This window comes from Athene noctua, chromosome 4, assembly GCF_965140245.1.
Source record: "Athene noctua chromosome 4, bAthNoc1.hap1.1, whole genome shotgun sequence".
NCBI lineage: Eukaryota > Metazoa > Chordata > Aves > Strigiformes > Strigidae > Athene > Athene noctua.
Genome location: NC_134040.1, coordinates 67,583,726 through 67,655,814, shown reverse-complemented (window position 1 = coordinate 67,655,814; position 72,089 = coordinate 67,583,726). Strand labels below are relative to the sequence as shown.

General features: G+C 39.8%; 2 protein-coding genes across 2 annotated transcripts in view; both read right to left on the bottom strand.

The window, feature by feature from the left end:
• Positions 1–39,294: 39,294 nt before the first annotated feature.
• On the bottom strand, positions 39,295–54,143 carry RBM46 (RNA binding motif protein 46). Its single transcript, XM_074904047.1, has 4 exons — positions 53,993–54,143; positions 47,224–47,691; positions 45,050–45,832; positions 39,295–39,341 (listed from the first exon to the last, which is right to left on the bottom strand). The coding sequence occupies exons 1-4, from the start codon at positions 54,141–54,143 to the stop codon at positions 39,295–39,297; spliced, it is 1,449 nt and encodes a 482-aa protein (XP_074760148.1).
• Positions 54,144–69,935: 15,792 nt separating this feature from the next.
• The window catches only part of LRAT (lecithin retinol acyltransferase), a 4,753-nt gene continuing 2,599 nt past the window's right edge, over positions 69,936–72,089 (bottom strand). The window contains exon 2 of the mRNA XM_074904046.1: positions 69,936–72,089. This exon is cut by the window's right edge and continues 1,524 nt beyond it. The gene's annotated coding sequence lies outside the window, so the exon portion shown is untranslated.

The following is a 72,089-nucleotide window of genomic DNA, read 5'->3' as shown; positions in this document are numbered from 1 at the left end:
CTCTTTTTGTTATCTTCCTTTTCATTACCACTATTATTATTATTATTATTTATTTCAATTGTTAAACCACTCTTAGCCCACGAGTTTTGCCTTTTTTCTTTCTACTTCTCCTCACCATCCCACTGCAGGGAGGCGGGGAGGAGTGAACAAGTGGCTGTGTAATGCTTAGTTGCCATTTGGGTTTAAACCTTGACACCATATCACTGCATTATCAACTCTGCAAGAACACAGCAGATAACAGATAATCTCCAACTCACTGCCTTGCTGCAGTTTCCAGGGCTGGCGGGCACTGGGCAGCCTTGGCATGCAGGTAGGATGGGTGCCTGACAGTGCTCACGCAGGTGTGGATGTTGATGTACATCACTTCAAAGGCTTCTGGCAAGGCTGGCACAAGAGGCTGCAGAGACTCTGATTTCTCTTTACAGGCTCAGCTCCTGGCTTCTTGGTCTAACACAGGAGAGGAGCAGCAAGAATAGTAAAATGACATCTGTATAAACCTATTTGGCTGACATCATGGTATTGCTAATAAAATCCAGAACATGTGTGTATGTTTTTCAAGGAAGAAACAAGAGAAAACACAACCTGGAGGAGCAATGACACACCCATTAAAAAAAAAAAAAAAAAAAAAAAAAAAGTGGTAAAGCTGTTACTAACAAAGTTTCCTATCAATCTGCACCTCTAGACCTCTGAGTGCTGAAAAGAATGACAAGTAAAATGAGAGACCATATTTTTTGTTATGTCTTATGGCCTATTATTTTTTTTATTTAAAATAAAAAATTTAGAATGCCTTAGAAAACCCTGTATTTAGATTGCAAAACTTCCTTATTTTGTGTCATTGGGATATTTTCATTCCCTTATCAATGAGTTTTACATATTAATTTTCTACCATATAATACTACAATCTCTTTTAAGTTTTACGCTTTCTTGGTGCTCTTCATTCTCTGTTCAAAAGTAAATATTTGTTTTCTGTCCATCTCTTCCTTTTGTCCTTTTATATCAAATAAATCTGTGGTCAAAACACAAGCAGTGGATAAGTCATTTATAAGCAAAGTGGAAAGACTGCCTAGGGAACACACTTAAAATTCTTATTTTTTAACCAAGAGGCTGCTCTACATCAAACAGTTTGTAATACTGACTCAGAAGTAGGTGATTCATGTCATAAACATATTTTTCTTTAAAATGGGACATTTTAATACACCTGTGGTCCAAAGGGAAGGTGTTCTGAGGATGTCCTATCCAACCCTAAGATCCTCTGTTTCACTGTAATTGGCACTCTCATTAAGTCATCATACTGTGTTTTAGTAAAGGGAAAACACTGAACTTCAAAAGAAATACAATAGATGTCACTATGAAGTAGTAATTTTTGTTGGAGCAGAAGTTTGAAAATGTCTGGATCAATAGAGGTTGCTGCTCATACACAGTATCCACATTTGATAATTTCAGCCAGACAAAGATATTCTGTTGGTGAAACTGCACTGGAAATTAATTACCATCCTACCACCCATATGTCCTCTCTTGAATTATTCTATATAGACATTTTTCAAGGAGCAGGCTTTGCTTTGAACTAGCCACTGACATTTGTGTAATGTGTGTGAGTTATCTGTGATTTCTGTTTGCAAGACCACAGTGGAGAATGGAAATAAACTCCTAAGTCTCCAACATAAAGTTCTAATACAAACCTCCATGGATGCTGAAGTTCTGTTCCTTACAAAGAATATTTCAGAGAACAGAACAGACATTTTACTTTATCAAAACTCAGAAGAAAAAAAAAAACAAAAAACCACTATATAACCCACTAAACATTTTTTTTAACAGTGCTGATTCTTCCGTAGTGTCACTAGCTTCACACTTCTGAGAGCCTGTGGATGCCATAAATTCTTCACAGGTACAGATAATTTCCTTCAGAATTACACAATAATCACAGTACCTATTTTATTGCTTCAAAGACTTTTATCTGAATACTACTAATTCTTGTATAATGATTTTTTTATTGAAAAATATTTTGTCTAAGTAAAAATCAACACCATGTATTAGTAAATAACTAGACTACTCAACTACTAATTGCAATACTGTACCAATTAAACTAACTCCTTGACTTTTTTACTGTTTGTATCTAGAATCTTGGTGCTTGATATTCCTTGCTGTTTTGGTTTTTTTTTTTCTTTTAATTACTAAACCACATATGTGTATATCTATGTATGCATGTAATTCCACCTGTAACAGCTAGCTGATTAGAACTGCCACGATTAATAGACAGTCTGGGGTAAAGGCCCACGCAAAGGAAACACACATCCATTATACATCATAAAAGCAGTCACTTGAAAGATCTTACAGCAATCAAAGGATAGATCAACCACAGACCAAATTAAGCCCCTAAGAATGGTCAATCCAGACAAACCAGTGACATTATCTATCCCTATCGTGGTCCTGGGAGAAGTTAGACAAGACAGAATGAAAGCTATGGCATTCCTGACAATAGGAGGGGATGTTAATGATATGCCACTTCCTCCACAGGAGTCACTGGAGATGGATCTCTGTGGTCCATGCAGAACCATCAGCAGCATCCCCATGCAAACACAGACTTGGCAGGCACTTTCTGAAAAACCATTTGCAGGAGAACAGCATGCAAACAGAATAATGAGATCCAAAGAGGGCAAAAGAGAGGGTTTCAAGACTTTTTTGTCCTAGAACAAAATCTACTCCTTTGAAACACTTCATAAATATTGACACCCCACTCCCCCAAGAAAAAAACAAGCACACAGCGGCAACTGGCTGAACACTGATCTTTCTAGAAGCAGCTTAATTACAGCAACTTTTGATTAATGTCATAAATACCAACACTGACAATCAATCATTGCTAGTTTCTTTTGTGTATTTCCCATAAAGAATAAGCTCTCTAACATGAACCTCAGTGAGACCCTGTTGATTAAATCTATCTTTCCAGTTAAAAAAATGTGAACTCAGGGGTGAGAAGAGGAAAACAGAATGCTTGCTATACCCTTGTGTTTCTCCTACTGGAGAAACTCTTTACAGACTCCAATGGCAGACAATTTCTGGTCGAGGATTTTTACTGACAGCCAATACATTTATCAATTGCACCCATGTGAAGACCAAAAAAGATCTAACAGCAGAATACTCAATACTTAGCCTGGGGATCTATCTGGATGCTTAAAAACCATAGTGCAGGAGTTTTGAAAGGATTTGTCTGGGCCCTTGGCTGCCTCTGGTGCCGTGGGACCGTGCCCTGCCATGGTGGCCCTGCCTGGACCTGTCTGGCTTGCCATGTGGCTGCTCTCACCTCCTGGCTCGCCTTCCCCTGGGGACCAGCCTGGCTGTTGTTGCTCCCCAGCAGAATTGTGTATGAGATGATTTTAAAACATCCCTTTAAATGTCAAGGCACTTTCCCCAGCTGAACATGTTACATGGTAATGCATTATTTCTTGGCCCTTGGTTCAAGGCCAGACAGTACACTTTGTGGTCAGTGTGGGAAAAGGAGCAAGAATTTTTTCCTGCTTTTTTCCCTCTCTGCTTTGCTCTGTAAGCAGAGCAATTACTGTCATACACCAGAGAAGACTTTCCAGATGTGGGAAGCCCCACAGGACAAATTTTGAGTAAGAAAATGCAACTAGAGTATTCTGGTAGAGAGTTGCTCTCTGCTCACTGCACTGCCAAGGCAGATGATTGACCCTTCGTGAAAGGCACTACAGCCTGAACTCCAGATGTGACACTGCTAGAAGGACAGGGCAACTTTTGTGACATTCACATGCTACCGAATAACTGACCCTCAGGAACCTCACCTGTTCCTGTATCTCCAGTGGAAACATGATACCAGTCCTGGCCACACCTGTTTCAGGGAGGTTCAAATATAGGAGGAAAAAAAACATGGGGATAAAGTGGTGAAAAATGTACTAAAGTTGTTTCCAAGAAATCCATTAAATGTTCAAGATGTGTTAGGCTTCTGACAGTGGCTATCCACATCCAGGTGAAATAGAACTGCAACTGCTAGAAAATCACGATTGTGTGATTTACAAAATGGTTTCTGGGATGTTCCAGCCTTGTGCTCAGTACTGATTCTCTGCTTATTTCCTGGCCAAAGAGCAGTGCTCAGAGCAGTATTTGATGTGTTTTTCTGAGGGCTTCTTACTGTGGGACCATGACAACTCTTAATTAGGAGGTTTTGTTCAAAGCCTCTGTCAAAATATCTCAGCACTGCTCACTATAATGATTAGAGATATTGCAAGTAGTTTTCATACATATATAGACATATCCACTAATATAGATATACTATCCAAATTATTGAAGCTTGTAGCTTTGGTATAGATTGCAAAGCCTTGTGATAATATTAGACAGATGTAATTTGTCACTCAACTCTTCACCCTGTATCTACACTCAGGTCCCCAACTCATCTGTCAGGGACACCACTAAGAATCTCAAACCACCCAGCAGACTCTAGCAGCTTCTATCCCTTCCAATAACCCAGTTTGGCAGAATCATATTTCTTCTTCTTTTCTAACTGTGCAATTCACACATACCCACAAACGCCTTCCCTCAAAACCTCCTGGCATGAAGGCTGGATTCAGTTCAAAAGCAACAGAATGAAGAAGAGTTACTGACCAAAGCACAATTTTTCTCCAAGTTTTCCATGCCCTGTAAGTCCACGCTGAGACTATGCATCCTGTTATTTTGTAAAGGAGGGAACTAGAGGCAGCGGGATAATAGCAAGACAAGAGAAAAGACAGGGGAAGGCAATGGGGCAACTAGAACTGATGAGATGAAGAGAACTAGCTCCCACCTTCCCTTTCTGGCTCCAGACACAGTCTCCAAACCTCTGAGGCAGCAGGAAAAATGAAGTCCAGCAGTAATTTGCAAGGGAAATACAATTAGTGCATTAAGATTATTGCACTAAATAATCCCTTTTGCTCCATCACAATAGTGCCTTCTCTGACTGCTGCTGAGAAGGATTGTAAACTCCACAGGAGACAGGCTGAAAACCACCACTGAGAGTTACTCTATGGCTGTTTTTCTGCAAAGAAGCTGTTGGAGAACTGTGCCTTTGGAATAAAGGGGGTGCACAGCTATCACCCTTTTAACCTTTCAGAGAGGCTGTGGAGAAGGCAGGGCTGCCAGTAGGACATCCAAGCACTTTTCTGCATCCCAGGGATACTGAGGACATTTTCTGTTGTTGGATAGTTTTGGTTTGTTGGGGGGTTTTTTTCCCCCAAAACTAAATTGCAGATTATTTTTCACTCCTTTTAGTTGAGCTGGTGGCATGATCACAGTTCACCTAACTTCGCCATCTAGTGCCCAAACCGACAACTCTTGCCTAACAGCAACAAAAGCCTAGGGAGACCCTAGAGGGAAAGACATTTAACAAAGATAATATTACATCAGATCTGTTTTGTTTTGCACAACAATCTTGCACATCAAATCTGTGTTGTCTCAAGATAAGTTCGTTCTGGAGTTCACTGGCATAGCTCCCCAGTTACTCCACTAGCTTTGTTGGAATACTTGTTCTAGAGGCAGTATCAATTTTGGAGAATTAAAATAAATGAATGACAAGTCTAGTGCAAAAAAACTTTAAAACTTTGTATGGGAATTCAAAATGTTTTAAGAGAATGTTTCAGGAAGTGATTATGTTCTTGCAAAGAGGTTGATGATAATGGCTTTCTTCACACTACAGGTAGCAAGTACATGACTCCTTTGGTGTTGATAATCCTTTTCCATAGAAACATTGGAAGAATCATGGAAGAAACTGTCTAATTAAGTTCATTTGCAGATACTATCATTATAAATACCGGTTCAGCTGTCCCTTATAGGAAGCTACATATGAACTCTTCCTGTGACTGGCATCTGAATCTTAGTGTTCTCCAGCAGCACTGCAAGATTTCTACGTGGCTTTTTGAATGATCAGTTTAGCTTATAAGAACTTTCAAAGTAAGGTCTGTCAAATCAGCTACATAAGAACTGATTCATCATAGCTAACTTCCACCTCTTCCCCTTCTGAAACACTGAAATAGATGCACTTTAGAGGAGAAAAACAAATTCCAGCAGAAAGAATGTGAAAGCAGGAGACAAGTTGTCCTCAGACATCGGAGTCCAACTGTGATTGGCACAAAACCTTAGTATTTAGTATATTTTCTAAAGTTTTGTTTACTTAAATTTTATATTTATTTAAACTTTAGTATTTTAAAACTGTATATTTACTTAATCCTTATTATTTACTATATTTATTTATTTAGTATAAGGCACAAAACCTCAGTATTTCTGAGCTGCAATGAAAACTATTCCACTTTGTTACATATTTTCCATCACAACTAAACTAAAATATGAGTAACCATGCAGTCCCTTCCTGCAACCCAGCACCAAAGAATCAATCCATTTATCCATCCATCCATCCATCCATCCATCCATCCACAAGTCCCTGCAAGAGCGCATTAACCTTCACACTGGTTTCATGTTACGAATCCTTTACCTGAGAGGACTCAGACACACTAAATGACAGGTAGTTATAAAACCTTAAGGACAAAGAACATAAACTCCCCACAATCTGTTTCAGTAAAGACTGGCAACAGTGTCTATGAATTCACCCATTCTTACCCTACAGTAAATTTGAGATTCAGAAGAAGAGAAAAAGAGAGTAAGGAGCAGGTTGCACCCTTCCACGCACTGCTGGGTTCGGGAGCATACTCGAGCAGTTACCAGGGAACCATTAGAGTACTGTAGATCCATGTTTTAGCTTGGTTTATGGCTACTGCTCACGTAAGCAAGCCATAAGATAAATAGACCTGGTGTTAAATCAATGAAAATTATTTGCAACTAGTGGAAGGCAAACAAAGGGACCTGGGCTTTGCCTATACCTTGGACTAGGACTCTAAAGCCCTTTGCTTTCTTACAGAATATGGTATCGAAAGGCTTTCCATAAGACAAGTAATTCATAAGAGTTAACTCCTGTAGACCCAAAAAATGCTTGAAATAGAATCCTGTCACCAAAGGTGGAGACCACTTGTCAACAGAAGTGTTGATTAATGACCTTTTTCAATCAAGTATTTAAGCCATTCTTGTCTAAACTGCATAAAGATAGAAAAAGAATTATTTAAAAAGCTGTATGTGTTTCTTGGCAACGGATTATTTGGTTTGGCAGGGTGAAATGCATTTTCATAGGATCTCTGATGGAGCTTAGCAGGAAGGTAATAGACACAAAAGTCATTTGACTTGGAAGTATGAACTAAATGGTTGCAGAGTGATGAATGATAACACTACATATATTTTCATATTTATGTTATTTCTTATAGTACCTTTTAAAAATAATAGCACTTCAAGATTTTCCACAACAGAATCCTAAGAACTTACAGTACCTGTGAAAACACAGTCCAGTGTTCAATGGGGACTTACAGGGACTTACACCTGAGAGGAGCCAGCCTCCACCCAGTCTGTAAGATACATTTTGCTTTTTAATTTCATTAAATTCTGTAAAGCCACAGAGAACCAATGTATATTTCCTATGTATTTCCTTCTCCTAATTCTTGAATGAATATATGCTACAAACACTAGAGTTCCCTGCACTTACCATGGTAATGATACAGTAATTGTATGGTACAGTATGGCAATGAATACATGATGTGTTCACGGCTATAAACACTGTGTGATCACAGACACAGCTATACACGTGGCCAAAGCAGCAAATCTTTGAAAACAGATCATTAATTTTTAATATATACTCCAAATAAGTCACTGTCAGGTATTTTAATATAAATATTGGTGGTGTTATAAGGCTTAATGACTTCCTTCATTTAGCAGTAGCTCATTCCAAGAGCACAGGACTTCGGAAGTAATCGAACCTTTCATTACAGTGGGAGACTCAACACTAGAGGCTCCCTAGGTCTCACCCAACAATGTACCTTAACGAATAGATATCATACATTACGAGAACAGATAACAGCCAGAACTACATGCCATACCAGTTCTTCAGATTTTGTAAGCTGTGACTGGAGATGTTCACTGAGCACAACCTCTCTGCAAGCAGCTGTTGCAAACTGCACCAATGAGAGATGCACACTGAGTAGATAAGAAGAAGAGACAATACAGATTAAAAAAAGAAGAACAAAACAAAAACAAACTTTTTAAAAAAACCCTCTTACCTGATTTGAGGAATTTGCTCATTAGCTCAGTGAGATAGTTCTAGCAATGAAAAGCCAAAAAACCATAAGCAACTTCTCTGGTCACTGAAATTTAGGGTCTGGTCTGTCGCTGAGGTGAATTTGGCTCATCCGGGACACTTGGGGGAGGAACTGTCTCCTTGCACACCAGTGAGTCTCTCCCATTTAATAACAGCTCTGCTGCCAAAGTATTTTGTAATCTTAAACTCACCAGCAAATTTTGCAGAGGAGAGGTCAGACCCTCTGGGTTCCAGCAACCCCTCCCATGTAATTTTAACTGTGCATACACAGTGCCAGAGTGCAGCCCAAGAAGAGAGGTGGGAGCGGGCACTGTGGTGTGACACATAGTGCTGCAACTCCTCAGCAGAGCTCTGGCAGGAGGGATTGATTCTGGGCTCCTAGCACAAACTGAAAATGGCGAGAAAATGTATTTGGGGTCAATCCCAACATTTCCCTCAGCCTGAAAATAAATCTTTCACAACATCCTTTATACTTCATATTTCAGCATTTCTTCCCTCATTTTGATTAACAGTTTTGAATAAAGTAGACAAATTTCATCTCCAAACATTTCTTTTAATTAAAATTTTTTATAGATAAAATGTCTACAGAAATATTTTGATGTCCTCATTTTGGTCTTACTGCATGTTACTTTGAAGGACCCCTCAACTGCATTTTGATAATGTGGTGGGTTGACCCTGGATGGATATCAGGTGTCCACCAAAGCTGTTCTATCGCTCCCCTCCTCACCTGGACCGGGGAGAGAAAATATAATGAAAAGCTCGTGGGTTGAGATAAGGGCAGAAGGAGATCACTCACCAATTATTGTCACAGGCAAAACACTTGACTTGGGGAAAATTAATTTATTACCAATCAAATCAGAGTAGGTTAATGAGAAATAAGAACTAAATCTTAAAACACCTTCCCACATACCCCTCCCTTCTTCCCAGGCTTAACTTCACTCCTAATTTTCTCTACCTCCTCTCCCCGAGCTTTACAGAGAGATGGGGAATGGGGGTTGCAGTCAGTTCATCACACATTGTCTCTACCACTCCTTCCTCCCCATGGGGAGGACTCCTCACACTCTTCCCCTGCTCCAGTGTAGAGTACCTCCCACAGGAGAGAATTCTCCACAAACTTCTCCAACATGAGTCCTTCCCGCAGGCTGCAGTTCTTCATGAACTGCTCCCTCCCCCGTGGGGTTACAAGTCCCGCCAGCAAAGCTGCTCCAGCATGGGCTCCTCTCTCCACAGGTTCACGGGTCCTGCCAGGAGACTGCTCCAGCACGGGCTTCCCACGGGATCACAGCCTCCCGTGGGCACATCCCCCTGCTCCAGCATGGGTTCCTCCACAGCCTGCAGGAGAGCATCTGCTCCACCGTGGACTTCCACGGGCTGCAGGGGAATCTCTGCTCTGGCACCTGGAGCACCTCCTCCCCCTCTTCTTCACTGTCCTTCGTGTCTGCAGAGTTGCTTCTCTCGCATATTCTCACTCCTCTCTCCCAGCTGCTGTTGTACAGTAACTTTTTCCCCTTCTTAAATATGTTATCACAGAGGCACTACCACTGTTGCTGATGGGCTCGGCCTTGGCCAGCGGTGGGTCCATCTTGGAACCAGCTGGCATTGGCTTCATCAGACACAGGAGAAGCTTCTAGCAGCTTTTCACAGAAGCCATCCCTGTAGCCCCCCTGCTACCAAAACACTGCCATATAAACCCAATACAGATAAACTTTACATGTAAAACATCCTCACCAATATTGTGGAAACTAGTCTAACTTGTGCACTAATGCTGATTTTCTATAAACACATCATTTAAAATTTAATTTTTTAAAATTTAGATTTTTTTTTTCCACTATGTCAAAGATGGTGATGCTTTCTCCCCCAGAGAAACCAAAATAGAGTTTGTGTATTATTTAAATTAGTAACAAATTACATAACTAGTAGAAATCATATTGTGTTACAGTTTGGGAAGAAAGCAGGAAATACTGAAACCTCAGGGGAAATTCAGATAGCAGAATGTAGTTAGTCATACTAGTTTCTGGCAAAAAAAGATTTTGATTTTATATCTATACACTTATTAAAAGTTTTACTATGTGATAGCAACCGGCAAAGACTTTCTAATCCTATACAAAAGAGAGCAATAAAGACATTTGGATGTTGCATGATGTTTTATACTGGGCACTGCATTTTTCTGAAGTGCTGAGGAGACTTTGTGATGGGTCTCAAGTCAGGTCTCGGGAGATGAAGCATCTTTTGAAAATCCAGGATCCATTCCTGACCCACTCTGTTCTCCAACAATAGTCTGACTGATTTGTGACATCTGATGCGGATGTGTGATTAACTCACAGCAAGAAAAGAGAAGCCCTCTCCTAAAAAAGAAAAAAAAAAAAAAAAGGAATGAAGGAATGTTGTTCAAAACAGGCTTTCACTGAAGATGTACAACACACTACCACTGGCCTCTGTTTATACTCAGCGTCACTCACTGCTTCCCCAAGAACTTCGTTCCAACTGAGTGTAACAAACCTTGCAAATAGTTTTCAGATATCACCTGCTAATGATTGTACCAAGGTACAGACCTGTTCTCCTGAAGGGAAGCTTTCAGACCTGTGCCTGGGCAGACTGCAGCAGCCAACAGCCATGCATGGGGCAGCAGCAATTTTTTGTCCTGTGCTGGAAGGTCTTTCAGACACAGCACAGAGCTACCAAAACACCTGCAGCCACTGGTGGAGGCACAACAGTCCTGGACCTGTGTTGGAAATGTTTCTCAGTCTGCTTCCCCAAGCACAGCTGGGGAGCACTGGGAGAGTTTACAACAGAGCTGGCAAACAGCTGACACTCACAGAAGTTTATCAGAATTAATTTCTTTCTGAATTTTTCACTGTTAGATTTCTCAATTTGCTTTTATTCTAGTAGATTAAGACCTAGTCTTAAGGAAATGTTTTCTTCTGGAACAGATGCCAGCAAGATAAACTCACTGTATGAGTACTGGTAGGCATGCCCCGAACAGCAAGACTTATTTTTTCTGTATCCAAAGACTACAGGTCCACATACCTGCTGAGTTTTCATTAGACTTGGATGGTACTGCTTTACGGATTTTTATTTGTTTGGAAACATAGATGTTGATACATCTTACCAGCTTCATTTTTCTTCCTATATTTGCACACTTTTCTTCAAATTAAAATAAATGTACTGAATGCAAAGGCAACCTGTGTAACTGATGTAACTGCTATTTTTAGTTGTGATATGAAGAAATATACACTGTTAGTGTTGTTGTCAATATTAAAAATATTCATAGGATTCTCTATTGGAAAGAAATCAGCTGCAAACATAGTAATGGTGTTTTAAGTACTGCAGGTCTAAACACCAAAATGCATGACTATGTAGTCAGATACTGATGCATTGTGTCATCTTTTTTTTTCATAAATAAACTTTAAAAAACAGCCCTAATAATTGAAAAATAACAAGTGTCCCACCAGAATTTCCTGAAAAGCTCTTGTATAATCAGATTTCTTCATCTGTTTGTAAAAAGTAAAATTCTCCCCATGTGAGCAGAAGCTTAGGGGTTTTTTATAGTCAGTATTAGAATTTCCAAAAAAATTACCCAGAGGAGCTAGCTTTTCCATGAACTTGGACCAAAATCCAGTTAATAGTCATCATTTCCCCAACTCATAGCTCTGGGCAGCAGTATAAAATGTAGTAACTTGACCTAAATCTGCTACAGTATTTCAGGAAGAAAGGTGGGGGGGGTTTCCCTCATTTGGCAGGTTATTTTAAGGTGTCAGTTCAAATTTTTGGCACAGATGTCAAATGTTTCTGAAGAAAAGGTGTTCCTATTCTCCACAGGGCTGTTAAATGTAGAAGCAATAGACTTCATTCTCCACCAACTGTAATTTTCCACTATCTTATTACTATAATTTTCCATCATGCTCTTGACAGCCTTGTTGGTTCTGCTTTACCAGAGAAAGGGGTCTATTTATTATTTTGTCTTGATGACATTTTCATCATGAAGGAGAAGGTGGCCTTTGGTACACACAGCTTGCTTTGGAGCAGAATGGAGAGGAGAAGTAGCCGCGGCTGTACTGTGAACACATACATCGCTCACAGCTGTATATTTCATGGGAAGAATAAATCTAACAGTAAAAATAATGAAAATGATGTGTGCAGTGACATTTTACAATGCAGGAAGTTCTTCAAACCAACCTGGACTCTAAGCATCCCTGTGTGACACTGAAAAATGCCCCTGAATGGGCACTATCAGGAAACGTCTTATGAAGATGAAGAAGGACCCATAGCTCTTTTCATAAAGACTGCTGTCTTACTGCAGCTCATTTCTCTATTCCAGTGTATCTCTGTACAATTAGGTGCTACTAAATTGCAGTCACACTTAATAAGCTCAGAAAAATGAAAGTAGAAAGTAATATATCAATAAAAGTAATATATCAATATAAAGCAATTCACTAGGAAAATACACAATGCAACAAACCTGTTCTCCATGTTTCAATGCCTCACTCCTGGTTAGTGCCTTACCCCAAGGACGGAACTGCACTGGTACTTCAAGTATTCCTAAGCAAGGCACTTGGGGAAGGTGAAGATTTCTGGCTTGAGCTGCACAGCATTCAGACTCTGTGTCCAGCAAAATTTCCTATGCAATATAAGTTATTCCTATTGTGTCAGCTCAGGACGTTGGGAAAGCAAAATATTTAGAAATGGGATGTCATACCAAGCTTACTATCATAAATGTTTGGGAGGAGAGAGCCAACTGCTCTGCTCTCTCTGTTTAGACAGGAATGAACCTGCCATTTGGGATTTTAAAACCAATTAATCATAGCTTGGATCAGTTTTGATCAGTAAGAAAATGTTTAACTCTGTTCCATCTTTTGTATTACTTTTACAAAAGCAGAAGGCAGATTTTTAAGGTGATTTTTGTTGATTGGATGTTTGGTTTCTGGAGCTATTGCCTTCCAGAGACAGCTGTTTTAGAGGTCCACATGTGCTGACAAAAGTGAGTACAGTGAAACTCCCATGCAGTGAACTGCAACATCTGTCCCTGGGAGGCAGCTGCGCTCCCAACAGAGCAGAAGATCATTCTACCATTGTTTTCTCCAGATTTCCAATCTTGGACTGAGCTTTGAACTGCAGCCCTAAAAGAGAGGATCCCTCATCAGAAGTCATTGAGAGGTATTACGGGAGAGGCTGGACTGTTTTAGCCTGAGACCCCTCAGCAAGGCATTTGAAGGATATTTACTGAACTTTCTACAAACAAGAACTCACAACTAGTTCATGTGTAAGAATAAGATTTTAATGTGTTTTCTTGCCCCTGCAAATGCACAGGATTCAGAGCAGTTGGCAGGATTAAACGCTTACCATTCCTTTCCTGCTCCTGAGCTGCCCTTAGCTTTATAACATTCAGTGTTACAATTGTCTCTGGGAGACAAAAGATAAGTGAAACGTTAGACTTTATAAATGAGCACTTTCCAAATCACTCTGCCACGAAAGTTACTCAAGTTAACTGGAAAAAAAAAAAAAATATGGATAAGATTCAGAAAAGTTCAGAAGTTCACATGAAGTTAAAAATGAAAGAGTAGATGAGTGAAAAACAGATCATATAATTAGGCTACAAGTGTGTCATTATGTCCTGTTGAATCAATACTTACTTCAGTGGGACAAAAGGCTCAAAACTGCACTAAAAAGCCCCAGAAGAAACCCAAATCTGTTCCAGACTCAATTTATACCCGTACTGAGCCTGATGAGAGTTTGCCTGAACCATTAGTGCAGGACCTCACTGAGTGGGCAGCTGCCTTGGAGGTCCTGCTGAAAGCCTCTTAGCCCGCCTTGAAAATTCGCTGTCCTTGGAAATAGCTACGTAGAGAAGCCAACAGGTGATAGCTCCACAGAAACAGGCTTGCAATGCTAATGGAGGATGCGAGTACTCAGTTTTGACTTGCATTTATAGTGTGGCACCACAGGCTTGAAGTCAGTCAGCTCCTAACTCTTAGGGCCTTGAAATAACCATGCAAAATTGTAGGTAGTTAGTAAGACTGCTGGAAGAAGTCATGCTGTCTGAACTTTTGAACAGGTTCATCTGTTCGACTTTTCTCACTCTCTTCTTCCTGCTTTAAAAAGGTTTATGACAAACAGAAGATGATACTGTTTTGCCTACTGAGGGAATCCTACATATTGAAGCTGCAAGTCAATTATCTGTGAAGCTTTTCAGAAATCTTCAGCACTGCAGCAAAATTTAGCATGGATTAGCTTCCAACTGGGAAAATAATAGGTGGAAGTTTTGTTCCTTTATGTATGTGAGAACAAATACATGGCTATTTCTATGTAAAATGGTAGCAATTTCTTTTCTGTGTATAAATTACTGCTGACAACTTGATGTAGGAAAAGGAGCTAATGATTTTGCATCTCAGCACTGTACCTATAACACTGTATGCCTAAGCTTTTGGCCTTGCTTATAGCCTTACTCCTTCAACTTCAAACTCCTCCTGTTTGCTGAGAACATGGACTAGAAGAGCAGAGAAGAGACTACAGTGAGCATTTTCATTTAGAATCTCATTTCTAGGTTACTGCAATATTTGCAGCACCATAACATTAGAAAGAAAAACAAAGGCCTGGGGTTAAATTCCATGGCCTGTTTCAGTCTTTTTAAATTACTGCAGATCAAAAACCCTACGTAACCACTCTGCATTAACACTGGCAGTGAGAAAAAAACTGCTAGTTTAAAGGAATGCCTGTAATGGTTTCACAGCTTTTTGACTTAGGCTGAAAATGCTTAAAATGACAATTATGCAGCTCATCCTTCTACAGCTCTAGCCCAGCAGCCATCTTGCACAGACCCCTTCTGGGATCTCCATAGTAACCTTGAAGGCATACTCCTTTTCTGAGAGAAAAAGAGCACTGTGCCAAGTTCTGCGCACCAAAGTTTTATCTCCCTGAGGGTCCTACGAAACAAATTACCCATTGCTGTCAGCTGGGGCTTGGGGCAGATCAGCCTCTAGGTAGGGGCCTGGCAGGTCCAACAGTTTGCAGCTGAGCAGGACCCTGCACTGAGCTGCTTTGTTCCTTGAGGAAAAGACGCTTCAGAAGCATATTGCACTTGAGGGATGTATGATGGATGTGTGCTGTTAAAAGCTTTGTCAGGTAAGGGAATACCATTTTTATGTGACTTTTTTTTTAAGTTAGCTTTGACAGTCCTTGTAGTATGCTAGTGTACTTTAAGCATCCTTGCTTCTTGTGATGACTGGGTTTTACTGGTGCTCTAATTCCTATCCGTATTGCTTACCAGCAAGTCAGTTCTCACTCATACTGTGTTTTAATACTGTGAAGAGTGCTTTAAGTGATGTGAGGTGATGAAGAATGGAAGAAAAACAGCTTGTTTGTAGCTGAGGTTTGAGCATAAGGTACTAGTAGTTTACTTGCTATGTAAACTGAGAAATATGACTGTAGCTGAGAAAGATGGAATGGCCATGCTCTGCTTTTTTCTTTCATGGTTGAACTTTTTAAGATGTTTTCCTAAGCTGTTATGCTTGCACCTAAAAGGTTGTGCTCTGGTGAAGGAGGTGGCTATATGGAAAAATAAGTCTGAAATACAGTCCCAGATTATCCCCCTCTGCTAATGTCTAGGGGTTCTTTCAGTAGGTGCCAAGAGCTCTACTGCTGGGAAGGAGAGAAGAAGAGAAAACTCTAATTTTTTGTCTTAACTGGGGAAAACACTGTGGAAAAATAAAGCACCCGTGCAGGGGTGGGGGGGGGAGTAGGGAGTGAAACAATCTGTATATTTAGATTCCGATATGAGGAAGTGAATGATATTCACCAACACCCTTGGTGATACTAACATAGTGGTAGCTGATTAGAAGAGGAAGCATTTATGTTAATGAATGTATTTTGTGATTAAATTTTCTTTCAACTTCTACCATCTGTTTTAAAATACATGTTTCTGTTAGGACACTAATAAGTGCACGTGGTTTATTGCTGCGTGCTAGTCACCAGTAGCTCCCGCTGATTTAAATGCAAATTGTCTTTTGCTTGAATCTGGTCTGCTAGATTTGGTCCCTGTTTGAATTACAGTTTCTGAGAAATGCTGAAGAGAGGGAAATCTTTATGGAAAGATATGTGCATGTGTCTCTTCTGCTCTATTTGGAAATGGTCTGTCAAAATGTAGCTGTACAACTTTGTAATGTTTGGAATTGTGTTTTGGGCCAGGGGGACCCACTTACAGCAGACAAATGTCTGGCTTTCTTCATCAGCTGTTCCATGGCAGTTTTCATGATTAAAGGTGGCACTGTTTGGGCATTTCCTTCAGTTATAAGTGAAATTTATCTGGCTATAACTAAATACAAGTCTTCCAAAATAGGAAGTTAATTTGCTAGTGCAGTGTGAAGTTTCCTCCCAAAGCAAGGAAGAAAGTCAGTGGTTTTGAACAGTTTAATGAAGCTTTTATCAAAGGGGCAATTGTGAAAGCTTTGCATTAAGGATTTGTGTGAAACTTTTAATACCTAAAACCTCCAAGGCCTATGGCACAAAATTAGTCTGACAGTGGAAGTTTTCAGCAACATCACACCCCTTCCCTCAAACCTGAGTGTTTAGCATTTCACGTAAGACTTTTCTGCTCCTCAATAAAAGAGCTTGTGTGAATGTGTGTGTAAAGCAATTATTTATGTGGCTGTTCAAACTGATGTCATAGAATAGACAGGAAAGGAGCAAATGTCGGGTCCTCAGCTCAGCCACAAAACAAAGACTTTTTTTTTTTTTTTTTTTGTAGCCATGTGGATCACCATCACATTCCTCTCAGAGCCCAGGAAAAGCAAAAAACACAGTCAAATGTTGAATTTGCCTGGTTCCTGGGGGTCTGTATGACTCGTCTCTGCTAAAATTAAAATTAGCTAAGATTAATTTGGAACTTGTTGCTTAGTAAACACAAAACCAAAAACCCACCAAAAGACTAATCAAGCACCGAGGGATGGTGTTGATTTTGTTTTCTTGAAGGCAGACTTGAAAACTAATGCCACTTACTGGTATTTCCAATAATGTCACAAGATGAACTGTGGATGAGTGAGCTGCAGTATTTTGCTGCTCTCTCCTACCCTCACTGCTGCTGAGCAATGTGTGAGAATGTATAAACCCTAAATAGAAGTTAGTGCTGCAGGTTGGACTCCCACTAGAAAATGTCTTTTTGTTTTATAGCAGATGCTGGCCAGCGTAAGTTAATATTAATCTTGCCATTTCAGCTTTGTCTTAGTGCCACAGGTATTATAATCATGATTGGTTTAACTGAATTTAATGAACTTCAGTAAATATATATTTTAAGATCTTTATTGCAGTTGTTTTCATGTGCAGCCAGCCTTTCTTTGAAGTTGGCTGTTGAGATGATAGTTTTTTCATCTGAAATGACAGCTGCACTAGCCAGAAGAGTTATAACAGTTTTTGTGCTACTGACAAATAGACACATCTTCCCAAAATGGGAATTCTTTTTCCTAAAAGAGTGACCCTTAACTCAATTTTAATTTATTTGATTTCTTAAATGGACATTAATACTAAGCAGATGAAGAATTCCTCTGGATTTGCATTTTTATATCTTTTTAGTACCAAAAAAATCATCATGACTAAGTTCATTTTTGGTGTAGTAATAAAACTTAATCAGAAATGACTGCCTCTAATTCTGAATGTTATAAATCATATACAAGTTTTATGTCTTAAAAAAACTTATTTGCGAAGAGGAAGGATTAGACTTGATCTTCTAATCCTCATTCCATTTCATCTGTTTTACTAATAAACTGTAAATACTCATTCTAATTATGTCATGTTCACCATGGTCCTGACCCCAAGAGATGCTGAGTACCTGGGCCCATGTGGACTGCCGTCAGCGTCCTGCTCCAGCGTCACTCCTGCTTTCTCAGCAGCCCACTTTAGCCAGAGCTGGTTTGTTCTCTCTTGCCCTGGCTTTGGTTATATGCAATCAGTGTTTTTTTCCAAGGAGGCTACCAAGATACTCCAGTTCTCCAGATGTCTTGTGCATGGAAAGGATGGTGTAGCTGCAGCAGATTTCACAGGACATGAAGCCTGCAGAGGCATGCCTGTACTTAAATTTCTACATTGTATGTTCCAGTGGGCCTTACATGCGTGCAAGTAATTGTGTGGCTCAGGAGGCATTATATTACATGAAGCAAGATAAAAATGGCAGGTGTTTGTGTCTTCTGTGGTTTATGCTGGCGGTCGTGGGTGGGGAGAAGGGAGTGCACCAGAGAATGTGGGATTTTAACACCAATATTGAGACATGCAATATAACTAGAGCTAAGATTTGTCCGCCTGAGGTGTCATCACCCCCCACTATTTGATAATATATAATGCTGGTAAAGTTGGTGAGAATTATGCATTTGCATTTGGCATAGTTGGGGTTTTGCAAATCATTATTAATAATGCTGCTATGAGGTAAAAGGCTTGAAATGAATGAGGATGGGGAAATACAGGAAAAGGACAATATATTGGGGGCACCTAGTGCAAATGGGATGGTGATGGCGTACAATTGCTATTGCTGTGATACATTCATGAAGTCAACAGGAGTACAGAAACAAGCTGAACAGCATATTTCACCTAACTCCATCAAAGCGGTTTTCCTTTTATTGCTTTTTACAGTCTTACAGTGCAGCACTATGCCTACAAATGAGATTGATAGCAGGTCTCCTGGAACAAAGGTGCCTCAGCAACTATCCAGGATGGCTCACCAGTTTTCCTGGGGCTTGCTGGGAGCGGGCTATGATCCAGATGTGACTCCTTTCATAGCAGCAGTATACTCCAGACCCTGGGGGCCTCTGACTGTACAAAGAAGAGGGCACATCCAGTTGAAGAGTGAGGAAGTTTGAGGAAGTCATAGAGGAAGAGGATGGCCGGAAGCTGTTTGCACTGAAGAATAGTTCACTCAACATGCCGTTATCTCCAGTCTGCTCTTGAGTTGTCCCTAAAGTGGGAGTCATTATTTGAGGTAAGATGAACAGCGCTGCATGAGAAATTCTGGTGACGGCCAACTGCTCTTTCTTGGGAACAAACTAGAGATAGTCATAGGGTTGGTAAGTCTGAAGCAGTGCCCTGAGTAACTGAGGCAGGTCAAGTGAGATGGGACAGGGATCTCTGTGCTCATGAGTCTCTGCTGCTACGTTTGACAGATGGTTCTGCTCAGACAACTCCGAATAGAGATGTTCTTGGGAAGGTAGGAGGAAAACTAAATGGATGAAGAAACTCAATGAGTCCTGTGTTCATCAAACCATGGAATTTTTAACTTTTAACAACCACTTGAAAGAAAACATTGAAACTTGCAGTAATCCTCAAAATCATGCACTTCCTGCAATATTACAGAACTCCTGAGACAGACCCCTCAAACAGCACTTAAATAACATACAGCATGCTTTGTAGGTCTTGTTAAAAATTTATTATTTGTCTTCTGATTTTTGAGATGCCAGAGTTCCCCTGAGCCATACTTACAAGTTTTTCTTTGTAACTTGTCAGTAGGAAAACCTCGCTTAAGTGCTTAGACTTTTATTTTCCCAGCTCCAGCAGCTGGAGCTTAAAGTGAACACCATGACAAAAAGTTTGAACAAACTGATGCAAGCTGGTGCTGTTGGGGTTTGAATCAGTGATGAATGCATTAGATAATACAAAGGTTAGTTCTTTCTTTTAGTAAAGTGGGGGAGCAAGATTACCAACTGTGAACTTCAGTGAATAAAGAGCTGTGTAAACTGGAGACTGGTGTCAGGAAAAGCACAAGTAAAATTGGCCATGAGTAAACTTTGGTAGCAAAATGCAAGAAAGTCCTAACTCAGAAGAGCAAAGCTCTGAGACAAGCCTTTGTCACAGTAATGGGAGCAACAGTGGCCTTCTAAGAAGGTGACTTGGCTCATGGAGGGAACAGAGTTGGGGGCTCCGCCTCCACGGTGAGTGTCTTAGGAGGGTTCCTGGTCTTCCTAAAAATAGAAAACCTTTACTGTGGCAGCTCCCCAGTGGTGCTTATTTAAAAAGAGAAAAGCGCTTCTAAAGCAAGTCCAAAATGTTTTAACTATCTCATTTTAACTCCACAGTAAGAGACTGTGAAATTTTCTTTGAGATGTAAACCAATAATGATCTATACAGTACTTAACTATCTACCCAATAAAAGACCTAATTACCTATGTTAGATTGAGTCTTTTGTTAGCATCTCCCAGATCATGCTGGGATGCCGGCCGGGAATGATTTCAAATGTAAAAAGGACCAAAGAAAAGTAATTTGAACTTGTTTAATTCTAGCTTGTGGCTTTGTTCTGTGTTTAAAACATTAAACACTTCACAGTCATCTTTTTTTTTTTTTTTTTCTTTTTCTGGTCTTCTCAAATTTTCTTTGATATAACTTGTGAGAGAAGAAACAGGATTTGAACCATGCCCTCTAAATCAAGACTTGTACAATTGTTTCCTACAAACTATAGTGTAGTAAATGCAATTAATATTTTTATGTGACTCAAAAGTGACCTTTCCCAGTCTCCAACAGCAGGCTTGCTCTCACAAATGTACTGCTCCATAAAGCTAATGTGTGTGCTGGGTGTACTAAAATGAAAAATATGAGCTGACTTCTCCCCCACTTCTCACTCAACAGGTTTTTATTAAAAATAGTGCAGGTCTTCAGACCTTCAGAGTTGAGGTGCACTGCTTGCTGTTGTGCCAGTTTGCTTGCACCCTTCTGCACTATCTCCTTCTCTGGAAACCAGTATTTTCCACACAGACACCTATACCACCACAGTTACCAACTTCTCACCCCCTAGAGCAGTTAGGTAGGGATGCAATTTGTAACTTTTTGGATATGTTAATTAGCAGGTGTTTACAGATGTGATTTTACATGCTGTCTTGATTTTAATTCAAGAGCCCTGCTTTAATTCAAGACAGGTTAAGGTTATAGCAAACAAAAGTATTTTTACAGTGGAATTCAAATAAAGAGCTTACAGAGGTTTTTGAAGACACAGGATAGAAGGGAAAAGAAGATGCATGCAGTCAAGACGTTACACGATGAAATGGCTTCTCTTCCGACATCCCAGTGAGAAGCAGACTTACCTGATATGCATTGCCAGGACTCCTGCTGTGCTGAACCTCCTCTGTCCGCAGGCAGCACCCATGGGAGGTGTGCTTGGATGGGGGGCAGGGGAATGCCTGATAGTTTCCCATCCTTTTGGTTCATGGCTTGATGCGAGAGAGGGGTGTGAGAGTGTCCTTCAATCTCAGGTCTTTCTGCTCTCACAGATGTTATATTTCCTGAACTAGTTACCATCTGGAAGTGCTGGTGACACTGGGCATAGCCAGCCATTACCATCTTCCACCCAGGCAACTAGTGGATTTTGTTTGGCTTTACCCCATGTGCTTTCTAGTTTCATGGCTTTATTCAAGACGGATGGGACCTCTGGAGGTCTCTAGTCCAACCCTTGCTCCAGCAAGACCAACATCTAAGTCAAATGTTGCATCTGGAGGATCTTGTCCAGGGAGTTTTTAGTATCTGTGAGGACAGAGATTTGACATCCTCTCCAGGCATCCTTTTGCAGTGCTTAACCACCTTCGGGGGCAGGGGGAGGAAAAAAAATTAATTAGAATTTCCCTTGCTCCTACCCATGACCATTGACTGCTTCTTGTGCTTTCACTGTGCACCTCCGAGAAGGATCTGTTTGTCTTCTGTCCAGCCCTCGCCACCCTAGCAACAGTGGCAGCCAGCCATCAGATCCTCTCTCAGCTTGCACTTCTGCAGCCTGAGAATGCTCGGCTCCCTCTGCAGCTCCTCGTGCATTGTCTGCTCCAGCTCTCAACTGTCACAGTAGCTGTCCACTGAGCAACATCTCTTCTGTGGGAAGAGATGAGAAGTCTGTGGAACTGGATGGGTTACACCCACGGGTGTTGAAAGAGTTGGCAGATGTGCTCGCCAAGCTGCTGTCCATGATTTACCTGAAATCATGGCTAACTGGGGAGGGGAGGTCCCATTGGACTGGGGGGTGGCAAATGTGACACCCATCTACAAGAAGAGCAGAGAGGACGATACAGGAAACTATAGACCTGTCAGTCTGACCTCAGTGCCAGGGAAGGTCACGGAGCATGTCATCTCGGGTGCCATTAAAAGTCATATAATGGACAACCAGATGCTCAGGCCCAGTCAGCATGGGTTTGTGAAAGGCAGGTCCTGCCTGACAAACCTGATCTCCTTCTATGACAAGGTGGCCTGTTTATTGGATGAGGGAAAGGCTGGGGATGTTGTTTACCTTGACTTCAGTAAGGCCTTTGACACTGTTTCCCACAGCATTCTCCTGGCAAAACTGGCTGCTCGTGGCTTGGAGCTGCTCATGGCTCAGTTTTGGGGCCACTCCTGTTTAACATCTTTATTGATGATCTAGACGAGGGGATCAGTGCACCCTCAGTCAGTTTGCAGATGACCCCAAGTTGGGTGGGAGTGTTGATCTGCTCGAGGGTAGGGAGGCTCTGCAGAGAGACCTGGACAGGCTGGAGCCATGGGCTGAGCCCAACTGCAGGATTTTCAATAAGCCCAAATGCCGGGGGCTGCACTTGGGCCACAGCAACCCCCAGCAGTGCTACAGGCTTGGGGAGGAGTGGCTGGAGAGCTGCCAGTCAGAGAGGGACCTGGGGGTGTTGATTGACAGCCCAATGAACAGGAGCCAGCAGTGTGCCCAGGGGGCCAAGAAGGCCAATGGCATCCTGGCTTGTGTCAGCAATAGCGTGGCCAGCAGGGACAGGGAAGGGATCTGACCCCTGTACTCGGCACTGGTGAGGCCGCCCCTCGATTCCTGTGTTCAGTTTTGGGCCCCTCACTACAAAAAGGACATTGAATGACTCGAGCGTGTCCAGAGAAGGGCAACGAAGCTGGTGCAGGGTCTGGAGCACAGGTCGTACGGGGAGCGGCTGAGGGAACTGGGGGGGTTTAGTCTGGAGAAGAGGAGACTGAGGGGAGACCTCATCACCCTCTACAGCTGCCTGAAAGGAGGGTGCAGAGAGCTGGGGATGAGTCTCTTGAACCAAGTAACAAGCAATAGGACAAGAGGGAATGGCCTCAAGTTGCAGCAGGGAAGGTTTAGACTGAGTATTAGGAAGCATTTCTTTACAGAACAGGTTGTTAGGTGTTGGAATGGGCTGCCCAGGGAGGTGGTCGATTCCCCATCCGTGAAAGTGTTTATGATAGAGTTAACATAGCGCTTAGGGATATGGTGTAGTTGGGAACTGTCAGTGTTACGTTAATGGTTGGACTGGATCATCTTCAAGGTCTTTTCCAACCTAGACAATTCTGTGATTCTGTGCTGGGGAAAACATAGCCAGACACTGTTCCAGGTGTGGCTTTCAGTGATGAGTAGCAGGGGAAAAACATCTCCCTTGACCTGTTGGGTAATTATTACCCAAGCCCATATGTAGCTAGCCTTCCTCACCACAAGGATGTACCGCTGACCTGTCTGCCCGCCTGTGCTCTTCTGCAGAGCTGGTCCCCAGCAAATCCTGTGTTGAAAGCACAGTCAGCATGCTGCAGCTACCCAGTAGGGTAGTTTGCCTTCCAGTTTGCCACGTAATCCTTCTCCCCACATGCAGAATTCAATTTTGAATGAAACACACTTTGTCAGTCACGTACTACATCACTGTGTAGATAAGATTAGTGCCTACCTCTTGCTAAGGATGACACTTGACAGTAAAGAAATACTCCAGAGTGATACTGGGTGATTTAGGATGACTGAGCTCTTCCATCCTCTTGCTGGCATGCTATGTGTGAATAATATGCATTTGACATAGTATTTTTGTATACACTGGTTTGATAACGTTCCCTCAGTAGATCAAAAAGCTGTGACTTAATCCTGTTCCTAATGTAGCAAACACATTATTGCTGAAGCTGAGTACTATTTATAGGTTGTTTTACTATTTAGTTCTGAACTCATGGTAACTAACGATAACAAAAAATGATACTGTACAAACCATCAAGTATTTTTCAGTACTCTCTGGTAGGTCTCTCCTAATGCATTACTTTGATCATTTTTTTTCATGAAATAAGGAGGGGGCAAAGTTTGAAATAATTATTCCTTTCCTTGAGGGGGGGGGGGGGGGGGGGAGCACCAAAGAACACATTTCTGATCCAATGTCTTTAAAAAATATTGCATAATAGAATTTCAACATTGAAATATCAACTCACTGAAGTCAGTTGGATATTTGCCAGCAATTTTCTTGCTGAGCTTCCTTTACACCTTTTTTCTGCTGAGGGAAGAAGGTTGAATCAGTCAGAAATGTGAGCATGTTGCCTGTGGGGAATTCAGTTTGTTATAATTCAGTAAAATTCTTCCCTGAGCCAGAACAAGTCTCTGTCTGTCTTGCCTCCTCTTTTCAGCCCTATTTTTAGCCTATTTTAATTGCATAAATAAATGGAAGTTGTGCAGGTGTGATACCAGGGAATACCTCCACACTGGCAATATTACTTAGACTATAAGACACTTCAACCATTAAACATGGTTGTTGCTGCTGGGATGGAGCCATCAGAATGGAAGGACCTTTTCTAATTTCATTAACAAGTTAGTGGGGGGCAGGAGGTTCAGAAATACCACAGGATGGACCCTGCCCCAGAATGCAATGTTACCCCACTTTGTGGTCGCTTGCATCTCATGAGTAAACTCCTCTGTGCTACGGTGGCAGCTGCCCTCTTTCACAGCTGGAGGTACTTCAAACCTGAGAAGTGGGCAAAGGAAAAGAAGTAGGGATAGGCTTTACATCTCGGGGTGCAACAGCTTGGCTAGGTCTCCAGTAACCCATTTATGGCAGGTTGAACATGTAGGTGGGGAGTTACTAAGAGCACAGAACTAGGACTCACCAGGATTACTTGCCTCAAAAGGCTGAAATTGCAATACCTATATGCTAAAAACCTATCAATCAAAACTTCTGGGGTTGTGTAAGCATTCAGGCTGAAATTTGAGGAGCAAGAGATGGTGCTGCTGCTGTAGGGCTGCCCCTTGGGAGCTGCTTCCTTCTCCCTGACGGGCAGAAGCCGGCACTCTGAGCTCAAGTGTGCCCTGCGACACCCACGCCTGCCTTGCTTTTCACATCACAGGCTACAGCAGGATTACAGTTCATCTGTCTGGGCCGATTAAGTCAGATAATTAAAATGGCTTTTTTTTCCTCTGTCAGATTAATCTCTTAGCCATAGTGTTAGAATTATGACTTCTTTTATTCATCTTTTGAAAACTCATTTTCTGTGCCTGTGTGTTGAGACCCCAGTTCAAAATAACAGCAGTGTAACAAAAAAAAAGCCAAGCTGTTCCTGTGGGAGAGGAGCCAGGGGAGTTATTCAAAACATAGTAAGAACTGATAGGATCTGGCTGCCTTAGTGACTTGAAAGGCAGTCTTAATTTCTTTTAAAACTGGCAGATAGAGAAATCCCTACATTTTGAGTCTGCTGAAATTCACTGTATGGCTAGAAAGGGAGGTTTTGCATATTTACAGCCCTTTGTTTGCCCTTGGCTGCCTCGGGGACCTGGCAATGGCAGCACCCCGCCCCTGGTCAGGAGGGCAGCACCCTTCTGTGTCCTGTGTTTCACCTGTGTAGGTTAGCATTGGCACTGTCCTGTCCCTCGGCTTTCTGCACTTTCAGCAGCAGCAGAAAAAAAGAAATTCTTCAGGCCAAGCCCTGCTTCTTTCCCCTTTGCCTCTTCTCTAGCCTGACTGGATATTTCAGGATATTAAAATATAAGCATATGTCTGAGGTTTATTAGCTGTGCACACCTTTCAAAACCAGCTGTTATTTTCAACATTTCATACTGAATTTTGGCTGTGGAGGTGTTATACTGCATGTAGGCTCTGGTCCATCACAGCTGAACAAAGCCAAGGCAGACTTGAGACTGATCTTGTCGTCCTTCTGTGATACACATTCACTTGTAAAAACTGATAAATTATTTGCAGTACTGAGCCCTCGTTCAGTGAAATTCTGAAAAGTTATCGCAGTGTCTTTGATTATGATAGTATGAACAAGTGCTGGCGGGAGGGGGGGAGGAATATTAAATAAGAAGCTCATATTCACAAAGGAATCTGTTTCTTGAAAGACTCTAAAATTCTTCAATTATCAGGTATTGTGAAGTTGGAGATAAAAGTAACCAACATTAAAAACATCAGAGTATCTTTCATTTTATAAAGCTGTAAGTTAATTTAATAATCACAGCCTTCATTGCCTCAGTAATTTAAATTACCATTATTTGTCTTGTCATCATAGGCTGATATGAATAATGGCTATTACACACTGCTCTTGGCCTGGTACCTTGCATGTACAAGGATTCATTGTGATACCATGATTCATCTTTCACGTAACTGGTGCTATTACTGAGCTTAGCTGCCTTCAAAGCCTAACTTGAGCTACTGACTTTATTCTCCTTAATTCCATCAGGATCTAGTCCAACAGGGATAGCGCAGTCATATCAGAAATTCAGTTTAATGATAATGTTTTAAAAGCAGTGTTAGTTGAGAAGTAGAAGATGGGTTTTTCCCTTGTCAGGCTGGTGCTCACATTCTTCAAAGCTGATGTGTAACATGCCTTTCCAGCACAGGTCACCATGTGGTATGAAACTTCTAGTACCAAAAAAACCCAGGAGTAGAAATTTCTAGAAGAACCTAACACAGAAGTCCCAAGCAAGCCTGTGCTTCCTCCCGCCATGCTGTAGTGTAATTGTGCAAGACTTTAAGATTTGATTCAGATAGGATTTGATTCAGAACTGGCTTTAACATTTTCATGGGATCTTTAAGGAATCAGTATCTTCATTTTATTCTCCAAAATTTTGATGTGTATCTACTGGAAAATAAACTTGTCAGCGCTTTAAGAAAAAAGTCTACTTCACCAATAACTAACATTCTGTGAATTAAATAGTTGTAGATTTATCTCTTGCTCCCGTATTAAATTAGTGCTTAGCCAAATATATGCATTTAGCTTTCATGATCTTTCCTCACAAATTTGTCCCTGTAGAACTGCAGTCCCTTTGATGCTTTTCTCTGAGCTCCATGTGAATGTCTTTGTTTTGGATTATTTTTCCCCAGAGGTAATAGTTTTCATATTTTCAAGTCAAAAAATCATGTTAGTCTGTACTGGAACTGTACATTTTTTCTCATTGATGACTGGAACATTTCCAAGTTGAGGACACTTAGTAACTCTAATAATACATTTATTTTCTCATATAGGTTAGGACTTTAGACATGTGTTGGCAAATACACGCACCAAATATTTATTCCTGGTTTCTGTTGGTGCTTGCTTTAAATGTTACTTGTTTACAGCCCTTTTGGTTCTGCACTCCTAACTTACTTAGCAGAACAATTATAGAGGCTGATATACCTTGAGGGCTGGTAAGGGCTTTGCAGGCCCTCTGTTATCTCCTTCAGCAGGGAATCTGGGATTATCCCAGATCCTGCCTTTCCTGCAGTCAGATGTTTGAAACCTCTCTCTTCCCTTCTTTGAACTCGGTGTATCAGGGATTGTGTCTAACCAGGTCAGGGTAGCCCAACCTAATGCCTCTGGGCATCAGGGAGCATCAGACAAGTCCAAAAAGATTAGAAGTTAAAGATGAGTGAAAACGTTGAGACAAATAAATGCATGTCTTAATGCGTACTGACTTGTTAATTTGTACATTGAAAATAAAAATCCAACTCTGACTAATTGGACATAACGCAGGAATGTACATGAAATAGTGTGGAGATAGTGCTGCTCTTGCCCAGGCTAAGCAAGAGACTGGCAGAGCATTTATGATGTGGTGGGGACAGCTCAGGCAGCTGAAACGCTGCAGGATGGAAGGTAAATCTGCAGGGAAGGAAGAGAAATCACTGTTAAGCTTTCCCTCTTCCATAAACAAGATCATGCCCTGCTGTCGTAACCCTGTGTCTACTTTTGAAAAACTTCGACTGAATGCCACTTAGACACTGATTATACAGGAACAAAGTTTACAATCGCAAAACCAAATAGATATTTCTTTCTGTTATAAATTGTTAGGATGAACGGTCCTTCATAAAAATAATTCTCTGGAGAAAGGATTCCCAAGGTGCTGCAACAGCTTTATAATAAGAGCAGCTAACACAGATGTTATGGAAATCTGGATGCAGCCTGAGAGCATTAGTGTTGACGTTGGACTGCATAGTCTGCATCTTTCTGCATCCCTAGTTTAAAATCTCATTTCACTGAGGGGATTTTTACCCCATATACCTCTGTCACCTGGAGACCAACTTAACTATGAACTTTCTGTATACTTCCTCTGTACTTTGTTTCTAAGATTGCTCTTGCAATCCCCTAGTTCATTTTCAGTAGAGAATTTGGCAGCCATGGCATGAATTTGTTTTATACATCCTCCACTCTCCGTATCTCTCAGAACTGACCAGATAATGAACACTGCAAGTTCATCAGGTGCTTAGTGAACTGTTGGCACACTTGAAATGATTCTACGAAGATACTGTACTAGATACATTAACATAAAATATATGCCGTGATCATGTGGAACCATTTTTTCACTGAGTAGGTATCGTCTTTCCAAAGAAACAGATATGGTAGATGCGTCAAACCCTCCTTTTGTAAAACAACATCTGTAAAAGATTACTTATCATGAAAAAAACAGAGATTATATTTGATACTTAGCAGAAGTCTGTAATCTAAGCTTCCAACAGCACTCTGTTGCAGGCTCTGTTAAGGATATGAGAAAACATAACCACTGACAGATGCAGCTGAGCTGGCAGAAGCCTGTGTGCTAGTGATGCTAAATCCATACACAAAGTGATATTCTGGTACCTTATCTTGAAAGCACTCTTGAAGATGGACATAGTCTATTTGGAAATAGTCTGGAAACACACAAGAGGAGAATATTTTGATATTGAACAGTCAGCATTGTTTTAACTGAAATAATCAGAATAGATGTGCTTGAGGGGTGTGCTGGGTTCTGGATTTCTTTTTAAACAAAAATCAATGTGAGCTTACAAGGAAAATGCAGTAAATAGTTTTCACTTAAATATGGTGTAGACTGAAGCCTACTGTGGAAGAATAACCAATGACCAAGGCCAGGTTGGATAGGACTCTGAGCGACCTGATCTAGTTGAAGGTATCCCTGCTTATTGAAGGGGGGCTGGACTAGATGACCTTTAAAGGTCCCTTCCAACCCAAACTATTCTACAGTTCTATGACACAGAAAACTTTGAGGGGGGAAAAATGCCAAGCAAGGTTCACAAAATGATAAGGTAGCAATGAAGCGAAGAGAACCTAAAGAGAGTTGATGAAAAAGTAGTACAGTTTGAGATACAGCTTGCTGAACTGTCTTGGAAATTAGGCCAAAAAGAGCAAACATACAGTGAAAATGTTGATCCTAGTTCACTTTCAGGAGCTGTAATACATCTGAGTCTTATCTACACTGACTAAGATTGTTTGAGGTACAATACTCTCATTTATAGTCAAACATCTGCTTATTCTAGCACTACAAATCCTAATAATCTAAAAAGTTTTTTAAAAGTTATGAAACAGTTATTCATGTAATGCAATTAAAAATGTCTACTGGTACTTAGATCTTTATCCCTACTTTTCTCATCATCTCTGCAACTTCCTCCCGTGCAACAGTAATTAGATTGCTTCGTTTTTTTTAATGAACTGTTAAACTGCCAAGAATATATTTAATTTAAAGTAGATTTTTTAAAAAGTTTCCCCCAAATCCTTCATTAACTGTTTCATAAACTTTCAAACAAGGTACAGATGTGGATCTTCCTTGAGTTATATTGGCTCTCCAGGCCGGTAATACATTCTTTCTTGGTTAGATGCCTCTGTTATCTCTGCTAGCTACTATTTTGAAAAACAGTACACTAGGATGTGAGCACATAAAATAGGAATCTCTCTACTCTGACTGGCAAAAAGGGAAACAAAAAAAAGAGAGGCTTTTATATTACCTGGCTAGCTTGTAATAATAAGACTGTTGAAACCCTGGGGGAGTGTTTGATCAGGTGGTCCTCTGCACTGAAGGCTATCACTATCAAGAATTTTCTAGTATCTCAAAAGTTCAACGTGTATTCACTTCTTCCTGAAGCAGAAAATCTGCAGTACTAGTATAGAGCAAGGAAGGGATGTGAAAAGCTTAGCACCAAAGTAAGAACCCTCAAAATATGCAAAATTATTTTCTTCAGTTTTCTTCCTGTAATACAGTATTCTCCCTGTCCCAGTGGATTGCTGAAAATGTAAGGAAGAATAGCTTAGAAAAAATCAAGTCATACCTATACAGGACAGCAGCTTCCTTCTGTTATGAAATACTGATGTATCATGCAATTGAAATGGATTTAGCAAGCACAAATCCAGTATGAAATCAAAGAACGGCTTTTCTGTCAAATTTTATCAGGGTTTGAAATATGGGGGAGGAAAACTGGAAGCTGAGCTTCCAAAACACCATAGCATTAATCCATTAGCTAGCTTTGTACAGAAGTATTTGAGAGTTCACTAAATGCCTGCCCTAACTGGTGCAGTATGCACTATACACCCCTTACCCCTAGCATTAGAAGAGCCTAAATAAACATTAGTAGAATTGTTTACAAAAATAACATGATCTGCTGCTCTTAAATAATTCCTGTTCTACTTTAGGATGAAAATATTTCATGTGTTGTTAGGTTTTTAAATACACACACTTGTTTAGATGATCTCTGACTTTCTCAGACAGACATACTGTCCTTCTGTAAATACATCCACATTTGCCCCGGAAACTCTCCAGTGAGAACACCTACCTCCAGCCTCTGTCAAGAACCGGAGACCTGCAGTTCACCAGCAGCTCAGGTCCAGGGGCCCTATGAATTGGAGGCCCTGTCCTTCCTCCAGGTCTGATAAACCAAAACCAGGGGAGTGAGTTCTGCCAACACACAGCTCTCACCACTTCAGCTGTGGAACAGGACCAGCTCATGAGCTCTGTGGTGCCGGTTCACCAGAGCTAAACAGAGTTGAAGTCCACATGCTTCACAGGTCACTGGAGTGTTAGTCAGTAGTTACTGAAATATTAGACAAGCTTCATATGAGGTTGTGAAAGAGAAGCAGGAAAATACAGCTGATAGCTATTAAGAAACAAGATGTTACCAGTCTGTAGAGATGGTAGGTAGCTTTGAAAACTTGAGCTCAAAGCCAGAGGAGATACCAAGAGCTTAGGAAATACCCTCTCTGTGTGGGAGAAATCAAGTATTTTTGCAGTAAGTACCACGTCTGTTTAAAGTCAGGAAACTCTGATCCAATTTATGTTGCAAGATTCGGCACCTTGTGGACTTCGATGCCTTTCTGGAAGATGTTCTTTCATCAGCCATTATTGGGCTTGCTCCAGGGGCATGTAATGAAATTCAGTGATATGTTCAGACTACTAGACAAACTGGGTGGTATGACTGTTTCTTCTAATCTTAATCTTCCACTTTCATAGTTTAAATCCTTGACTAGGATGAACGGATAAAATAAACATGATTTCATGGTAGCTGAAAACCATACGCTTTTTTTAAGGAAAAATATGTAGTGAAAGTTTCATCAAAATATATGCCTTACTGCTAAAGAGAGTCCAGGTAGCTTTCTCTCATGAAGTGGTTTTGGGGAGGTGGGTGGGAGTTGCCTTTTTTAAAAATTTTGTCTAGTTTAAAAAAACAAAACAAAACAAAGCCCTTTAGTCAGTGTTCCTATTGATCAAAGCTGTCAAGTGTAAAAGCTGTTCACTACCCCTCCTTAGAAAGCTAGTGCTACAAATGAGCTGTCATCAATTTTCTGACATACCTTTACCTGTGTATAAAAAGAATATATTGAAGCCCAAACATCTCCCTGGATTCTATGAAGAATTTGAGCTTTAGTCATAGTGGTCTACAAGAGAGAACTAAAACTGGGCACTTAGACCTGTTGTGTGGTCTTTAAAATCTGTGTCACCCTGTAAGCATCTTGAACTTTTTGAGGGATTTTTCGCATGCACCCAAGCTGTCCTTTGCTATTTAAAGTTTCTGAGGCATCTCTTCCTCAGCCAGAACTTAATTCCTGAAAGATTGTGACAGCTTCCTGCCTTGAACCCAGACAGACCTTCCCAATAGATGTTATTCTGCCTCATCTTCCTGAGCCTGTTTAACTACACCAAAGGTGCATATGTTAAAGTACATACCCACAAACACAACAATGATCCTTGTCACTTTTTTTTTAAAAGAGGGGGGAGGAGTAGGGGAGGACCAAAGGTCTCCTACCTCATCAGTCTGAATCCAACTGACTACTTTCTCTTCTCTAGGAGTGTGTTGCAAATACTAAGTTCTGACTGTGAAAAGCTACTGGGAAATGGCAAGAACCATTCTTCCCCTCCCTTGCTGTTGAACCTGTGGAGCAGAGCAAAGGAGACATCAGGATTTGGGACAGAAGGGCCCTGTTGCTGCAGGGACCAGCCAAGGCACTCAGCAGAGGTAGGGAAGGTCCCACGTGCTGCTTCAGGAATGCTTGCCCATCTCGGGATAGCCCAGGATCCAGGAGTTATGTCCTCTCCTCAAACATGACAGAGATGGCAGAAAGGAATACAGGGCTGAGATGGAAGCACACATCCAGGGCAACACAGGAACCTCCAGGGCCATTCTTTTTTAAATCATAATTTTTTTTTCTTCTTCATTAGAGTAACAATATCAGTATTGCAGCCCAGAGGTAGGCTCCCAAATCATAGAGGTAAGATTTAAGATGCCCCTTCTGTATTTTCTGTTGATTTGATAAGCATCCTTTGCTCAGAGAGCTGTTTTATCACTTGAGATGTTATGACTTCTCCTAAACAACTGTGTAACTCTGTAAATACTGTTCTTGACATTCTAGTCTTTTGCTCTTTGCTTACACAATTATATTTCTAGCTTTGACAAAGAAGATTTGACTCAATATTTGGTTTTCATCCACTAGTGAATACCTCCCTCTGCAGGAAACTGTACATCAGTAGCAACCATAGCCTCTGGCAGTGTAGAAAAAAATGTTTGAGGCCTGAAGTGGTAACTCATATAGTTAAATTTACTGAAATGGGTGGTACCTTCTCAGTTCATGTTTTACATTAAGTTTTCTATCAAGGTGTTTCATAATGATTTTTCTTTTTGCCCAGTGGATTTTGACAGCACATAAATAATCTGCTGTTATCCATGCAACATATTCTAGTACTGGTGCTTACAAATATTACCCTCCTTGCACTGTCAGAGGAGAGAGTCATCTTTCATGTCAGTCATACTCTTGCCATGGCTTTCTAAAGGAACTTGACTTCCTACCTAAACTGAACTGTAGCAAACAGACCAGCCTCTCTGAGCTACAATCTGCCTCTGTAGATGCTTGTTTCCAGCACTGCATAATTTCAGTTTCTGATTGTGTCAATTATTTTGTGACAGCCCAACTCCTGTACCCCAATGCTTTCCTCTCCCCATCTAAAAATCACAATATTACACCTTTCTAAAGCACCACAGGTTTCAAAATGCTGAGTACAATCACTAGTGTTTGATCTACAAGCCAGTACTGCAGTTCTTGGTTATTACCCTGGATTATTCAACTCTTTCAAGTCTAAAATTGTTTATTGACTTAGTTAAAAGCCTTGCTGCATTCTCACAGTGTAATATTGTGGAACAGTCTTGGTTTTGCAGGCTTCTCTTTGAAGTGTCCTTTACTTCTTGTTATTTCACCCACCTTCAAGCAGTACATAAGGTTTTCTTTCAATTCCCATGAGCAGGTATTTGCATTTTAAGAGTCCTAAAAATTCCACCTGGTTTGACAGTGGTTGCATCACTTAATTGTTGTATAGCTGTTATTTACATTTTTGGAAGAGGACCAGCATTACAGAAATAAAGCCCTTCTGCAGTAAGGCCAAAGCTATATCAATTGGACGGAAGACCATTTAAACAAAAATTAAGCTATTTTTGACGTATACTTAGGTAACTTCTGTCACTTAATGCTTCTCCATAGTAGTTTTGCAGTGTCTGTACCTTTAGAAAAGGCCTGCCCTCATCCCAGTCGTTATTTTATTACTGATGGAGCTGCAATGCAGTGAGGAGGCCAAGCCTTTCTACTCCTTCCAACTCTTGAAGCTGAATAGTTCAGCCACAGACAATGTGGAACAACTATTTCAAGCCATGGCAGCTCACAGCAGCTTTGTTAGCATGGTGAAAAACTACGAGGGGTCAAGGACAGAGCTCGGAATGACTGCTTTCAACCATTTCTTGGATGTTTTGGGGCTTATTAGGGCTCTTTCTAGATGCAGGAAAGTTATATTTATTTAAGACTGCTGGATCATAACCTGTTTTCCTACCTCTGGCTGTCCATTAAGTTGAACACTAAACACTGTGAAGAGATGCTAAACTGGTCATTCTTTGTTATGCACAGCAACTGTGTTAAGAAATTCACTGAAAGAGAAGACAGCTGACTTCCTGGGGATTGCTTTTGAGTGTGTGTCCCAGCTGACTTGCTTTTTAATACTGCTTCCTATTTACAAGAAATTCCCATTAATTTAGTAACTCTTATTATACAGGACCCTAGGTCTTGGTGACAAAAAGCCTTAGTTCTCCCTATACCATCTACTGGGGGTTTTTTTCCTCACGAAAAAACAGGGGTTGGAAGACAGGCTGCTGCCCACAAGATGCTTGCTCCAGAACATTGGCTTTGCCATCAGTGACCACCTACCACAAGGTAGTAATATTAAAAGAAAAAAAAAAAAAGGCAAGCAAGCAGATGAAAAAGGTGGGTAAGAACAAAGATCACCTTTTCTTTTTTAGGGCAAGTTTTAATGCCGTGACCTCTACTTTGGAGAGGGACTTCTAGTTTCTACACCAATTACAGAAGAGGATGGTATATGGATTCACTTTTACCAGTTATACAACAGTACTGTAAAAAAAATATACAACACCACGTTATCTTTGTCACAACATTTTTAGAAGAAATACACAGGAGGGTTTTTCCAAAGGTTAATAAGCTCCAGTGAGACTTTTAAAAATATGAAAAATATGCTTGCAATTTTGCACACTGATTAGAGATTTTTAATGATGTGTTCTAAATAAACTTCAAAAACCCTGAATTACAGCTACTGCTGCTTCAGCTGCTTATTCCTTCCATCTTTGTTTTACAGGTAAGAACAAAGACCAAACTGTCTGAGGGTTGTATCTGACCCAGTACTCATTACACTCAAACGCTTGATCAAGGCTTTGTACACTCACACTTGTTAGGAGTACTGAAAATAATTGCCAAGGTACATGCTAATGTTAATAATGGGAGTTGCTACTTCGTAGCAAAACTGCTTTTTGCACAAGACTGCTTCAAATATGGGACTGCAGTTTGAAATCTGAACAAGAAGGAGGTTACACGCCTGACAAATACAATCCCATGGCTTTCTACAGTACTGATCAGTACCCCCTTGTTCACTGGGTAAATCAGCTCTCCTACAGGTATTCATTTTAATGCTATGCACTCTTTCTGCAGCTCATCAGTTTCCCCAAGTATCTAACAATACCAGTTCTACCTAGGTTTGGTTGGCCTGGAATTCCATTAGAAGTACTGCAGAATATTGTTTTATCAAACCTTTCTTGCACATATTTTCAAGGTGTCATTAAAGATGTTTATATAAAAAACCCTTGCAATAAAAAAGCAAGTCTTAATCAAGACACATGGAAAATAAAAAGAAGTTCATTTTAGCAGTCTGTCAACCAGAATTCTCAGGCTGCCAAGCACAAATGCTTCTAAATGAGTTCCCCCATCTCTTATCAGAATTATACTGTATTATTCTGTCTCAAACACTGATTTTTGTCTTGACCTCAGGGATCACTTTGTTAAACATGAAGTAAAGCAAGCCCCCTCTTCTTTTTTCCCAACAGTTTCTTAGGATATCGTAACAGCTTAATAACTTTCAAATGTGATTGAAGCTACTAAGCAAACTTGCTTTTTAAAGATTTTTTTTTTTTTTTCCAAGGTTTCACTAAGCCACTTAACTATCTTCTTCAGCAAAGCACCTGCACTGGAGCCTCTGGCCAAAGCCTGCTACTAGAGAAAGCTAAGTGAATCCTGCAAAGTAAGTTTGTGAAGGTACCATGTGTAAAATAATTATTTTTTATTTTTTTTAAACAGACACCAAATACTAACAGCATAAATTTATTGTAAATGTTAATTCAAGTACAGAAGTCAAACACATGATTTCAACATCAAAAATTACAACACTCAGAACTACTACGTAGCTAATATCAAATAGAAATAAACTGTTGTAACAACACCTAAATTAACACTAAAAAAGACAATTTAATATAGTGATGCAACACACTGAACTATAAGATGTAGTGGACCACAATAGCTGACTGCATTAAAGAAAAATTATTCAACTTTAAATCTTCCATTGCATCATTTCCTGTGTACATAATAATCGACAAACATTTTTCAGACAAAACAGCTTACAACCAATACTTGCATAGATGAGGCCCTCAGACTCTTTAATATACCACTTGACCAGGAACTGAAACTATTTACCAAATTAAAAAAGAAGGGTGATCTACTGTATTAATATCAGATTTTAAAACCAAAAAAAAGGCCTTTATTTTTTCTCATTCAATAAAGCACTTTACTGAGAAATGCTAAATACAGTAAAAATAACGATGGCTCACTCAAAATGAATTACATACACCCGATTTAAAAAATTTAAAACTATTTTCAGTTTAATGCTAAACAGTGTATTTTAAGAAGAACATGGCCTGATTAGAAAGTGAACAAGGTGCTGCTCAACATGGCTACCATGGGCAAGTAGGAGTGCTGGTTATAAGGGATAGCCTGGATAGGAGTAAGGCCTCTGCACACAGAAGCACCTGTGTGTCCCAGCAGAGAGGTGCTAACAACAGGAAGTGCAACTTAGCAAGCTGTAGGTAAAGTACATGTAGTTCGTATGTGTCAAGATTTTCTTCTCCCATTTTTGTCTCAATGTTATGACCACAGCAGTATCTTGTGTAGCCTGATGATATGTTGACATAAAGCCTTGCAAAATACCACTCCTGCGCTGATGTAGTGCTATACGAGCAGCAAAGATTTTACTGGACATGTTCTTCCTATAAAATTTTGCATCATCAAGTTCCAGAAACAAATCTGAGTGTGGTATTTAAGTTTCATATTATGTATCTTTATGTATGAAAAGGCAGGGTTGCCAGGGCGGTGTGGTGTTTCTTTTTTTTTTTAATGTTTCTTAAGACAAAAGCTATACAAATTCTGCTTGAAACTCAAAATGCAAGAGTAGGAATTGTAGCAAATTATTTCAACACTAAAGGTAAGTTACTCTTGTATAAACTATTACAGGTAATAAAACTTTTAAACAAATTATCTTTTCAAAACCAATCTAATCAAGCTAACCAAAACGATTTAACATTCAATTTCACTAATCTTTAAAGCGAAATGTTTAATACACACATGTGCTTTGAAGAATTACTCATCAATAAACGTGTAATGTGAATTTCCAGTAATTATGTATCCATATGGTGGTCTCTTTTTTTCTTTTGTGGCAAGATCCAAAGCAATAAATTCCAAGGTTTTCTTCATCAGGGCAATTCAAACCAAATAGGGCATATAGCTGGCTGCAGAAAAAGAGGGGGAATGGGAGAGGAAAGAGACTTTTGATTTCAGCAAGCACACTGCATTATCTATTCCAAGATGGACTTAACTATTAAGGAAATTAAGATAATGTTGTAGTAAAAGTCACGTCTTATGCCAATGCTGCTTTCTTTCCCTTTACTCTGCACCCCTAATGCTAACTCAAATTAAGAAATGTAGTCAAGAGTTCAAGCAGTATCAGACAGGACCTAGTAAAAAAAAACAAAAAAAGAGAACTTAAATCTCGGGGTTTTTTTCCTAAAAGCCTTATGCTTTTAAAAAACATTCTTCAGTACTGAAGTATTTTCTCAGCCTCTATCTAATTTTAACCAAACTTTACACTAATGACCCTTTGCTTCACCTCCACTGAACAAAAAATATTAAAAGGCAACAACTTGAATGTTCATATTGGACTACTGCTCCAAGTTATAAAACAATTTAATACATCATACATATCATAGCAGCAGTCTTTCATATTGCATATTTAACACTTTAGATCCAAATGCACTATTAACTAAGTACCAAGTTCTGCCATACATACACTACATAAACAAAACTCAACTTTACTGTTGGAAGTTCACTGTCATCCATCAATGGACTAGAAAAGGTCACTGAACTCAGTCTTGTTTTGAGTGACTAACTCTACTGAAGTCAGTCAAGTTATTTCATGGATAAAGATAGTCCAACATTTCTTTCTTAGTTTTCTCCATGTTCTCCTACACAGGCCCAGATTTACAAATTTATATACCCTGTCTGTAAGCAGCAGCAACTGAAAAATAACAATCTTCAGGACAAACCCCAGGTGACTCAGAAGTTTCCAGCAGTAAACACTGAGCATGTACTTAATACTATTTTCAAACTGTCTTATAAACTTTTAAGAACCAATCTCACGAAACTCAGAGAAGATGATAATCCCTATTTTAAAAAAATTAGAGGCCTCAAAGTGACAGACATCCACACCTAAATTCATCGACAATAGCATATTTGAAAGAAACTGTAGCATAAAATTGTAGTTGAAAGTAACACTTTTTGCAAATCAGAGGAGACGACATTAGTCTCTCTTTTTTACATAAAACCAACTACCCAAAGAAATATTCCAGGTCACTAGTGTAGTAACTATTCCATTTATCAACATAAATTTAAACCCAAGATGGAAATGGAAGTAATTAAGAAATGACTGAATGACTGAAATATGTCTTAGTCATTTTAGGAGTAAAAACCATAACCTTCCTTTGTGCTGCACTATCCACATGAACATCAGCCTGGGTGATCCATCAACAGGTCTATAGCAGTATAGCTAGGGTGGTCTTTGGAAAAAAAACAAAACAAGAACAAACAAAAAACAAACAAACAAACCCCCAAAACACCCAATCAAAAAACCAACCAAAACTGGACAGAATATTTTTGCAAATCTTCTCAGAGGTGTGTATGTGGGGAAATAACCTTGAGACCAACTTCTCTAATGAATAGCCCAAACAATGCAGCTAAGACAATGCCTTTGAGGCGGGTAAAAACCTGCACCAAACACATTCCCAGGAGGTTTACTCACCTCTACTATCCCACTATGCTGCATTCAGGGACAGCAAAGTTATATATGCTTGCTCAGGGGCTGTGATAAAAACCATTATGTATAAGTAATTTGATAAATATTTAAGACTTCTAAATTCATACTATTAAGGAACATCTTATACTACATTCTGAGTCTTTCTAAAAATCACTAAAAAAACCAAAACACACCAATCACCAATTATCATTTGTATTTACTAAACAAAGCCAGCAATTTCTGTATTTTTTTTAAACATATTACATCTTCTACCAGGCTGTTGCTTGTTCCAACAGCAATATAGTTAATTTTGATACAGTAAACCAAGGCAGTGTTGAAGTAAAGACCTACAATAAAACAGTAAAATAAAAGCATTTTGCTTGAACAAGTTTAATGTCCAAAATCTAAGACAGCAGTCTACTGACAAATTTCTTCCAATATGCTGAGTAGAGACTCTTCAACTAGTTTATAGGTTTATCCTTGACTTGTAAATTGCTATATGCAGTATTTAAGAAGCTTAAAACGAGTGAATTCATAGTAGTGAGATATAATGCTTGCGCCACCTGCTTCAGTACTGTTTACTAGATACATTCTATGAGATGAACTGGAATTAAACTGTAGCTTAGATGCTACAGTTAGTTATTAAAATGTTTTTCCTTGATTCAGAGATTTACCAGACTATTTTCTTTTAAAAACCTTGTTAAATAGTTTTAAATACTCTCTTCTACCTAAAAATCGATTACTTAAATTGTGCCTTAGCGAGATGCTGCATGGAATAGCATGTGTGAGTGAACAAAGAATACCCTATTGTGGAATACATGTTTAAAACTGGGCAGATCCCCAAAACTGAGGAAACTTTACTGAAACTTCTTCCATTCCTCCCCATCACCCTTAAGGCACACTCAGTAGGGAGAGAACTCCCCAGGACTCAGCCTTTGCTACAGAGGACTAGAAAGAGGTTCTGACATCACCTGGTATTTCCTTAAACCAGTGGAATTCCACCAGTAGTAACTGAAAACAAAACAAACAAACCAAAAAAGCCCAAACCAAGAATGTTCTGCTTTTCCAAGCTTCAGATGTTTACTCTTACTAAAGAAAGGGAGGTGGAAGTTCTCCAATTCAACACATATCAATGCAACTTCAAGTTCTCTTCTGCCTACACTCCGAAGTCATCTGAATGAGCCAGCTTGATTCCATAAGCTACAAAGCTACATTACTGATGCAAAGGACCTGAATTATAAATAATGCCTCCTATTTTGGGATTGACTCTGCACTAACACTGCCTCTGGACCAGAGGTGGAATATAGAGTCTGTGCTAATTAGCCCAACTATACAGTCCAAACTGCCTCACATCTAGTCAGCCAGGACAGGCAAGAGTAGGAAGTCTTACATGTTCTTCTAACTAGATACCACATTTAACAGCCGAGCACCATTTTGCAAACAACACTGAGGTGAGGTGTGAACTTCTTAAGACACAGACTTATTTGTGTTGAAATGAGATTCAAACTAAATGAAGAAGGTATTCTTCTAGGGGCATTTGGGATTTTCCTAGTCTGGATCCCACCCCCCCAGTCATTTCGCTTCTTGAACATGAACATGTAGCTCTGCTCCCCTTCTCACAAATGGACATCTAGACATGCAATTTCCATATATTTAAACCAATTTTTCAATCCCTTTATAGGTTCATGATTTATCTAGTAATATTAAAACATAGCTTATCTTTTATTGAAATAGCTTTCTGTACTTTCTCCAAGCATCATTTTCAAAATATTAAGGTGACACCAAGTGGTTAATTGTTGTACTGCTGTCTGTTCAGGACTACTGTATGCAGTAATAACCAAGTATTCTGTTATGTGAAAGTAAATACATTATCACCAAAAAAAAAGCCAGAATACTTTGACATTATTAATCATAACAGCGCAATTTTAGAATTATGAGAAAGCAGCCCCTTCTCATTCACTTACCTTAGTCAGCTATTGGCTTTATAAAGAAATATATCTATACACATCATCAAAAATTAATTGGGCAAAAAAATTAAGTTACCTACCAGAAGGAATTATTCCCTGTGTCATCTTTGTACACTCATGCTTATAGTAAGTTGCTTCCAAGAAGAAACACAGACTTTTCTCAAAATCACTGCTGCTTATTAAAAAACCAAAACAAACCAGAAAAAAACCTGCAAACCACACAACACCTGCATCCATGCAGCATCATTCAAGATGTGAAACCATACAACAGACAATTCTGTAAGGAGGGATTCTCTGTCACATCTAGCAACTCTTCTTCAGCTGCAGACATTTCTTTCAAGATTGTGTTGAAATAAAACCAACTTCTGTAGATTAGATAGGGAAAAGAAATTCTGTTTCTAGGCTCCTTACAGCTATGTTTCACTATCATGACAATGCCAACATCAAAAAGAGGGTGTTTATCAACATGGAAGGTATATCTTTCAAAAGTCAGTCATGTGTGTTTGCTTTGAAATAGGGTTCTGCACACTCTGTGTGAGGCCAAATCCTCAGAAACAAGAATCCAAAGAGGCCATCAAAAGAAAAAAGTTTTATAATTCAAAGATGACGAGACAGCATTACTAGCACTAGGCCATTAGGTAGACAGCTTTTAAAAACAAACCTGGGATTTGGGAATTCTAAGTAAATCTCACATGAATTGTAATCATACGGTACACTGAAGTGCTAGAAAGTTTTAAAATAGTTAATTTAAATTAACCTTAAAATGTTTTCCCTATAGCAGTTGCAACTATAATTGAAGAGATAAAAATCTCAAAACATACTTCCTTAATTTTTCTGCAACTTATTTGCATTCTGGATTTGACCACAGCTGTGAATAATCATTCTCAGTCTAATTTTTTTTTAATTGTTCTGGTGATTCTTTGCCAAAAACAAAGAGGAAAGAATGTATTATTTTTAGATAATGCTATCTTTAAGCTACTAATGGGGAGGTATGCATGGTCAAGTATAGAACCTGAAGCTGTCTTCATTCTTCTTTAAAGAAGCAGAGTCTCACACCATTATTTTGAGTTTAGCATCCTTTTTGTCTCTTGTGTTCAGGATTACACAGGTTATAAAGGTACGGCCCTAATTTTCCTAACTAGGAAAAAATGAGGACACTCAACCAGCAAAATGCCACCCACAGCATGTACAAAACCAGGCACAGATACTTTATTATTAAAAATAAATAATTCTCATCACTTCGACCATCTGAAAGTATCACCTCCTGCAGATGCCCTACTAAGGCAAACCAAACATCACTGCTAAAGTCGAGGCAACGTATAAGGCTTTGCATTTTGGAGATTCTCCTTCCTGTAAGACCTTTTGGGCATGAAAAATCAAAACAAAGGAGAAGCAAGATTCTAAGCAAGCAGAAAAATCTTGTTTACATTTCAGTCATGCATTGCAAAAAAAAAAAAGCATCATAGTCACGCCTGAAATAAGTCTGCCACAAACTCATCCAGAAGAAATAACCTCACCAGAGACCTTCAGAGCAAGTGCTAAATAGCAGTATGAGGAAGAGAAGGATGGCAATGCTGTTTTAACAGTTTTCTATAAGTAGCAGCTTTTACAATCCACCAAAACTAGAATAGGTGAGAGAAAAAAAACATGGAAGAAAAAAAAAAGGGGGGGGTGGGGGGGTGGAAGATGGCAAGGGGAACAGCAGTCTTTCTTAAAGCATTTCTCAGGAACAAAAAGAGTCATCACTAACACAGGACTCCACTTGACCTTTCAGTTACTATTTCTGTTTCCATATCTCTGAAAATTTAGTTTCACTGGGCCAAAATTTTATGAAGTAAAAGCATTTAAAGAAACACTTCTTTAACTGTTCTGATTTCTCCTCCTTACATTCCTAAAGCAGAATCAAGCTTTAAATCATGTAGATGCAGTCCTGGGCCCTGTATGCATGCACAGCTAATCAGAGAAAGATTATTTACTGTAGTATATGATCTCATTGCGCTTCTATCCAGAACTGACTATACAGGATCACCAAATCTGATGCCTCGGACACTGTCCACCCCACATGCAGTAGCCACTATCTACAAAGAATGCCCCTCCTTTCAAACCTGGAAGTCCACAGCTTAAAAAGGCTGATATTCTAAACTAGAATATGAAAAAACACAGCAGTCTTAATACATGGAAACAAGGGTAATTGAAGCACAACGTATTTGAACTTCCTCGGTATTATAAGAAACTTGGAAAGAACTTGCCTGCCACCCCTCCAAAACCCAAAACACTCCCTCCCAAACAACTTTGGCGTTGCTCCAATTCTGAATAAAACAAAAAACCCCAGAAACCAAACAAGAAAACTCAAACCCAAAAAACCCCAGCTTTCTACACACAATTAGACAAGAAATTAGTTTGTATTATCTGAACAAGCCTATCATCTCCAATGTAATTCTTCACAGACAGAATTCTACACCAAAAGAAAAAAAAAAAGAAAATAACCAAACCTCTGGCTCTAGGACTCATTAGAAACATTTGTTTGTAATGACAGAAAAATATTTATGTTGTCCTACAAAACACTACTAAGAATTCATTTAATGATACAGCATCTGCTGATCTAGTCTTGCTGAAAGAAACCATGCAACAAATACACAAGAACATTACTCAGCAGATCAGAGAAATTATGTGATGGTTGGTAATACTTGCAAAATTATAAAAATCAATTCTATCTTATCTTCAAATATACCAGGATGTAAAGGCTGGAAAAAGAGCTAAGCAGAAGAGAAACTGTTCAAAATAACAAGTGGAATAAATTATACAAAGCTTTCCCAGGAGGTATGAGGAGTTTTCAAACCATTATGGTATGGCTCTGTAACAGCCTTCAAATCCAAGTCCCAAAGAGCCAAAATTCTTATTTCTTTGAGGATGCAGTTTGATCAGACGATGACTATAATTACTAATAAAAAATTGGCACTAGATATCAGTTCTGTGTTCTGAATGCTGTGTGCTGGATGTTCTGAAAAACGTTGGGCCGGGAACTAGATGGCTGAAGTGTTACGTTTTGTATTATTTATTATGTATTTCACATTACAGAGCAACAGGGATAACACTGTCAGAACTGCAGTGATCTGTACTCTTAGTTATGAGAACAGATTTTACCACAGCTTTTTATAATATAAAAACCTATTTTCTAGTAGTTGCATTCGGATTTTAAGAAATGGAATATATAAAAATGAAGATCTACACTTAGAAAGTAATTAAGAATAACTGTATCTCTATTTTCTCCCATTTTCTCGTTAAAAAAAACATGACAACACTCTTTACCCAGAGATAGTACATGTAGAGCCAGAGTAATGATACTCTGCTATAGCCTTAAGAATATCTATAAAGAAGGGGAAAAAAAAAGCTTCCCAAACCTTTTTATCTGAATATGGATCCACCACTTCTGTTTTCCCTATTGATAATAAATCAAGAACATAGCCTTTCAAATAAATTTTCAGCACCAAAATCAACATGCAGATGACCTTATACCTAAGTCAATTAACATGTCATCTAGTTCTTCCTTATAAATCATTATGGTAGATAAATGTAAGCAAAAATAACCCTAGCACTGCAATGTAGAGATGCTTACAGTGTTTCTTCAGTGCTCTCACCTGATGGTTCAGACTCAGCTGACTATACAAGAAATAATTCTTCTGTAGACTAACTTACACTTTATACAAAGGTATCACACACATGCCAAGACATATACACAAAGAACAATTTTAAAGTAACTTCTCTCACTTCAGTTCTTCAGAACTAGCTGAAAGCATTTATACTTACCTAGATGTAGAAGTGTGAACTGTGCTGCCAATTCCTTTGCACCTTCTACTGTTGTACAGAGTTTGTCTGGCATGAAATAACTCTGGGAACCATCTGCAATACTAGGAATAACCACCTTGAACACCAAGAATATTTTCCCATCCTGATTTGTGGTTGAATACAAGTAGTATTCTGGTGGTGTCCAGTTATTTTTATTGCAGAAATAATCCAGATGCATCACTGCAGAACTGAAGTGACTGGATTTTAAAGAATACATGCTAATTGGAGTAAGCTTTATGCCTGGGAAAAAAGGGTACGTGCATCTTTCAACTTCTGAAGGGCCTGGACTGTGCTGACCATTAAGACGAACTGAAAGACTTGCTGGTTTCCCTAAAGATTTTTGATGACCATCTCCTTTGTTAGGAAACCCTAAGAGATTTTCAGAACCAGGACTTAGCTGACCATTAAAATGTTGCTTCCAAACGCTTTCTTTGTTAACTGGCTTTGCCAGTGTTACCTCAATACTAGCCCCATCAATGCACTTTCCATTCATTACAGACATAGCAGCAACTGCATCTTCACGGTGGAAAAAGTGAACAAAAGCATAGTCTCTCAGCTTCTTTACACGTTCAACTACTCCTGGCTTGAATTTGTTGAATTCAGCTTTAATTGTGTCCTCTGTAGTAGATATCATTAAATTTCTTACATATAATACTTTAACTCTCTGCATTGTTTCTTCATCAACTTCTTTCTCAGGGTCTGCCCAGTCTACCTGAATGGTATGACCCCAGAGCTGGAATGTTCCTACAGCAAAGAAGCATTACATCAATAAGAAATATGCAATAGGACACAAAATCATTCTCCTCAACCACCTCTATAAAAAGCAAACATGATGCATGTCACACAAAACTGGGTTTTGTTGCCTGCATCTACTTAAGCAAAATATGCAAAATATAGCTACTTGAAATTATTAAAGAAAATAAGACTGAAAAAAATTCAAAGGTTCAAAATCTCTACCCTTTGTGTTCACCATAAGCTGTCAAAACACTGACTTTGTGATTTTGTGACATGCATATATAAAGCAACCATAAGTAATGTATTATTTTACTACTTAGTAAACACAGCCTTTTTAATAATATTACCACTTTAAATAGTAAGGTCAAGAACTGGAAAAAGTCATCTAAATATATATACACACTAGTGCAAGCTTTATGTTGCAGCAGACACCAAAACCATAAACTGAAAAAAAAAAATCCCACCTTGTTACTCATTTCAAGCCAACATTTTGCATATCACACAACTACTTTATTTTACATTCAGCGATCTGGCCATATTTCTCCCATTACTTTACAAGGCCTGTATAAGTCTTACGTAACACTCCTTCCTAACACTGTATCAGCAGTTAATGCAAGACTTGCCTACATCTTAGCCTTAATAAATACAGGGAGTTTTGTCATTCATTTCAGCAACACCAATGCTACATTATCCATTTTAATGACTTTGCTTCTCCAACTATGTTGTTTCATTTCTTCCATATTTAATTTCTCTTCTAGAATTCCCCTTTTCAACTGTACCTTTACCTATTCCCTCCTCTTTGTCTATTTTATCCCTTTTACTTTCCCACCCTCAAAATGTGTAAAATGAGGTGCAAAGAAAAAGTCATCTTCTACTTGTTAAACTCTTAAAATTATTTTCTAGTAAAAGATTAAAGACCTACTTTCAAACATTTTTAAAATATGAAACATCAATAACATCATTCATGACACTCAAAGGAAATAAGGGACACATTCCAAGCATGATATTTTTTAAGCTCAGCTTTAAGAGAATTCATGTGCAGGTACTAGTTCGTGCTAATGAAAACTGGATGTGTGCCCAAGCAAACAGATATCCTGGTGTGCCTTACAGTAACCTGTGTTTTATAAAAAAAGATGTGTGCTCTTTCATTCTCAGAACTACTTGAATTTCAGCTTCTTTAAAAAATAAAAACAAACAAAACCAACCAACCAAACAAAAACACCAAACACAAAAACCCGATTCATGAACCAAAAAAGTTTACCTGAAAGGCATTACTGCATTTTTTTAACTCTCAAAATACCTTAAAGAAAGGAAAATAGTGATGATCCACCACACCACGCCCCCACATAATGGAGAGAGACACTCCCCCAAAACCTCAATTTATTTATGATTAGGTTTACCTGGGATTAGCCGCCTTCTAGCCATTGCAGCTGCTCTGTGAGATTCATATTCCACGAAAGCAAAGCCACGATTTTTAGTTTTGTCAGCGGCATTTGGATAAACAATGACATCTACCACTCCTTCTGTAACTTTTTTCATTTCATTCAGTATTTCTTCTTTCTTCTTTTCTTTTGGAATTGCTCCAATAAATAGTCTGCAGTTGTCCAAGCTTACGCAGACACCAATAAATTTCCCTGGACGAATTTCGTAATTATTAAGAATCTTGATGGCTAGCTGGGCTTCCTCTTTAGCAGTGTACATCACAAAAGCATATCCTCGATTCTCACCACTGAATTCCATCATCAGCCTGAACTCATAGATCTTCCCAGCTCTCTCGAAAACAGGAACTAATTCATCTTCATACATATCACGAGGAATCTTACCCACAAAAACTTCACATCCACGAGGTGGTGGAGGACCTTCCCAACCTTAAAATAAATTATCCAACAACAATCTTAGTACAAATGCCAGATAGGCACTCCCCCCGTTCGCCCCCCAATTTGGAGGTGGGAGTTACTTACTTCTTTTTAGTCTTAACTTAAAACTAGCATATTATCATCCATTATTTAATTCTAATTTTTTGTTATATTTAGATAAAAAACCGCCATGCCCACAATTTGTATTTCTTTTATTTCTATCTTCCGTTTTTTTCAGTGGAATCTGTATGACAACCCACTGAACCTAGCATTATTTAAAGCACTGACAGGTTTGCTGTAAGAGTCTACACTTCGATCACTTTTCGCCCCTTAAAATCATATGTTAGTTACAACTGATAGGTGATAACTGAGAAAGAACTTTTCTATTTTCTATTCTAACATTTTAAAGTTGCAAAAGTTTCTCTGCACTTCTTGACCATATTTTAAGAAATTTTGGTCAGGGTGCCCATGCAGATTTATTTTCTTCCTGGACATCATTCAAAAGGTCCAAGCATTTTGCTTCCACCTTCTTCATTCATCCACTAAAATAGGACTCCCTAAGGAAGGTAGGATATGGAGCCATGCTTTCTTCAATAGCCAAAAAGACTGAACAATTTTCCTCTAAAAACAGACCACAGTTTTCACATGCTGGAGCTGGATGGTGAGAAAAAGGAAATGAAAAAAAAAAAAATCCACAGAACAAGTAAGTCCCTAGTTCACATCTGAAAGTTAGAGGAAGATCCATGCTTCTGTCCTTAAACCAAGGACATTCACACACTCTTTTATATCTCTGCCACATAACACTGAAAGGTATGTTCAACAGATAATGTAAAAATGCATATGTATATTTAAAAATGTGGAGTTATGATCTGCAAATATGGCACAGCATTTTCCCAAAATACGCATTTTTAAAAAAAAGTTTGGTTGTTTTGAGGTTTTTTTAGAACAAATTGAAACTTCTGCCTGATTTGTCTAAAGGCAGACAAACAGTTACATCATAACTAACAGCTTTTTCTAAAGTTTTGACAAGAAAGGTTCTCTGCAGGAAAGAGACCAAGGAGTACAAATCTGGTAGAAAAAACCCACGAAATTCAGTAAGTACTAGTATGAAATAACAAAGCATAAGGAGTTAAGGTGAAAAAGAATTACTACTGACAAGTTAAAAAAAGAACATAATTAAATATTCTACTTTGTCTTGAAGTTCAGAATAAATTGTATTTAGGTGATTTTTTAATTCAAACTTTTTCCTTCATGAAAGTATCATCAAAGGGCACATAATTTACTTATAAGAAAAATGTAATGGAATTGGGAAATTTTTGCCTTCTCAGAGAAGAAATTTTCATCTGTAAGCTGTACACTAAGAACTACAGGATACACAGGGAAGCTACATGCATTTGGAGCCACACTGCCATGGTTTATCTAGGAAAAAGTCCAGCTTTGCTTCATAAAGCATTCAACATCTTTATAAACATTTATAACTACTTCAGCTGAGGTCTGACAGGACATGGAGAGTTTGCAAGCTAGTACTGCCGTCACTCACATCATGCCAGTCAGTTGCCCCCACAAAAAACTATAAACCGACAGTAGACCATTTAGGGGCTCCAAAGACAAAAGCAACTGAACATCTTAGGACAAAAGGGGAGGAGGCTATGCTTGACAGTGTAGGGAAGTCATGAAATTAAGTAACAATGTTCATTTATTAACTAGGCAAACTTTTACCATCATCCTCAGTCTGGTAAATGATTCAACAGTGACTCTCACTAAGTAAATGCCACCTACCATTCAAAAAGCTCCCCCTTCTTATTTTAAAGCTGCCTACTAAATTAGCACTACAGCACATCACTGCCAGCTGGGATTAAGTTATGACTCCTGACTTAAAGCAAACCTGGTCTGTGCCACATTTGCCAATGAGCAACATGTATTTAACAGAGCAAACATGGAACGGTTAACCAAAAGCACCATTCCTCAAGTAGTTACCGACTGACCAGAGTTTCCTTGACTGGTACTTGAGTCATCATCTACAGTCTAGAGAAGAGGTCTGTGCAGCGGGTGGGGAACTGGCTGACAGGCTGCACCCAGAGGGTGGTGGTAAAGAGCTCCTTTTCAAACTGGCAAGCTGTCACAAGTGGGGTCCCCCAGGGACTGATGTTGGGCCCAACTCTGTTTAATATCTTTAGAAGTAATCTGGATGATGGGATCAAGTGTGTCCTGATGCAGTTTGCTAATGATACCAAACTGAGTGGGGAAGTGGACACTTGAGAAGGGAGAGCCACCCTGCAGGATGACCTGGATAGGCTGGAAGAGTGGGCTAACAAGAACCTCAGTAAGTTCAACAAGGACAAGTGTAAGGTCTTGCACCTGGGAAAACATAATCCAGGAGTGCAGCACAGGCTGGGATCTACCTGGCTGGGGAGCAGCTCTGTGGAAAGGGACCTGGGGGTCCTGGTGGACAACAAGCTCAACATGAGTGACCAGTGAGCTGCAGCAAAGAAAGTCAACAGGATGCTGTGTTGCATCAACAAGGGCATCACCAGCAGAGATAAAGAAGTCATCGTCCCACTCTACTCAGTGCTTGTCAGGTCACACAATGGAATACCGTGTTCAGTTTTGGTCCCCACTATACAAAAAAGATGTGGACAGGCTGGAGAGGGTCCAGAGGAGGGCCACAAAGGTGATCAAGGGACTGGGAAACCTGCCGTGTGAGGAAAGGCTGAAATAATTGGGTTTGTTCAGCCTTGAGAAGAGAAGGCTTAGGGGAGACCTTATCACCATGTTCCTGTGTTTAAAGGGTGGCTACAAAGAAGATGGAGACTCCATTTTTTACAAGAGGTCACATGGAAAAGATGAGGGGTAATAGGTACAAGTTACCTGGGGAGATTCTGATTGGACATGAGAGGAAAATTTTTCACAACCGGAACAATCAGCCATTGGAATAATCTCCCCAGGGAAGCACTGGATTCCCCCACATTGGACACTTAATATTCGGCTGGACAGGGTGCTGGGCCATCCTGTCTAGACTGTGCTTTTGCCAAGAAAGGTTGGACCACATAATCCTGAGGTCCCTTCCAACCTGGTATTCTATGATAGATTCTATGATCACTGGAGGACAGATTAAAGCATTATTTTTTTGCAGCAGCAACTCAAGTAATCAAACTTAAATTAACATTATAATCCTCCCACTGCCAGTGAGATCTATGCCATCTCAGACTTTCTTCCATATAATTCTAATGACTTACTTACCTAATCACATCATTATGTCTGCAGCAATCTAAGAAGAGGACCCAAAGCAATGAAAACTCATTTTCTTAACCTTTTTGGTTTTTTTACACTACACCCTTCAGATACATTTTCCACAAGTGGCATAAACTGATCAAGAACTATGATGCTGCCAATTGAAGCGGAAAAAAAATATATAATTTTTAGGGCAATTTTGAAGACAGATCAGCTGCTTGTTCTGGATAGCATGCCAGTCAGAAAAAGATGGTAACAGGAAAACAGAACCAACAGTAAGACCGTCTCCTTTGGCAGCAACACAAGCTTATAGAAACCACATCTTAAACAAGCAAAATTCACACTGAAACTCTTCATTTACAAACAGTCAGTGTAATTTCTTACAAGCCATCTCAAACCTTCAAGTCTCATCTGGCCTAGAAAACCATTTATAGTAACTTAGGGTAATCTCCAGCCTAAGCAAGTATGAAAATACATGAAGATTTAAAGGAGAGGTGTATATATATATATATAACTAATGTCCATGAACAGATTTATGGAATCTATGGAATTTTATGGGATTTATCGAATACCTTGCCAAACACATCTAGTTTCAGAGAAAATTAACAAAATAATAAAAGTGACTTTACCAAATACACTTAATACTGCCTAATGTTCTAATTAAAAATCATAATTATAATGTAAAAAAATTATTAAATAATTTAAGAACAGGCTGAGCCCTCAGGAAGTAGTTAGTGATGCCCTGCAGTTCTTTTCCCAGTGCCACCTTCCAAATAATTTAATGGGGCTTCCCTATTTTATATAGGCTAGTAAAAGTATATATGTAATTTTAGACAGTAAAAACTTCTAAGAAAAATCATTTCGATGCAGCTGTATCTTAAACTACATATACCAATGAATAATACAGTTCCTGCTCACAAGCATGACTTATACAGATACAGGATCACAGGCCACTCGTGAGAATGAACTGAAACAGCAGCACCAAGAGCTTTCCTTCTTTCTGCTTGTGTAAGTGCATAATCAGACTCAAAAAGAATTACCGTACTCCATGTAATACAACTGGAACTAATGGCAAAACTCTTCTACACTGCTGATGTCAACAACAACACTAGAAAAATTATTCAAACTAAAAGAAATGCTTCATAAAAATTTAAGTCATTGGATTCATTTCATCGGAATAACAACAAATGTTAAGACAGAGGTAACTGACACAGCATTATTACAGACAATTAAAAGTATTAGGTATTTCCACAAGAAAATTCTAAAAAAACCCCCCTGCTTCAGACTAGAAATAAAGCCGAAATTCAGCAGTAAAGATGCTAACCATATTAACAATCTAAGTGTAGGAGTAGATAATCCTACCTCAGAGTTCTCAGAATCAAACCCAGATACTTTTCTGAAAATGTGTCTTAGTCAAAAAAAAACCATGAAGCTCAACACGATATCAACTGAGCAGAAAGTAAACGTGTAAGATAAACAAAAGTTCAAACTAAATGATCTAGAAGCCACTTACTTCCTTAACATATTGAGAAAAACATAATGAGGTTTTGGTAGGCAAAACCCCCCAGCATAAAATTTAGCTCTTGAATAGGGGAATAATTACAAGGTAATTAGGAAAAAAATACATATCTACTGAAGATATTCCTCTTCTGTTCAAGTATCTTCACTCAGGACAATATAAAATTCAATCATTTAGGTTTTATCCATTTATTTCACAAACTTTCGGCCTCTGCAGTGCAAGATAAACCCACTAGTTTCCAGACATTTGTTTAAGCATGGATTAAAGTTGAACAATCTTGCAACATCAGACCTACTTAAAACAAGTAATTTAAATTTATTTTGGAAAGCAGATTTAAAGTGCTGAACAAATGCTGTTCCTTGTACTACCTGTGAGCACTACTCGTTTTCTATAAATTACATCTGCAGCAGTTTCAGCAGAAGTATTTTAGCAGGGGATAGGGCTATTGCAAGAGATTTATTATTGCTAAGTTACTTAATCTCAGTATCAGAATGTTTCTGAAATAGCATTTAATACACAAGAAAAAATTAAGTCTTACAATGCAGTAACATCCTGGAAAGTATTTACTAAATCAAATAATCACTGTTTCCAAATGGCAATGTCCGTATTCCATATGCTGCAGGACTTGATTCTACTTTTTGTCACTGACTTCAGTTGAAATATAATCAGGCACATAGAAAAACATTTCAGTGACAAAGTTTATTTTCACTGCAGCAATAACTTTACAGTTCAAGTGTGCAAGTCTCCCATTTGCACCATGACTATAAATCCCAAACCACCATAAATTAACCAAGAAGATGACTGTAGTTTTTATAGCATCAATACTATCTCTGTTGTTCTCTGGGATTTTTATTAAGTTATTTTCTGTTTGCACATGAATACATACTCAACAATTTCAGTTTTCAGTGTATTAAGTGAAAGAACCGTAACACACGAAATAATAAACTCTGTTGTACTTCACATTATATCCAGTGAATGATAAAAGCTCCAGAAGCTGAGCATTTATCCTTTTTTCTTCTCTGAATGAAGGTTGGGAGGCAGGGGGGTATGTGTAGATATGAAGAGCAGATTAGTCAACTCTGAAAACAGAATGGGTTAGATTACTTTTACTGGTGCTATCTCAGAGATCAGAGGTTTGTAAAAAAATGGTTTGGCCAATGCAAGTGGTAAGATAAGAAATAAAGTGGGTTATGCCTGCTATTACCGACCTGTTTTTCCCTTTTCAAGACTGTTCTCGGTCATACAGAACATACTCAGTATTTTCAGCTCCAGGTTTGTTTTGCCACCTGTCAACTTTTGCTGCTTTAAAAGCTGTGACTTCTTAAATCTACCAAGAACAAATGCTCAATGTAGTCTAGCACAGGAGATCTTAAACTGCTGGAAATCGCAAAGCATATTAGGGCCCTGTATGTGTTGTGTTTCTTACACGCTTCCCCTAAGCATCTACTACTGGTCACCGTCAAGATACTGGACATGAGACTACACAAATTTTCAGTTTGATTCAATAGAGGTCTCCTTACATAAAATAAACTCCAACTTCGTAATCTCAAAAGAAATGCTTACCTGGTGGAGGACCACCAAATTTTCTTTGCCCATTTTCTTGAACCATGTTGTATCCAGTCTTCTCCATCAGAGCCAGTAAAGCAGCCTCATTCTGAGCGCCACTTCGCATTTTGCCACATCCATTTGCTGCAGCTTTATTTTCCTCGTGCATATCTGCAATAGCTTCAACAGAACATTGCAGATATTTCAATTCAGACAATTCTAAGCTGTTACATGTATACAGAAGCTACAAAAGCACAGAAAAACAACTTATGCTACACTTGCCTACTTACTGTGACTTTGTTTAGCTTAGGGCTTCAATCCTACCTCCAACTACTACCATCTGTATATCTGCTTTCAAAACATTGTTCTATAGTTGCGATCATCTTGAACTTTAACCAGCAGTTATACATCCTATATTCAAACTTTCATAGGTGGCATCACAACTATTTTTTAAGTATGCTGCCCTTCAAGTAGAATAATGAATTCTCTCATAAAACGAGTTATCAGTTGTGTAGAGACCTGTATGTTACTTGAAGTGACAAGTTCCACTTTCTTACAATATTTTATAGAAATATCAATTATTTTAAAACTGTATTTTAGTACAAAAATACTTAAGAAATACACTAACTTCACACCTAATTAATACAAATAAGTCATGAACAAAAGTAACTTAATTAAAACCAATATATAATACAACTAGGCAGAACTGTCTGGCAAAACTAAGGGGTTGAAGTAATCCCACCTCTGGGGTCCTTATTTTCCTGACTTTATCCATCTTCACAATTTCCAAAACTGAGAAAGTTTCTTAGTATGGCTGTTGCTACTCTATTCACTATTTCCCTGGCATGCCAAGATCTCGTATAACAGCTTTAGGTTTCTGTCATCCAGGTGATAGCAAACAACCACACCAAAGAACCCATCCAGTAATTACCAATTTTACTAGTCAAGCCCCTGAAAAAAAAAAGGTAACTTTCAAGTTAGATTTCTTTGTTCACTGCCTATTTTTCTTTCCCCTATTTATGTCTTCTTTTCCCAAGATTTTCTGCCTTAAGGTCTGCAACACTTAGACAAGCAATCCTCTTCAACACTTCAATCCTTTGTCCAAATGGTACATCCAAGTGCTCCAGAAGAAATGGTGCCAAAAAAATACCACCAGAAAAATAAGCTGCAACTCCTGTTTGTTCTGTAGTGTCCCTTATATTTTTCAGTTTGATTTGTCTTCAGGATCAGGCTCCAATAAATAATGTCCTGAAACATCAGCAGTTTCTTTTTTCCAAGAAAAACAGTTAAAACCAGCTTATGTTTCTTGTCAACCCACTATTATTTGCTGAACAAAGTCTTCGTAGTTAAGGCCTCAATTAATAAAGTATCTGGAAAGCAGAAAATAAAGGAAACTAAATCAAGGACTGTAAAGCGTGCATGAGCATTCACATGATCTGTCTCTTCATTAGACTTCCACTACTCAGGTTCCCAAGAAACCAGTTATCTCAAGTGCTGCAGTAAATTCAAAACTGTTGCACTGAACCGAACACTGCCGAAAGGGAGGGAAGAATTCAAAACCAGTTGCAATTGGGCCCTTTTTCGACAGTCTGAAGCTGAAGCCACCTTGTCCTCTTCAGCTTGTCACTTCTGGTGCTTCTGTACTTAACTATAGCTTTGAGCTTGATTATCCAAATGAGCAACATTATTTACACATTATTTTACCTGACAGCTAAGTTAACTCCTTACCACTAGCAGAAACAAGAATTAGTAAAAATAAAGCCATACATAGTAGTTAATGTACCAAATGTTGTCCCACCCTTCTTTATATATAAAGGTTTTCAGATGATCTCTGGTCACACTAAACAAGTTTTTGCCTCCATGCTCAAAACATTAACCATTCCCATGGTTGCTAGTCCTTTTATTCCTCATTTACACATGCCACTGAACACCACGCCAGTATCACAAATTCAAAGTGACTTCGCATAAATGGAAGTTTTTCAAGATTATACACTGTATTTATGGAGTGATTAAGCCTCCATAAAGTGGACTTATCCCCTCCCCTACCAGCTTAATCATTTCAAAAGTGCTTTCAATCAAGTAAACAGACTCTACACATCCCTTAATTAGAATTAAATACAGTTTTTTCCATCCTAGAAAAAGACTTTTGGTGGGGATACATATATATTTTGTCTTTTCTACCAAGCTGGCACTCATTTTGAGGCAGGAATCCATGAAAGCAACTGCTCTGATCGTTAAAAAAGCCAAATCCCAGACAACTCCTGGCTGCATCAAAATGAGATTCCAGAAAGGAAACAGGGTAAAGCACAAAAAAATCCCCGACAGGCAACAGCAGAAACAGCATGACTTATCTGCTACAAATGGCGTCTCATCACCTTTCAGCGAGGTTTCACAGCCTACAAACTGCATGAAGATTATGTTATCAGGAATTCTCTCCGCAGTTACAGGCATAAGAAGGTATGGAAACAGACCACAACAAAGTTAGGTAAAGGGAGAGAGAAATTAATTTTCCCTTTGTGTCAGTGAGTTCAAACATCCAGACAAAACAAACGTTACCTATATGAGCAGCAAGGGGACACCAGAATAAAATTGTGGGAGTTGATGAGGGTGCCCACACCGCTCCCAGAGGTGAAAAAGCACTGAGGAGTTAAGAGACCAGTGGAGCAAGCAAGCGAACCAGGGACAAGCCCCAGGGCAAACACGCCACGTGAGGAGGCCGGATGGCACGTAAGGCAGGAAAAGAAAAGAGACAGAGGAACAGCAGTCGCGGAAATACCCTGCGCTATTCTCGCCGACTTGCACGTTGAGAGTGGCCGCACGGCCCCGTCTCCTCACGGCCCCTTCTCCTCGCAGTCCCGTCTCCACACGCCCTCTTCCCCAACACCGCCTCCGCCTTTCCTCACAGCACAGCAAAGGCCCGAAGCCGCCTCTATCCCCAGGGAGGCGAGGCCGCGGCACAACCCCCCGATCTCCCGTTAAGTGCCCGACGCCACAGCGGCAGAGGAGACCGGCACAACAACCCCACCGGCACCTCCGCCAGCCGCCACACTCGCCTCGCTCCCGCCCCGCGGCCACCGCTTTCCCTCGCTCTGCCCCGCCTAGCCAATCACCAGGCGGCCAGGGCGGGCACAGGTATAATTGACAGGCAACACCAGCCAATCATGACAAGGCAGAGGGCGGTACGCGGCACGCGAGCTCTTTTCAAAAGGCGCCGGGTGGGCGGAAGGGTGCCGTTAGTGCGCGTGCGGTGCGGCAGCTGCGCGAGGGGGGAGAAGCTGCCGCCATTAGAACGTCGCGTGCTGGCGACGCCGCGTGACCGCCCGGCGGGAGGGATGGAGGCGGGCAAGCACGCAGGCAGGCGCCGCCGCCGCCAGCCCAGAGCTCCCCCCTGAGGGCGGTCTGCTGCCTGCCCGCTGCCGCGCCCCTCCCTCCTTTCTAGAAGGAGGGCCCATTGTGGAGCTCAGCTTTGGCTTTTCAGAATTGAAAGGTGGGTTTTGTATCATTTCGGCTTCTGTCCACTCTGACAAGGTGTATTTGGGTCTTTAGGATATCCTCTAGTGTGCACTTGTGCTTTAGAGAGCATTTGGTGTCGTGTGGGTCTGTGTTATCAGTAATGCCTAAGTGAAATAGGCCTGGTTTCAATACCTATTATTTTGTTAATATATCAGTCTCTTAAAAATGAACCAGGTTAGCTGAACAAAAGCTACAGGCACTTTGTAAGACAATTGGGCTGGAGGCCTTGCAGTTTTAGCACTGCTCCTGAACTCCTGTCAGAACTTAGGGGTCACAGCTGTGCAGCTGCAGCATGGGACATTGACAGGCACACATCAAATAGACCAGGATCAATTAAGAGTATGGGATTAGTTTGTGAGTTCTTCAGTTCGTGGTTCTGAAAGTGTTGTGGCCCATTCTCCCTATCTAGCAAATGAAAGTCTCTCAAAGCCAAAATACTTTGACCAAAGACTTCTTCCCTTTTCTGAAGATTTAAATGCTTAATTGTGCTTACTAATAAGGCAGAGAATCACAGAAATTTTAACTTTGGGACATGCAAATTCATCTTTATTATGAATATGTTTCAGAGCTTTTGGCAATCTAGTTTTAAATGTGTATTGCCATAAAATTGTCACATTATATTAGACATTTACTTCTTCAAATTTGCTTATTTTTCAAAGAGAAAGCTTATTATACTTTCATTAATAATGGCATGATAGACTAATTATGTATTTTACAAATTACATTCCTCCATTTAAAAGTTCTGAACGGCCAAGGTAATAAAACTATTGTCTTCAAGATTAAATTTCACCACCTTTTCATTTTAGGTGTCTACTTGGTTTTGATCACATCAAAATCAGCCACAAAGCCTCTTAATGAATTTGGGGTATATCAAGTTAAATAAAGTTTGGGCCATTTTGACTACAGCTCGGTATCCCTGTTACCTTGGACACTGCTCACTCCCTGGCAGAAAGCTCTACGTGTCTCAGCTGTTACCGCTGGTGGGAGGCACTGAAAGAATGTGGACAAGCTCTTCTAAGTGCAAAAAACCCCCAGCAAACCAACACAACTCCTCAGCAGTTTCTTTGTATTTTGTGCAAGTGACATCTTACTGGATGGGTTACCCTGTACAGCCATTTCTGGAGTACAAATGACTGACTGCTGCTCTAGGATAGTGGGGCTGAACAGCTGCTCAGCTGGAAATGTTAACCTGTTCCAGCACTTAACAGCTGAAGATCTCAAGGAAGACACAAATTTGCCATCAGATTTTTCACTTTGACATGAATAAAAGAGAAAATCAAAATAACCAAAAAAGTATTCAATGTCCACATTATTATCTCTTATTCAACACCAAAGTCAGACATAGGAACTAAAACCTCATTTTTTTCTCTGACCCCTGCCTCTTCAAAAGAAATTAATGATCCTTTTCCCCCTTTGTTCCCCACATGCTAATTGGGTATCAGACTTCTCACTACCTCCTTACCCACAGCTGCTAGCTGCTTTTTCCTCTCTGACAGTCTAATTCTTCAGTATTATTACATTTTACTAAGAATGACTGTTTCTAACCTGTATTTGTCTTGGATTTTGCTGTGACTTGTGATAAAGTCTGAGCTGAATATCTTGATTTTTTTTGTGATAAGGCAAGATTTAAGGGGAATACTATATTTTTATTAAATCAAGCAGCATATCTGATAACTTCAGGTCTTCAAAAAAGAGTTTGCACCTGAAAGCTTCTCATAGCTAAATCAAAACTGGTTATTCACCTCAGCGCTCTCTGAAGCATTGCTTTTCTTGTATTACAACAAACAGAATCCTCACTGAGCAAACCCTTCAGTCAGTTTCCGGTTTTAAAAAGTTAGGTTTAGCTACTTTTAACCTTTAACACAATGCATAATTCCAGCAAATTGGAACAGTTGTAGGAGGTAATCTGCCTCCTCCTCGAAGTAGGTGCTGCCTCCAGTGAATTCCACCTTGTTTTAATTTCTTCCTCTTTCTCTCACATAGTACTTGATTGTATTGTTCATTCAAAAGACATATCTCACTCATCTGTCAGTAGCCATTGTTTGGGTAAGTATGGTAGAAGGAGAAGGACGATGAACATTTTAATTCCCCTTTCTAGGAGTGACAACTGTTTGCAGCAAAGGGACAGTTTCTCACTGTTGTGGTTTCTTTTTCTCTCCCCATACATATATAAATACCACTCATCCAAATTAATGCCGTATTTTAATATACTTATTTTAAATGAAGATTTACTAGAGGATGGGAAAGAAGACCAGGCCCAGAACAATGTGATTTATCAGAGTATTTAATTTTTTACTGCTTTATTGAATCAGTACTGTAGTACATTAACTGTTTAACTTCTAAACCTGATGTTTAAAAACTTATTTTAGGATTATTTTACGAGACGTACAGCATAATTTACAAAAAGCATTTGGCACAAATTCTGGTTAGAAAATTACTTTAAATTGCAAATAATATGCTATCTGCCCTAAAGCTTTATACAGTTCCTATTAACACTGAGTTAGTTTCCTCACGAATGTCTTTTTGAAACTGTCACAAATCTGACAGATGAGGAATGAGGGCAGAGTTGTGCCAAGATTATGCCATTTATTCCTTTGGCTAAATTTGAAAATGTGAAAGAGGTCTTTTTTTTTTTTCCACATTTTATTTTATAGCGCTGTACCAGACAGTTGCTTTTATTTTCTAACTTATTTTAGGTAGCTGTAACACAGAAGCACGTAATGTTTTTTAACTTCTGTTTCATTGGAATGCTAGCAAGCCCCAGCATATATATTCCTGGAGTGGGCTATTACTGCAGTTGTAATACACTTTAATAGAAGCATAAGCTTTTTTTGTCAGTGTAAATTTTACTATGGCCTGGAGCAGGAAAAGAGGGTATGTACTATTTCTGCACTCTTGACAGGTTGATATGTAGGTAGGTAGTGAAAATACTTTAAAAGGAAGCAGACATCCTTTGAAGTTTAGACAAAGGTCTCTGTAGAAAACCTAGACATAATATGATTGTAAATCTAATTATAGTAAGCTGTCTAGAAAGACTTCATTTCAGTCAATCAGTCCATTTTATTTTGGGGTTCATTTTATCAAGTAGCTGCAATGCGTGTTAAGTAGGATCCTCCAAACAAGGCATTCTAGTGCCTAAAAGGTCTTTTTTCTTGAAAGGTGCTGTTTGTTCTCGTTCAGCTTTCTGCCTTAAAAAAAAAAGTTGGAATATTATTTAAATCTAAAATTACAATATCTGATACTGCAGGAATAAGCATTTGGGGAAACAGAATATTAATTGTAGAGAAAACATACACAATTGCTTGCTCATTTTTTGTAAACCACTTTGAGACACACATGCCACAAGATTTTAACATGCAGATATGCAATGAATATGAAAAAATGGATCCTGAAGCATGTTCTGTCTTCACTTAGATGAGTATGAATATCAGCAGTTTCACTGATGTAAACTGAATTAAATCAACTTTAAGCCAATATTGCTGAGTGCAGAGTGATGTAAAATGTGCATAATGGATTGTATCTCTTTGCTTGTTTTTCTCCTCATTACCTCCAGAACTATTGCTTTCTGCTCCCTCTTTATCTCTAAAAACCTGGACCCTGTGGGACAAAGCCATACCTTTAATCACTACACTAAACCACAGTTTTTGGCAATACAACCAACCCCTGGAGGGAAGGAGCAGATGGGAATTGCTGAAAAAAGTAAGGCCTCAAACAGTTGATGGGAGAAGATGTGAATGTCAGGAAATCAGAAGAGAAGAAAGGACGGGAAGGAGGGAAGAGCCAAGGGAGATGGAGGGTCCTGTCCTTCAGTACTGCTCTATTGTGAAAGAATGCTTTCCCATCTGCTTTTTAGGCAGACATTTTAAATGAATTCTGAAATGACAGAATATCCTCCACACATCTGTACAATAGCAATTAAAGAGGTTTGGCGTTTTTAGTGCTTCTGAACGTGGCTAGAGCCCCAACAATGCGGAAACCAAAGTTTTCTTTCCACAGGGATATGAAACACAGAGCTACAGAGCAGGTTTCCTTCTGTCACACCGCCGGTGTCTCAGTACTCACCAGAGGGCTCAGAAAGATAAGAGATAGTCCCCTCTCAGTCACTGCTCAGATTTTTATTTCTCTGCAAATATTGTTGGAAAATACTTGAATTTATGGTAGCATCTGTGAAAGTCCTAGAGCATTTTTCAGCATTGGAACCACACAGGCATCAGACATCAAACTGTAAAGTCTTTGGTCATACCTGAACTGACCTAGACATTAACTAGAACTTACAAGGGAGGCTGAAGATTTTTATATCACATTATCTTTTGAATACTTAATCATTCTGGAAATAAATCACATTGAGTGCAACAGTGTAGAACAAGATTTAATTTTTTTTTTTTTCTAGATTTAAATATTTAAAATACCTTAACTGTAGTTTGAAAAGTGGAAAAAGTCCACTCTTTCTTTAGGCTGTTCATACTTGGCTTTGAATTCCAGCTTATTCTGAGAATTGTAAAAGGCATCAATTTATCAAGCTCACATCCTTTTAATTTATAATCCAGCTGCTGTGAGCTGCTAACTAGCTTTTAAGTCAGGAAACTCTGGACTATCAATGCCAATTATAGTTAAACAACTCACGATGCTTCTGTGTAGTTTTCTTTATAGTTTTCCCGAGGCTTTAAGGATATAATGCTATGCTTGGAGACACAATTAAGAAAGTCTGAAGCAATGTAACCTGTGGTTTTTGTGGTTTTTTCATTTATATATATACACATTTACATATATTTGTATATTATATACACATACAATCTCATTATGTATCTTTGGGTTTTTTTATATTATTCATTAAGTACACCTAACAGAATGATTTTTAAATGTCTTTCTGTATCTTTCCTAAACAGCCTAGTGACACAACCAAAAAACTGTGATGAAAAAACATTACACTGTGGGCAACTATAAACAAAATCAGTGTTACACAGTTTAACTGTTCCTGATTTCTAGTTAAATGTTATAACAGTGAAATAAGAATTCAAAATCATCATTTCTAAACCTACTGAGCAGTTATATCGACTTAGTAAATATCTGATTTACCCTCTTTAAATGCGAGTTTCATTAGTTAACTTCCACATTTGCTGGAGACACTGCATTTTCCTGAATGTAAGAGAACCACTAGGTGGGAGTATATTATTTTAAAAGAAAGTTTGTCAATCCCAGCCGTTTTTATTTTGAAGTAGTTCTGCAGTTCCCTTTGCCCAGCATTCAGGAGATGCTGCAACACTGTCCACACCGTGTCGAGTGATCGATTTGGGGTTTTTCGATGCTTGTGTCCACGCTGGGGCAAGCAAAGGCTTTCTTCGAAGTGCCACCCTTCAAAAAGTGGCTCTCTTACCCAAACAAGGAGCACAAGAACTCTGCATAAGTTAGTTACATAGAAAGCCCCAAGGACCCAGGCTAAAATAGATTCAGAGGATTACCTTGCTAACATAAAAGCTAATAAATTAAAAAAAAAAAAAAAAAAAAACAAAAAAAAAAACAGAAAACCTTTAAAACACACCTTTAAAAGCCAGGCATTTGCCAGAGAGAGAACTGGCCGATGATATAGAAAGGGCCTGTTGAGGAATTAGGCTGGGGGGAGTGGGGGGGGGTGAGAAGTTGGTTACAACAATATTCAACACAAAAGTGATAGAGAACTTTTCAAAGGAAGCTGGTTCTTTTTTACAGGCAATAGAACCTCCCATTAGTCCTAACCTGAGGGGACAATAAAAGACATTTTAGGACAGATGAGTAAACTCAAACTAACAAACTGACAAGGCTGGGTGTATTCAAGTCTAAAGAAACTCCAGGATGATATTGTTGGACTGAGAGGTGTAATGTGTGCCCATTTCAGAGGGCAGCATGGTACTAGAAGGATGGTGCCAAATAAGCTGCTTTCCAAAGAATTTCAGTACAAATTTGTGGCAACTGCGAAAACTCTGACTTCCACATCAGGAATATCTGAGTTGTAAGACTGTAAGTGGAAAAAATGAATACAGAATGATTATTCATTGTTCCTCATAGTACCAAAAGGGGAGGGACAGCTAATGTAATCATCAGGCAGCCAATTTAAAATAAGTGCTTTTTCATATGTCATAATTAGTCTTGCCATCGAACCTTTTGGAGGCCAGACAGATAAACTTAAAAAAGGAGTGAGACAAGTTGACATAGGGTAAGGGTATTAAATGTGATGAAATGAATGCAAGCTTTAAAGCTAGAAGTTTGTGAATTGTTGTTTATGATTATTTTTTAGGATGTAAAATGACTGTCTGTACCCGTACCCTGTCCCCAAGTGTTCACTATTGCTCAGTGGTGGAGAATGATACAGGGCTAAATTGACCTTCAGATATTGCCAAGTTCATTCCTGTGGTCCTGTGATGCTGAAAAATTTGGACCTCATCTGCAAGCTCAAGTCTCTCAAAGGTAGTTAAGTTGTTAACAGTGTCTGGTTGTCTTGCTGCAGCTCTGGATTGAGAGTCCAGTTTTCCTAAAGATTAATGGGAGTAGTCGTGTTCAGAGAAAAAGGGGCCAGATGAAAAGTGCATTGCCTAGACCAGCAAAAAAACTAGGCAGAAGTGCTGGTGGCAGTGCAGAAGCAACCATCTGTAGGCAGCTGTCTGAATAGATTTGAAAAACTACAAAAAAATAAAAAAGCTGCACCGTTTATGACCTGTAAGATTCTTCAGATCATAATTCAGTGTAAAGTTTATAGTCATTGGGGTTTCATTTCTGAACATTGTTATTGAATTTCCACAGGTACAAGATTTTGAGGAGGTCAGGGAATGAGTGGAAATACTTCATACTTAATCTTGCTCTCTGTGAGGACAGTAACAAAGCTCCTGTTGATTTTAGCTGGAAGAAACATAACCCAGTGATGCGGTTGTAATAAAGGAGCCTGGAGTACTATGTATTCAGTGGTAAATCTGGTGAATTACTGAGAACCTGTCCTAATGGGGTAATTTTTAAATATGCAGTGGTAGTAAAGTGATTTTTTTTTTTTTCAGTAACTTCTCTTACTATTTTTTTAATTACAAATGTTTTTTATATAAACAGATGTGTTTCTCACATCCCATGTTCCCTTCCTGCTCAATTATACAGTGAGCTCACAATTTTATGTCACAAATCCAGTGTCTTTCCCATAAGAACTGACTTGTTGCAAGCACAAAATTGTACTTAACTGGAGGACTGAGTACTGTCTGTAAGGGAGCTTTTAACACAAATATTCCCGAAACTGAAGAATGCAAACTAGAAAGTTGCTGAGGGAAAGTAATTTCTGTAACTGGTTTGGGTGGATATTTTCAGTTTGCTTGTAAAAAAACCTCTTTGCAAGTTATGAAAACCTCATTATAATTTTGAAACACATTTCATGACTATGCATCAGGTCTACTGCCTGGGCAATTCTCAATGCTTTAACAGTATTAGAGTTACTGTAATTGCTCAAGACATCAGAAATAGAAACGCTCCATTCCTCACTGGAATTTCAGTTCATTGGCCAAGCAGAATTACTGCTTTCTCCAGGCAAGTTTTTGAAAACACATTATTCCCAGTCTACACCCTGTCTGTCAATACATGATCAAATTGACATTCTAAAATAGTTACCTGTACAATGGAGTGGTTCTTTCTTACATACAGTGTGACCAAACCTAGTTGCTGTCAGAACTTGGCAGTAATAACTAAAGAAAAATAAAAATATGTCTTTACCATGTGATAGTCAGTGCTAAATGGTTGATGTACTGAATGAAGAGATGTTAGTTTTGCCTCTATTTGTCAATGCCATGTCCTATTTTACTACACATTTGGATTTCCAGAGGAGCTGAGTTCTGCACACGTCCTGAGTTTGATCAAAGACCAAGGAATGGGACATGGCAACATGCCTGTGGATATCACAGGCTACATCTTCACTTATACTCTAGGCATTGCAGTCTTACACACTTGCCAATCTGAGATGATTCTCAGCCCTGAGTGAAGCCTTCAGGCTCCTCTTCTAAAGCTCGGGAAGAGTTAGATACTTTGGGAAGGACTGAAGAACCAGCAGAGCTGGAACCTGTGTAAAGTAACCCATAAATAAAACAAGGCTTGAGATGGAACTTAAACAGTCTGGGTCATGTCTGCATGACTTGGAGCCCTTGCTTCAGGTGAGCTGGTATGACTGCAAAGCTGGACAGAATCACGAGGCTCCATCTGTTCAGGATCCAAAAGTGACAGAGCTGTGACAGGATGATGCTGAAGCAGTCTCCTTCCCCTAGGCTAAATGCAGTTCTGTATTTTCCACAGGGATGCTATTTCTGGTTCTGGAGGCAACCAAGTCCTCGTTGGCTCCAGGCTACTTACACAGTGCACTACTACATCGTTTAGACAGACTCTGAACGAATGCGGTTCAAACCAGGTGCCTCCCTCCTCCTGAGCATTCACTCAGCTACATACAATCTGTTTAAAGGAATTTTACCATCATTCACAGAATCATAGAATCAGCTAGGCTGGAAAAGACCTTGAAGATCATCTAGTTCATTAACCTAACACTGACAGTTCCCAACTACACCATATCCCTCAGCGCTATGTCAACCCCACTCTTGAACACCTCCAGGGATGGGGACTCCACCACCTCCCTGGGCAGCCCATTCCAACACCTAACAACCCATTCTGTAAAGAAATGCTTCCTAATACTCAGTCTAAACCTTCCCTGGTGCAACTTGAGGCCATTCCCTCTTGTCCTATCGCTTGTTACTTGGTTAAAGAGACTCATCCCCAGCTCTTTGCAGCCTCCTCTCAGGTAGCTGTAGAGGGCGATGAGGTCTCCCCTCAGCCTCCTCTTCTCCAGACTAAACACCCCCAGTTCCCTCAGCCGCTCCTCGTACGACCTGTGCTCCAGACCCTGCACCAGCTCCGTTGCCCTTCTCTGGACACGCTTGAGTCATTCAATGTCCTTTTTGTAGTGAGGGGCCCAAAACTGAACACAGGAATCAAGGGGCGGCCTCCCCAGTGCCGAGTACAGGGGTCAGATCCCTTCCCTGTCCCTGCTGGCCACGTTATTGCTGACACAAGCCAGGATGCCATTGGCCTTCTTGGCCACCTGGGCATACTGCTGGCTCCTGTTCATCGGGCTGTCAATCAACACCCCCAGGCCCCTCTCTGACTGGCAGCTCTCCAGCCACTCCTCCCCAAGCCTGTAGCGCTGCTGGGGGTTGTTGTGGCCCAAGGGCAGCCCCCGGCATTTGGCCTGATTGAAACTCCTCCAGTTGGCCTCAGCCCATGGCTCCAGCCTGTCCAGGTCTCTCTGCAGAGCCTCCCTACCCTCGAGCAGATCAACACTCCCACCCAACTGGGTGTCATCTGCAAACTGACTGAGGGTGCACTCGATCCCCTCGTCTAGATCATCAATGAAGATGTTAAACAGGAGTGGCCCCAAAACCCAGCCCTGGGGGACACCACTCATGACCGGCCGCCAACTGGATTTAACTCCGTTCACCACAACTCTTTGGGCCCGGCCATCCAGCCAGTTTTTTACCCAGCAAAGCGTGTGCCCATCCAAGCCATGAGCAGTCATTTTTGCCAGGAGAATGCTGTGGGAAACAGTGTCAAGAGCCTTACGAAAGTCAAGGTAAACAACATCCACAGCCTTTCCCTCATCCAATGAGCAGGTCGCCCTGTCATAGAAGGAGATCAGGTTTGTCAGGCAGGACCTGCCTTTCATAAACCCACGCTGACTGGGCCTGAGCATCTGGTTGTCCCACATGTGTTGTGTGATAGTACTCAGGATCAGCTGCTCCATCAGTTTCCTGGGCACCGAAGTCAAGCTGACAGGCCTGTAATTTCCCAGATCATCCTTCTGACCCTTCTTATATATGGGCATCAACACTGGCCAATTTCCAGTCTGTTGGGACCTCCTGGTCAGCCAGGTCTGCAAACAGAAATAGCATAAATTAATGTGTTTAGTATCTAACTCTAATCTTTCTGCCAGGGGTGCAGGAAACCTCTCATTATCTTCACACCCACATTTCTTCACTTTTGATTAGAATTAATTACTAACTGTTTACCTACTCTGTGGCAGTAGCAGACCCTCCCCTCCCTGTGTTTCTGTGCAGTACTAAATGGAAGCATGCAGGTGCTTTCTGCAAAATTGCAAGGAACACAGGTGCAAATCTGAGTTGGGTCTAAGACTACAGAGAAACAGAAAATGAGGTGGCTTGGCAAGTTTAGCAGACCTTCATTTGCGTGTATTCTTAATTATGTAAAATAGTGGACCTCCTTAGCCTCACAGAAAACTCTGGTTTAACAGGTAGGAAAGTTGCCTTCTTGGTAAGGAACCATGTATTTTATTTATTTGGGACGTCCAATGCGAGGAACCCACAACCTTATGCAAATATTAACCAAGTCTTGGAGCTGGCCAGAAAACAGATGACTATTGTTCCAGTTATAGAAACGGGAATTAAAAAAGAGAAACTGTAAGCAATAGTTAGAGAGGTACCTGCTTTAACTAAAAGTGCTTGCTTTAGCTAAAACAACATCATAACAAAGCAGCAAACCTTTGATCTACCCTGATAGTCTCTCCCTTACTTTTACCTAAAAGTTTTCTGAGTGGCTGCAGTTTGTGTTGTGTCAAAGTCAGCTATGTCCCAGTCTTAGCATTTCTAGCTCCTAGCTGCATCTAGGGATCCAGTTCCCACTCAGAACCTCACTGGGGCCCAGAGACCACAAGAAGCGACGCCCCCCTTGAAGAGGGCAAATACGCAAAGCCCAAACAGAGCCTGTTCCAACACAGAGTGGCCAGAGAACCATTTTCTCCTAACTCAAAGCCACAGGTGTTGCCTGATGATTAGAAAAAAAAAAAAAAAAGTATCAGTAATCACTGTCCTAATCATGAGATAGAATTAGAAAAGGTGAAGGGTAGCCAGCTCATAACCTTATCCAAATCTGTCAAGTCTTCTGCAGGATGGACTGAGAAGGTCCTAGGAACAGGTCTCCCAAATCCTCAGAAATGCTGTAACCATCATGTTTTTGTACTCTTTGTAAAATGGCATTGCTGTTTCCATTCAAAGTGCTGATCCATCAGGAAGGGACTCAAGGTTTTGGGTAACAAATGGGGATGTCGACCTTAAAATTCTGGGCAGGTTAATCAGCTAAACAAGGTCACAGTATAGGTTTGCACATTTGTACATGGTCATCCGTGTTCATATGGTGCCAGTTGCAGCTTCTGGTAACTAGTGGTCTGTTGGGAGCGGGCCCTGGGATGAGGCAGGCTAGGGAGCATGAGGGATAGCCACTAGATGTGAGGCTATGCTGTAGCAGTGAGGGAGTTTAGCGGTACGGACATGAGTCACAGCCTACCACCACATAGCCCATTTTATTTACTAGGACAGATTACAGCCTGTGGCGTTAATGGTATACCTCTCAATTTAAGGGACTGCAAGTTCCTTCATTTAATATTGGCCCTAACATGCAACCCCAGCTCAAGACCCTTAAAATCCAGCTGGGGACTGAAGAGCAGACATATCCCTATGCCCAGCGTGCACAACCAAGCAGCATCTGAGTCTTCACAGGCACACACCTCTGCGTTCACAGGCTGGTCCTTCAGCACACCTAACATGCACTGCCCTTGCAAGTCAAATAAACCTACATTATCTGCCTCCTGCACTTCCACTGCCACATTCAGACCAGGCACCTAATTGTAGGTGTCGTGATGTAGTTGTAGGGGACTATGCAGCTGTTTTGCTCCAAATCGCAGTATCACAGAGCACCCACCAACTGTTCTCCAATTCACAGATCTGTGATAGAGAAGAGGCAATTACTAAAACCAGGTCACAGGGTTAAAGTTCCCTAATAAATGAGGAAAACATTAAAAAGCTATAGAACATTTTAGAGAAAGCTTTCTACCCTATGAGACACAGAAACAGTAAACATAAATCACGAGTTTTGTCACAGGCAGAACTGTGGTGCTGCAACCAACGTAGTTCTGATTTAAGTCTCCTGAAGATCACCCCTCTTCCCCTCCTTTCCCAGTTTCTGAGCACTCAGGACCATATCCTGAACACTCCCTTGACTTCAGAAGTGAAGCTAAGCCACAAAAAGCAGCACAGCATCGATCTTTAAGAAATTATGCCAAAAATAGCCCTCAGATACTCTTAGTGATCTGTTCCTACAGCAGAGGAGAGTTTATTTTATTACCAGCAGAGAGTTCTGAAAAATTTCAGTAAGGCTTACAAAGAGAGTGCCAACACACTGCAGCAAAGAGCCTCAAAACTACTAAGCTTTTGTATCTTCCTTCCCATCATTAGCCCATTTGTAACAATTAAGTGCTGAGAGGAATCAGGTCCTAAACTCTTAGAAAGCAAAAGAAGCAAACAGCTCCTAGAGTCACCTGAGAACTTTTTAATTAAGTTTTATTTCAGTGGATAAAGGAGATGCTAACTAGTGACTGTCTAACACAGTTGTGTGTCATTCAGTGGTGTGTGACACTTTATTTAATGTGAGAACATGCAATAAATAATATAATACCGTATCATTTCTAGAGATCACAGTTCTAATGTTTCTTGTTGCTGCAGCTTGCTTTCTAAAACCTGTCTGGACGATGTCAAGTCACACACAAGTTTAATTCACTCTTCCCCACCCCCTCAGACTTTAACAAGTATTACTATGATTTTGTTTTCATTAAAAGCCTCAGTGGTATTTATATGTAGCATTCTCCTTCAGTACTGGAAGACCCAAAGGTGAAATCAAGCAGCAGATGACTGTTCACCACAAAATGAGTAATCATTTATGTTCCAAGCTAAAATAAATACAAACAGAAAGCTCACTGTTCTAATGTCTTCATTTAGCAAGGGTTTTTTTTTTTCCTTTTAAAACACAGGTTTTGTAAAAACATTTCAAGCCTTGTGAATGCTCATTTTATTTTTGTTTTCTTTGGAAAGCCTGAAGTGAAACATCTATCCTTTTAACTTGATGTCTTCACTACTTGCCTTTCCCAGTGGCACAGGGGTGATGGTTATACTCCTCCATTACATATTCTGGTTTAACCACACGTCTTTTCAAAACAGCCCCACCACTAAAATGAGCTGCAGCTCTGGATTTACACTCCCCATCACCATCACTTACAGTTACTGATGAACAATTTCACTTCTAAGCACATACATTTCCTAACAGCTGAACTGCTCCAGTTTTCTGTGTTTTTTTTATTATAACTAGCTCCTTCGATTCAATGGCATCACAGTTAAGCTCAGGTCTGAAATGCAATGCTCCACCTAGGGCAAGTGCTTATTTTTACTCAAGTAATTACAGAAAAAAGGTTGACACTGACATTTACCAAAATATTTCAGAGCACAAACACCACCCGCTGAGTTGAGCATGAGAATTCATGCCTGCTAGTCTTGTTTTTCCCCTCAGAGTGTGACTGATCTGACTCATGCCTGACTTCAACAAAATTTGCAGATCTGCTGGAATTACAGTTGGTAGGAAAAACTCCTAAACATGCAGCTGAGTTTCTGCTCCTATGCCCGCATTATTGTCTTTCATGAAAGGATACAGCAGGACATCCTAGGCCGTTTCACAGTATTTCATAAGCTTAAAACTTCACATGTTGAAGGAAAATTCTATACTAATACAGATGGAAGTCTGCAAGGAACTGCTTTCATTTCTTTCATAGACACCTATGAAAATGCCATCTTAAGACCCCCAGTTTAATATGGATGCTTCTTGCTGCTTAAGTCCCCTAGTCTAATCTGGATGATTCTTGCTCAACAGCATTAGCAAAGCAGCAGCACTGGTCCTTTGATACTGAAGCTAGAGCAGGCACATTTCTCTGCCTTCCAACAATCTCACTTATGATTTGGTTACTGGTCATGACCCTGCTGTTTATTGTATAAGCAAAACATAAGAATTACTGGAATTCTTATAAATCCCCAGTAAATAAAGGGAAAAAGAAAAGCCCACCTGTAATCAGACACCATGTAACTGCATGTTAATGGCCTGTTCAGTGCCCTACTGGGATATGTTAGAGAAATGCTATAGCATTATACTCAATTTCAAGAGGCCAGCAGATGGTTTAAAATGAATAAATTCTATTTATATAATTACAGTAATGACTACAGTTCATACCATACACACAGCAAGTAAAAAAAAAACCACTGGAATTTATGTAAATATTAATAATGCATACACTATGAAAAAGCAATTCACGTTAATTAAAAACCACCTTAATTTTAAAAGTTTACCAGAAACAGTTACACTGAACGTTGCAATCTTTGAAAGCAGAAGTTGTTTACAAGGATCCAACAGTAACTGGTATCCAGCTCCTTGGAGCTGTGCTGCAGACTGAACATGCACTGAAAGCTGGACTGAAGTCCCCTCTCGGTTAACGGCAGCAGCAGTCATGCTGCCATTTCCTACGAGCCTGGAATTTCACCCCAGTCTTTACATTCTTCATCGGTTATAGTGGAGCAGTCAGAAGAAGAAAGATGGTTAGAGAGCAGCCAAGTAAAACCGTAGTAAAAGAATCCAGTCTTCGAGAAGCTGTAGGGTCGAGGGGAAGGAGAAGGGGGTTTATAGCACAGTTAAAATGAGTCTCTCTAAAAATGGGGAAAGTGGCCGCTTC

Coding starts and splice junctions, on each gene's coding strand:
- RBM46 (XM_074904047.1), bottom strand. CDS start 54,143: ATGCACGAGGAAAATAAAGCTGCAGCAAATGGATGTGGCAAAATGCGA. Junction 47,692..53,992: donor ATTTGGTGGTCCTCCACCAG/GTAAGCATTTCT, acceptor ATTTATTTTAAG/GTTGGGAAGGTCCTCCACCA. Junction 39,342..45,049: donor GTTCACACTTCTACATCTAG/GTAAGTATAAAT, acceptor TTTTTATCACAG/CCCCTGAGCAAGCATATATA.